Genomic DNA, 60,948 nt, shown 5'->3' on the forward strand with positions numbered 1-60,948 from the left:
AACTAAGATTTTTGTAGAATTTGGAATGTAGCTCAACAGTTAATGAATAATCATTATTTGTGTTCGTGCATTCATTCATTATTGCAAGCCAGTATTGCCAAAAGCATAATTTAGCATAATCAATATATTAGTTATCCACCAATCAAAGAGTTACTAATCATTTGCGTCACTTCAAATAAACAATAATAATAAAATAGAATAGAAGCTTTTTGTTACCAAGGGTGAAGATAGAATCTCTTCATCCAAGGTGATTTGATGTGATTTAGCTCTCGAAACAATGAGTCTCATCATTCTCACATTCCCTTTTGCTGAAGCCCATTAATAGAGCAAACATGTCCAAGCCCGAACCTGGCTGGTGCTTAAATAGTTTTTCTAAGGTTGGGCTTGGTCTGGGAAAGCTCAAACCTGAGGTTAGGTCAGGCTCCGGCCATCTCTTTGGATTAGGATCTTCTTCAGGGGGCCCAGCGCCCAGGGTGCTGCCAAGGGGCATCCAGCGGCTGAGCTGTGCTGCACACATCTTGGTGCATGCCTAGGGATGTGTGTGGCACAGACCAACAGCTGGCAGCACCCTGGGCGTGCTGGGCTCCCTGGAGACGAGCTAAATTCCATCTCTTCTGCTGCCCAATGCCCACCCCTATTAACAACTGACAAGCCACTCTTGAATTTTTACAATGAACTTTAACGGGTGTGTTTGGTATGCATTCTAGGTCAATGATGCATTCCAAGAAATCATAACAAACGCAATCTTATTGTTTTCCTCAGACGATCTTAAACATTTCTGACCTACTATTTATTTAACATATAGGAGCAAGAATGTTGCTAGGTTGCGTAGCATACACTAGTACCTCCCTGTGTCTATCTCTCTCCTTCCTCCAATAAAGACATATATGTCTTCTATTTTGGGAGGAGAAAAATATACATAGGGAGGTACTAGCGTATGCTATGTAGTTGGACAAGGAACTCAATCAGTTAATGTACATCTGTCATTTCATCTTCTCAACCTCAGTATTATTTTGTTGGTCAATCTTGTTAAAGAGAACAAACTATGCATCCATGCTTTGAAAGTGCTTGGAATCATATATAGTGTACTTTTTCAAATTAAGGCTGTGTTTGGCATGATTTCTTCGAATATTATCGCTCTAGCAGCTAGAATACATACCAAATGCAACATTAATTCTCATCGCCAATCTCTGTACGCTCAACATGGCTCATCTGTACGTAGGTAGCTTATATAACACAATTAGAAAAATGCGGGTCAGCCGGAACCGAGCCCAAAAGAAGATAGACAGAAGAAGAACAATGGAAGTAAAGCCCACGCATCCAACTGGATTGGTCTTTAGTTAGTATGTGGCAATATGGAAGACAAGCTCAACCCACTTATTTCTCATTTTCCTTTCGTAAGTTAGTTAGACTGGATTCTATCCATTCAGCCCAAAATTAAAAAGTATTTTCCAAATAACTACCCAACACTTAAAGAAGGCCTTGCTTTGATGGATAAGAAGCAAGACCCTGTGCATGTGAAGGATAGAATTAATGAACTAAACCCAATTAAACTCATGTGCTTCAAAGACCTAGTTTGTGAATGTTGCAAATTAACCTAATTTTTTTGACCCTCCATAAAAATTAATGTTATTTTTCTTAAGGGCAGTGATTACAATAATCAAATTGAACTTTGAACTCAAAATAATTTTCCAATAATTCTCAATACAACATAATCATGATCAGGTAAATCAAAGTTTACGTACATTAATGAACTAATAGCAATCAACACTTGAAAAAACACTACAGGCAATTTCACAACAAACCACATAGCTTTCGATCATACTCTATAATAATTCTCTTCTCTTCTTCTTCTTCTATATCAAAATAAAGCTTCTCCAACCCCTTCACCAATCAACTCAAGCAGAGCTCCAAGAAACCCTATTATCACATGAGTTGCAACGCCAACTGCTTGCCCTAACTTACTAGGCTTTTCAGGGGGCTTGACCCCATTAGAATAAAGGCCATTAACCATGTTCTTAGCACAAACTACATGGAGGTGGTAATGCTCACAAACCCCACATCTGTAAACCCTCCCGGATCTCTTCCTCTTACACTCATGACACACAAAATCCGAATCTCTACTTGTAATTGACATCTTATTTGATGATAAGAGTTTGAGGGTATGGACATGTACCGGAAACTTCATTTCCCAGGAAAGCTGAGCACAACAAGGATGCATCCCGAAATTACATGTACTACAACGATAAGCGTATCCTTTCAAGCTCTTGCTGCATAAATCGCAGCTTGATCTCAAATATCCACCACCTTCATGCAATTCAGAACCACCATTTATTAGAATCAAGATCGAAAACTGAGGAGACAACATGAGTTGGTAGTTATACTCACCTGGTTTAGTGAAGAAGACGAGAGAGTGTTGGGTGTGGAGTGAGTGGGTGTTTAGAGATGGTGGAGCCAAGGCACAGAACTCATGGAGCTCAAAATCATCACATTCTAAACACTTGAACCTGTTGCCTGCCCCGAATTCTTTGCAACCCATGCACTTGAAGAGAGAAGGAAGGTTGATTGGTAATAGGGTATGCTGTGGATGACTGAAATGGAGAATTTCTTTCTCCTCTTCTTCAAGGATTGGAAGAGGAGAGGTTCTGATTTCCATGGATGGAGTGAGAGAGATGTAGTTCTCGATTTTCTGAATTGAAGGATTTTCTGATCATAGGTTCCCCAGGCTTTAAACCGTTTAGACCGGCCTCTATAAACGGTGCAAGCACTTCATGGAGAATAATTAAAGGTAGATCTCTATCAATCTCTCTCGGAAAGAGGATGCCAGCAATATATATATATATATATATATATATATATATATATATATATATATATATATATATATATATATATATATATTATATATATATATATAATGGGTTTTTATATATATCAACCCAAAATAAAATAAGGAATAACAAAAAAAAAGAGAAGGAAATCAATCGTTGAAAACAAAACCTATCACGAGGTAGAAAAAAAATGGAAATATGTAACAACAATCACACAAACAAATATAAGGATTTAAATCATTTGATAAGATTGTCTACGTCCACAGTGAGATGAGATTTGTTTCACTATCAATGGAAAATAGGATTAATTGCATTACAAAGAAATAACCCTTGTTACATATTTATAACAAAACCCTATATAAGAATTTTACCAAAATACCCAAAAACTATAGTCTACTGTAGCTGGCTACATTATGCATTGTATCTGCATCTCATTACATCTCATTGAGAAATAATGTTGCAGGCTGCCCGGTAGGACCATCCTGTCGAGACACAGCAAGGTGGGGAATGACGTACTGCCTTATCCCTGTCCAAGCAGGGGTAAGACAGTCATTCCCTGTCTCACTGTGTCATGAAAGCACAGTCCTGCCGGACAGCTCGATAGTAGAGGATCCAAATTGGAACCGTTACCAGTCTTGACTCTGGATGGATTCCTGATGGGATGGAAAGCTTTAAGATTAAGAGTGGGGAATACAAAATATCTATCTATAGTGCTCAGGGGAGAAAAACTGAGAGCATTGCAAGAAGGCAAAAGTTTCTGTTGCTTTCCTTTTTGCTTTTAACTTGAAAAGGAGTTTGCAAGTGATTTCGGCAGCGTGTCCCACCTTCAAGATTTTTTGACTACCCTTCATCTTCGAAGTGGATCGAATGATCGGGTCACCCTGATGGCCCATGGATCTTTTATTGGATGAACAATATAATAGCTAGAGGTTCCCTCATCACAGCCTGTTTTCTTGACCCGATTACTTATGCCGTTGATATTAATGAACAAAAACATGGGCTTAATGGGAAGTTAAGAGAAAAAAGAAAATTCTATTTTTAAAAGCATTAATTAACGTGGGGAATTGGAAAGTTGAGAGAGTATATATTAATCCTTGATCCACAAAGTCAAGGATTCAGTCGTAATTTCAGGGAAAGGTTTGTTTCATCTCTTCACGTTTCGAATGCAGCTCCACAGGTATTTATTCTTATTCGATTTAAAGTTGAAAACATATTTCAATAAAAACTCCAAAAGTTGAAAACGATACAAATTTGGCAGCCTTACTCTTGAGTCTTGACAAAGTTTTCCTCTCTTTTTTTATTTTTTCTTTCTTATGTTTAAAAAAAAAAAAAAATAAATAAATAAATAAAACCTACCAGGGTTTTAGTAATCCGCAGAGACTGTTACTGAACCGGATCGGTCTGGATCGGTTATGTTTTCATTAAAAATATTATTTTCTCATTTTTACCCATGTCTGTATCGATCCACCAATACAGGACTGGTATAAGTCTCCACCGATATTGATGTGTACCGATTCCTCAAACTATGCTACGTACTCTCGAATAATTATCACTTCCAACTCGCTGCCTGCTCCAATTTCCTTCAATTCCTCACATAAGAGCAGAAATGACCAGCCTACCCCACCTTGGGTAGTGTGTTCAAGTAAGGGGTAGGGTGGTCATTTCCACTCCTATATGAGGGATTGGACGAATTGGAGCAGACAGCGAATTGGAGGGGATAACGATTCACCTACTCTCCTAGCTCCTACCAACCTACTTCCATCAAGACATACAAAATTACATTTTTATTGATGCCCTGCATTCACTTTTATTGGCTGTTACGATGATGTAGGCACTACCTGACTAAACATCGATTACATGTCTTTTTTGTTTTTTTTTGGCCAATTGCACACGCCACCTCAAAGTATTAAGAATTTTTATCCGCTGCTGTAACTGGAGCGCTGCTGTGCGCATCGTGCGGCGCAGCAGCAGCCATGTGCACACAGTGGGGCCAATATTAACCAACCTGTGAAGTTGGGGTCATTTTGATGCCCTCCAATAATAAGCAAATGGGAAGCAGTTTTCTGTACGGGAGTGTGGCCTACGCCAGCACTCCTATGTGTCTATCTCTCTCCTTCTTAAAACAAGGAGACAGAGGTGTCTTTTTACATGGGGAGGAGAGAGATAGACTCATGTGAGTGCTGGCATAGGCCATACTCCCGGACAGAGAACTTTTTCCCTAAGCAAATTTAACGCATTGAAAGATAATGTGAGAAAAAGAATTAATGGACCGTGGGCTCTGGACCATGTTTGAGAGTCCAATTTAAAAACTAAAAACATTAGATGTGGAGAGTTATAGGAAGATACCAAGACTTGAACAAACCGTGAGACTATAACTCTCTAATTTCCAACACTTATTGAATAACATGCCATTAAATTATTAAGTTTTTCTTCTTTTGTTTTTGTTTTTTTTAGGGGGGGTGTAAAAAGTAAAAACATCTAATTTCGTTCCCAATTATTGGCTGTAATATATGACTAATGTTCATTGTTAATTGAGTTCTTGTTACTTCTTTTTACACTAGAAACAGATCACAACTGAGGGAATTGGCTGATACCAATAATGATTTTAGCTATTCAATATAGCTGATACCAAAACCGATTTTTGACGATCTAATACAACCGATTCTGAAAAAAAAAAAAAACAAAAAACTCAAGGATCTACGGAATATTACTAGGATCTACTGATTCTAGGGTTTTTTGTTTAGGCCAATTCAGACCCGATTCAAATAAGAATCGGCATTGATCATTTCCATCACCGATTCCCAATTTAAAAACCCTGATTCAGAGTCTCAAACAGACTCCAATTAGTTTATGGCAATTGGGATCTGGAGGCATGTTCCAAAATGGGGTTCAGATGATGTGGAACAGAGGAAGCAGGAAGAGAAGATGAAAATTTTAAAATTTTGGAAGGATAAAACAATGCCACATGAGCTATGAGGATTCCGTACATTGCATAATATAGACAATACAATATTTTCCTATACATTTGATAACCACATTATGAAGCCATTGGAGTTTCTAAGGATCTCACAAGCAATCATGGTGCTCACTCTAATTGGATGGTATATACCACATAATGCTTTCTTGTTGCAATTTTTTTTTAAAAAATATATTATCCATTCACCCTAAATAAAGGTCGCAATTTTATTGGAATTTTCATTCCACCCAAAAGAAGGAAAAAATAAAATAAAAAATCATGGAGTGAAGTGCTCTTGAATCAAATCTAGATACCATAATTTGTTTTCCAACCAATGTGTACTGTACACGAATCAAATTGATCTTTGAATTGCCAACCATGATTAGGACAAAACAAACATACGAAAACTATATCCATTAATACAAACATATTAATTCTCAATACAAACATGATTCGTGAGGTAAATCATAATTTATCATGAACTTATAGCAGTCAATCCTTTACAAAAATACTATAAGGTATTTGATCGATACGTTAAAAGCTCTAGAGCTAATGAAACGCATTAAATCAAATCCTTTAACCTATGTCATACTAGACTGACCCAGTCTAGCACCCATACACTAGAATGGGCCCCATTAGGCACATAACAAACACATACAATTCACAACAAGCTACATATCCTTCATACGTACCCTTCTTCAATTCTTTGGATTGGGGGAGGAAGGGGGAAGAAGGGTTTGGTTCATTTGCCAGGGGTTTGGAAACAAATAATAATACAAAATCTGGTTGTTTTAACTTGATATTCCTTTGGTGATGGAACTGCTTTTCATAGCAATAGTATCAAATAAAGCTCCACCAACCCCTTCTCCAATCCCCTCAAGCAACCCTCCAATGAACCCTATTATCACATGAGATGCGATCCCAACCGCTCGCCCAAACTTGCTAGGGTTTTCAGGGGCTTTGATGCCATTAGCATATAAACCATTAACCATATTCTTAGCACAAACTGCATGGAGGTTATACTCACAAGCCCCACATCTGTAAACCCTACCAGATCGCTTCTTCTTACACTCATTACAGAAAAAATCCGAGTCTCCACTTGTTGACATCGTTGATGATAACAGTTTAAGGGTGTGGACATGCACCGGAAAATTCATTTCCCAGGAAAGCTGAGCACAACAAGGATGCATAGCGAAATTACATGTACTACAACGAAAAGCATATCCTTTCATGCTCTTGCTGCATACATCGCAGCTTGATCGCAAATATCCACCTTCAAGTAATTCAGAATAACCATTGATTAGATTCAAGAAAACTGAGGACAATTGTTAAGTTCTTGATCGATACATCAAAAGTTTCAACGCTGACAAAATACATTAAATCAAATTCTTTAACCTATCTCATACTAGGTTGGCTCAATTTAGGGGCGACCCATACACTAGATTGAAGCCGAATAGACACATCAGAGAACTCACCTGGTTTAGTAAAGAAGACGAGAGAGTGTTGAGTGTGGAGTGAGTGGCTTTTTAGAGATGGTGGAGCCAAGGCACAGAACTCATGGAGCTCAAAATCACAGTGTAGACACTTGAACCTGTTGCCTGCACCGAATTCTTTGCAACCCATGCACGTGAAGAAATAGGGAAGGGTGATTTGAAACAGGGTATGCTGTGGATGACTGAAATGGAGTATCTGTTTCTGATCTTCTTCAAGGATTGGAGGAGAAGGAGCGGTTCTGATTTCCATCGATGGAGATTTGTTAGTGAAGAAGTAGTGAAATGTTGTAGATAGACTCTCTTGAAGGATTTTCTACTTATGGGTTTCCCAGGCTTTTAAACCGTTGCGTTGAGACCTCCTCTATGAAGGGTACAAGCACTTGATGGAGAATATATTTATATATAGAGTCTAGAGTCTAGATAGATCGATCGGTAGAGAATATTTATGCTGGAAAGTTGGAATACGAGTACATTAATTATTGGTTGCAAACTGTATAACAAAATTCTTCGATCTCATGGGTTTATCTATACATGAGGATGAGCTCTCATGGCCGTAGGATGGATGGTGGATCAATCATCAACTGTGGGCCGTGGCCCATCTAGTCTACTCCATTATTGTATCTTATTGATCTAATAGGCGGTTGGTGAGGGAGTAGTCCTTTTTCTTGGCACTCCTCCCATGGATAACAGATTCCAGTTCTTTTCTTGGAAGAGTCTACAGCAGCTGGGCTGTATGGACTGCGTCTGCATCTCATCATGTCCTATTGAGAAAAAATTTGCAGAGAGGGTCCCATATAGAGTCTAGATTCCTGATGGGCTGGGAAGCTTTTAGGGATGGACAATTGGACATAGTGCTCACTCACTGCTCAGGGTAGAAAAATTGAGACCAATCCTTCCATCCATCTAAGTCTGTCTTTCTGCTGCTGCTTTCTTGTTTGCTGTTTTTTTATGGAGACGATGACTTAGCACGTGATTTTGGGAACATGTCCTTTTGTCAAGATTTTTTGGTTCGTCTCTTCTTTTTTCTTTTATTTTTTTAAAACCTTTCTTTGCCTTCAAAGTGGTACCACCGATTTTCACGATCTAGGAAAATTATCACCTCAATTTGTCTATTTATCAATTTTTACAATTTTCTCTAATAGAAAGAGGTAGATCCCTTCCAGACAGGGGGTAAGAATGTAAGATGATCATTTTTATCTCCTATTAGATGAAATTTAGAAAGTTGACGAAAGATATGTTAAGGAGATAATGGGATCACCCAGATGTTAGATGGGGCCCATGTTTGTTTTTGTGACAAATTTTTTTTGGCACCCTCTCTCTCTCGCGAAAGGTGTCAAGGTGGGGTTGTTTTGGTGCCCTACAATCATATAAACAAATCCAATAAAAGGGACAAAGCAACCATTTCAACTTTCTTCCCTAGTTTCCCTCTTCGTGAGTTGTAGAACATTGTTAGAAATTGATTGGGTAAGATGCAATAAGGCTTGTTGATTCCCAATTATTGGCCATAATTCATTACTGATCTGTTCCATTGAGTGAGTTCTTGTATTATTTTTTTGGGAAGCAGTTTTCGGGAGTGTGGTCTACGCCAGTACTCTCATGTGTCTATCTCTCTCCTCCTTAAAATAAGGGGATAGAAATGTCTTTTCACATGGGGAGGAGAGATATAGAATCATGGGAGTACTGGCGTAGGCCACACTTTCGGACAGAAAACTTTTTCCCTATTTTTTTTACACAAGAAACATATCATAAAAGAGGATTGGTCCATGCAATTTCAATCCAACGATATATATATATATATTGATTTTGACTAATTTTTCATCCGTTGCTCTTTCACTGGTGATGTCACTATGTAATTGAACTCTTGTGTAATTATTAACTCTAACTCCTATTGTATAGGGTTGGATTCCGCATCTCCATCCGAATAAAAAAGAATGACAAATAAATTCTTAAAGGAGATCTTCAATAATTTTGCTCGTGAGCATGGTTTGAGGTATTGGATCAGATCAGTCGATCTTGGTCGGATCGGATCGGTATTGGTCGAGACCGATCCAACTACACGGACAGGGGTAAAAATGAAAAAAAATCAGATTTTTTTATAAAAATAAGAGCAAGAGTGTCTTATTTGCTCGCATTTATACAATCCTGATCCGTATCGATCAATCCGATCCAACTGATACCAAGATTACGAACCATGCTCGTGAGAGGTTATTTCTTGGTTTCATTGCGTCACAAGCAAGATACAGGCAAACTATTCTTCCTTCATCATAGGTGAAAGGAAACTTTTTTTGGCAATTGGGATTAGGAATCATGCTCGGAAATGGGCTTTAGAAAATAGTCCAAATAAGAAAGGAAGAAAATGATTATAAAATTTTAGTTATGTGCCCAAATCTTTAATAAAAAGGAGTTTAATCATAGGAAGGAAGAATTCTTCTTGTTGTTGACAACAGATTTTTCATTCAATCAATCGCTGTTATCAATGATGATGCTTTTATAGTTTAATCTATTTTTGACAATTGATCAACATTGACCGGATTAGATACTTAGATCATGGATAATTTTTTTCTTCTGAAAGTAATAATTATATATATTTTTTTGTTAACAAGAAGGGATTATATTGTTTAATAAAAAAAAGGTAAGTATTAAATGAAAAATAATAACAAAATAGTTAGCCCTCATCCCCAATTTTTTTTTGGGATAAGAATGTCATTTTATTATAATGATACTTCCCTTATTTTTGTGAGTTAAATATTGGCTACCCTACCAAAGTTATAGTTTGTGACATGAAGCATGTCTCATAGATTTGGATTCAGATCCTCTCCAACTACTTGGGCGACCAACTCTTCTCCAACCACCTATCCAACGGTTGGGCGGATTTTGGATATGCATCCCAAAAAAGTATAATTTTGAATTAATTTTTTTTTAAGGAAAGAAAAAAAGAAATGTCACCTATAGAGGTCTTATCCAGCCAAACCTATTTCATTATATGCAATACAATATAGTAATTAAATTTATTCAATCAGAAACAGGATTTGGGATCCAATCCAATCATGATTAACCCAAATTAGAAAGAACAAAAAAAGGTAAGAAAAAACAATAAGGGAAATGACTTTGATGTCCAATGCGATAGCTTCAAGGGTCAACGTGCACAAAAATAAGGATAGAAATATGCAAATATGAGAAATGTATTTCATACAAAATGATTTCTTGAATTGCATAGTATCCTCCATATATAATTTCCTTTTGGTTACTACTTTGATTCAACATTTATGACAATGTGCATTTGGGTTAAAAAAAATTATCATATTGAAATTGAGATCATTTCCCTAAAAAAATCTCTAAAATCAAACAAAACCCCAAGCAGCACATTTTACATAGGATCTACAAATGAAAATGATTTTATAATTTCCTAATCATCCACTGAAATCTCACAGCAATCTTCATAACACGATTCTTAACCTTGCGTCTTTGACAATGCCCAAGTTGACAATTATGTAATGGGAAAAAGAAGTCTGTTTGAGATTGTGGTATATGCTAGCATTCCCATGAGTCTATCTCTCTCTTCTCCATATGAAAAGACACTTTTGCCTCCTTGTTTTGAGGAAGAGAGAGATAGACACTACGCCAACACTCCCAGACAAAAAACTACTTCCCGTAGGTAATATTCCATCAACCACAAATAAAACCATGCATTGGATATTGTCGGTGCAATTCCGCTTCTTGGTAAATCTGAACCCCAACTCGGTTTCATGTTGTTGATATGTTAGGAGTTATAGAGTTATAATCTCACATTGGTTTGTTCAAATTATTGGTGCGGTATCTCCATTGAATGCTTTAAGATTTTGAATTGGACCTTCTGATATATGTTGTTGGTAGGGCATATAATATGGTGTCAATGAGTCAACTATTCGATTAACAAGTTAAAATACACTGCAAGTAAATGGACATCACAGTAAAATATCTTTCAAGAGAAGAGAAACGCTAAGTGGATAAGGAGATCGATCATCGTTTCTGTTCAATCCTATTTAGTTAGGAACGCATTTTCTTGCACCCATGGTGAAGGAAGAATCCCTTACCCAAGGGCATCACGGCCGTCAGATGACCAATGTAAAAGGTATTTTCATATAAATTCATCAATATAGTGGGAGTTTGTTGATAAAGGGTATTTTCGAATTCATTGACAAAGATTGTAGTTATTTGAAAGGATATTCATGACTTTGTCAATAGGAGTTGGGATTTGTTGATTGGACAAGAGTCCCATCGCATGATCACATCATCGGTGGTCAACAGATTCTTCATCCCTAACAGGTGAAGCAAAACTTTTATCATTTAATTATACATACTTGTCTTCCAAAATATACTAAAATCGGTTATAGATATAAAAAAAAAAACTTTTTTGGGGGGTAAACTATTGATATCAATATTTCAATCACGGTTTCTTAGTATTAAGAATCTTTATAACACATTTATCATTGACCATAACCTTTTGCCCATTAAATAAAAAAAATAAACAAAGCTTTGTGAAGTAAGAGAAATGTTAGCACTATGAATCGGAGTAGGTCAGAAAACTCTAGGAACCACTCAAGTGAAAAAAGACCTAAGCTTCAAGCATCCAAAAACACAAGGGGTTGAAAAAATAATGGAAGGTTAGAATGAAAGATATTAAGGGTGCAAGTTGGCCGGGCCTGAGTTGTGGAATAGTTAAAATTTAAATCAACTTAAGCCCAGACCAGATCCCTGAGCCCTGGACTAGCCGGCTCATTAAGGGTATTCTGCATCGACTGTTGAGCTTGAATGGATTAAAAAATATAATCTAAAAATTTTGGTGAATGGGTGCGCGTCCCTTTGTAATACTATCAATTTGGATCTTCGTCAATCAACCCGGCAGAACTGTGCTGTCAAGACACGGTGAGACGTGTAATGATCGCTTTTAACCACCAACTTGGCATATATAAAATAGTACAACGTCAAACCAAATGAACTATTAGTACTGTTTTTGAGGTTTAATATCTCAATGCAGATCGTCTACGGCCTAGCTGCCCATAAAATGCCTGTGCGGTGCAGACTGGGCCGCGCATGCAATGACCGCCTTACCCTCTGCCCAGTGCCTTGTCCAAGTGAGGGTAAGGTGATCATTGCGCCTGCGGCGTTGCACAGGCTGCTACGGGCAGCTGGGCCGCTTAATATGTTCTTCGATCTCCATTTTACTTTTTTTTTTTTTTTGTAATTAATCCTTTAATCAGTAAACAGAAAAGCGTATTTTAATATTTTCCTCTTAATCAGTTTTCATTTTGTGACGTGGCTACATATTTTATAAGTTAATTACAGGTGCAATGCATATAGAGATAAGAAGCTAATGAATTATACCATCAAGAAGATGATTGGTTGAAACGTACGGCGTGAACAGGTTTAATTTGGGTCTTAAATACGTCATTTTGACTAATTAGGCTTAGCAAATGCAGAGATCATGTTTCTTAATTGTTGGCGACTTATCAACTACTCGGCCAACTTGTAGAATCTCCAATTAGAGTTGACTAACAACGATTAACACACAATATGATGTTTAAATTAATTTAAAAAAATCTTTAAACCGAAAATGGCGCTATCTTAACTAATCTTCTTCTTTTAAAGTCAATTAAAACAGTTTTGGATGACATTTATTTAATCTTTAGTCTACTATTATTAAGTTTAGTCTGTACCGGACTGTTCCAGACTTCCAGACCTGGACTGCACGATAACATTTTCATGTTGGTAGTATTTTATAATTTCAAATACCTTGTGGTCCGGGTTATACCGATGGCCGAGTCAGTCTAACCTACACAATTTTTCCTATCTAATGACAAGTCAAGTTGCGTCTTTGTCTGCTTTTTTTCTCTATTAAATGTTTAGGGTTTGCAATAATAAGCATTATTATCAATTTATAGCCTGTCAAACGGAATAATTGATGTTTCCCTCATAACAGGACATATTTGTTAATAGGATCACGTACATAAATATTTTATATTACACCCTTCCACTAACCCATGCATAGCCTATACATCGATGTGTTAAACCCACTACATGAGAAAACATTACATCACAACCCGCCAACTATATAAGCACTTTGAGAGTCCAAGTTGGATGACAAGTGAAAGCTATAGAAATTTCACAATACGGATCTTCTATGGCGCGCTGCGCTGTCCTGCCTGTACTGCACAGACACGGGGCCACACGTAATCACTGCCTTACCTCTATTCGAGCAAGATGCTCGGACAGAGATAAGACGGTCAATGCGCGCCACCTTGTGTCTACGCAGCAGGACAGAGCAGCCCGCGCCGTAGAAGATCTGGATCTGAAATTTCATCATCATCAATCTCTAGCACCTTCGGTTATATACATTGCGGGCCCTGCAAATTTGAGGGAGAGAGAGAATCGCTATCCTAAATCAATCTCAACTATATTTTTGTTTGGAAGAATGAATGAAGTTGAGGAATCACATTCCTGAATCTGAGAGTTGTTGATGACTTGAGGTTGGTAGAATAATGAACTCTTAATTACCCAAGTAGTTTATATATATATATATAAATATAAAGAAAGGAAAGGGAAAGAACGAAATACATTGACCAGTCAACCAAACCTAAACCTAAATCTTAAGTCAACCTAATCCATCATCCTGGTTGGGTTTTAACAGGAATTAATAACCCAGTTCAACCGAAGGTGAATGTTGCTTAATTTGAATAACAAAATTTGTCTTCCAATATCTGTAGTAAGCACAGCTAGATACGCACAAATCTGAGTTTGGAAAAAAGGAAAGTCTTAACTTTCAAGGGTTATTGATAGAAATTATAATCGTTCAAGTTGACTTGAATGAAATAAATTACAAAAAATTACAAACCATAACTGAAACTTTGAAATAAGGGAAATGTTGCAGAAGTTTCATCTTCGAAGCCATTCCATGAGTATTAGTCAGCTCAGCTGCCTCACTGGCTAACATTTAGATTTTGTTGAATGGGTCTGAGATTAGTTAGTAATTAGGGTAACCTCACTCAGCTTTTCTCTACCTTCCTCGAAGTTTCAGATCGAGGTTTAATTAATTCCAAGCTTAAACTAAGACTAGGTTTTCCTTCTTTCTTTTTCCTAATTCTTCATCACCTTTGAATTCTCTGTCAAACACTCAAAACTATATGTTACTTTTGCTACTCTATTAAAACTTTTCAAAAGGGTCCCCCTCTCTCAATTATTTAAGTAAGATAACACAATAATTAAAACCATAGAATTGCAAACCCTTCAAATAAAAATAAAAACAAAAAAACTAACCATGGACGATAAAGACAAGCAAAGCCAACTTTAATTACCCTGTTCTTTGTAAAATTTAATTAATAATCTTTTTCTTTTTCACAGGGCTTGTCTGCATGCCCTGTGGGAATTTGAAAGTGACTGAGTCATCTGCAGAGTGGAACAGTTCGCAGAAGAAAAAGATTAAAGTTCTCTGAAATCTTAAGTTTATTTAATGAAAGAAACATTCCAACACTCTTTAATGCATCTGATTAGTGGACTGGTTAACAGTGTCAAGCACCTTATTTCAAGCCGTTTTCTTCCTTAGTACATGAATTTGAGATCTTAAAGGGGAAGCTCCATCTGTATTACAAAGATTAGGGCAATTCAATCTTAGTTTGTGCCTCTTATATTTTCCAATAATTGCATCCTTTACACTCTTTAATCTAATATTAAAACAGAAGAGGAATAAATGAAAGTAGCTAGCTAACATCAATTTTCCTTTTTAATGATCATGATCCATGTGTTTTAACTTTAAATTTTTAAAGGAAAAAGGCTTCTCTCTCATATGAACAATAAAATAAAAATAAAAAAAGCTCATGTGCCTCTCTTTTTATTCCCTGATTGCCTTTACTAATATAAAATTACTTAACATTGATACTGTAGAAACCCACTAGCTAGATAAAGAATGGAAATTTATTATCTAATGAACAAGCTTTACTGGATCGGTTTCACACCTCAGGTCTTCAAGGATTGATATATGGATCAAAGCCATTGTATAGATTGGAAGGAGGAATATCTGGTGCTGTCGTTTCTTTTTTCTTGATTTTGTTTTTTTGCTTTCATTTGCCATTGCAAATGAAAGAATTTGCTAGACTTGACGGGGTCTAATAAACACCTCTCTAAAGCAGTATTGGAAGGACTATTCATTGACTTCTACACTTCTTTTTTGATCTCCTTGCAATTTGATCATCAAAAGATAAGTATGATAATGAAACACTGACAGTACCTCATAGATTAGAAAAAGGACCGAGTTTCCCTTCACCCACGGATCTCATTCATCGCGGGGTGGGAGAGAACAGAAAAGGGTATCGCAAGGGTATTTTGGAACATACAAAAACCCTAGCTAGGATGGTAGGTAAACCGTCTTCTATGGGTGGAGGGAAACTTAGTCCTTAGAAAAATATAGCAAACGATTATCATATATAATAATCAAAATGATAAAATCAAACTCTAAAATATAAATATATCAAAGAGAGCAACCAAACAAAAAAATAAAAAAATAAAAAAATAAAAACAAAGTCTTACAACCCAACTGAAAATTCTTAAACCCATCCACTTCTTGTGGAGACTGATCTCTCTCTTAAAATTCTCATACTACAAAGGTTAACAATTAGGCACAATGCTTCTCTATTAACTTATCTTATGGAACTCTTAGACTGTGTGTTTGGTATGCATTCTTGGAATGCACTCTATAGGTTGATTTCACTTAATTTCTCGGATGATAAAAACAGATTTTACCATCCAAGAATGCGAAATCTACCTAGAATACATACCAAACCCAACCTTAATTACTTTTATCCTTTGAAGACCCAAATTACTATCCTTGAAACTTATAAAAGAACATCATTATCATTATTTTAATGCTCAATTATGTAAAATAATGATTAAACTAGCAGTGTATCTAAAATGATTTATCAATACATTTATTTCTGAAAATTCATTTTCTCTTTCAAAATGAGATTTAGCAATGTCCTCATCTATTTGTGTTTTTCTTTCTTGTTATGGTAATACCTGGTACCCTAGTTATCATAGTTTCCCTATTTCTCTTGTAAAATGTATATCACTTTTAGAATGAATGAGCACTTGATAAGCTTCTGGGGAAATAATTCTAACACTGCAAATTAAGGATTCATTTACTAAACTTTACAAACCTGTACATGTGGCCGGGTTCTTATTTATTATTATTATAATTTTTAATTTCACAGCTTCAATGCCCATATGTAGGGATTTGTAGAGTTACCAAGAGAACCTCTATTGTGGTGCTAAAATTTCTAAAGTTTTCATTGGGTTTGGTCTTCTCAAATTAATATGTCTCTTGGACTTTGAGGCTAAATGGGAAATTTCTGCCTTTGTGTTTGATAGTTTTTGTTGGAATTTTTTTCCTGCTTTGTTCTCTGTCCGGTATAGTGGTCCATTTTCACTCATAGGGAGACGGAAATAACGTTTTAATATCTCTTGGACAGTGTGATCGGACAGGGGGTTAGATTGTCATTTCCAACCCTTATGAGTGGAACTGGACCATTGTACCAGATAGGGAACAGGAGACGATAAGTTCTAGGGTTTTGTTCAGTGGTACAAGATATATTGGGCTTGACTTGACCATTATGAGCTGACCAAGTCTATAAGTCCAGAAACAAATCTTGTGAGATTCTCCTAAGCTCCTTTCCAGCCCAAGCCCTGCGTTCTTCCCCCCACAGATACTCAAACAATGGAACCATTGACCCGTCCCCGAGAGGGGTGGGGGTGGGGGTGGGGGGGGGGGGGGGGGAGAGAGAGAGAGAGAGAGAGAGAGAGAGCTCATTTTAATTTTTTTTTCAATGAAATTTTGTCATCAAATATTGACTAGTAGAACCCATAAGTCAAAGGTTTTTTCATTATTTAATTTCCGGGTTATATGCCATAGTAGTTGAGCATTATTTTAATTAAATAATCAAATAGCCCATCTATCTATATTCCCTTTGGATGTTAACATAAGCAATTAATGAAGCTAAGAGTCATACCTAGACAAGATGATGCAACTGGTATTATTCTTATTTCTATCAAAAAAATTGACTAGTTCATTTATGTATGTAGAGGAAAGTCTTGTGATTAGAGGATTTTCAGAAATATACATTCTGGTCACCAAAATTATCATATTGAAAACATATTTAATTATTGTTTGTTGAACTCTTGTAATTTAGTGATGCCTTCGCTATACATACTTATCCAATAATAAATTATCGGGTTAAGTTTTTTTTTTTTTTTTAATTAAAAAAAATAGTATATTGCATATTGAAGTCATTTTCCCGAAATACCAATTACACAAACATTAAAAAAAAAAAAAAAAAAAAAAACTCTTTGCTGAATTTTTAATTCCATGTATCCTTAGGAGAAAATAATCAAATGTCACTACCAGTTAATTGGTTGTCATTATTTGTATTATTTTAAACTCAACCCTGAGCTACCAATTGAGGGCCCATCTTCCTATATGAGGATAAAATTGATCTCTCACAATATTCTCAAATGGTAAAATATAAAAGGTGAAAAAGAAGTACACGAAAAACAAAAACCCCAAAAAAAAACAAAAAAATCAAAGTACTACATGTGATATATAAACATAGGCCAAATGTTCTTTGTGCCAGGGGTGCAGGCTATGCCCAGACATATGGTGGTTGAACGAAATGACCATCCCACCCCGTGCAACCTGTACCGCAGCACAGAGAACATCAGCCCATAAACATAGATGAGAACCGTCTGAGTTTTTTTTTTTGGTAAAACCGTGTGAGTTGAGTCTTGTGACAAATCAAACCTTATTTCCTACTCGGAGAAAACATATAAAAATGGACAAGTATGTTACAATAAAATAAGAAAAAGCCCATAGCCGGCCCATATCTCTCGGTCATCTCTCTCTCTGTCTCTCTCTATTTTAGCTTGTGCTCATAAAATGAGAAGGTAGACGACCAGTTGGTTCCCTTCTCTTTGCTTGCTTATTCCTCCGTTTGTTCCTCTGGCTCTGCCGGCCGCCAAACGAGTATGGCTACGCAGGACCACTATGTCTTTGTCGCCGCCACCGTTGTAATCGCCGTTCTGCTATTTCCGGCAAAATCTTCAGCGAAAGAGCCAATCATAAACTATCCTTTCACTACCTTTAGTCCCTCTCAGTTCAACACTACATTCCAGATGTTAGGTTCTTCATCCATTAGCACAACAGCCCTTCAGATAACACCCGACACCCTTAACGATGCCTTCAGCCTCTTAAACAAGTCCGGCCGTGTCATGCTCCCCCAATCCTTCAAGCTCTGGGAAGTTTCTTCGTCTTCATCATCATCTTCATCGCATAACAATAGCAGCAAAAACTCGACAATGGAATCGGACATTTTGGCCTCCTTCAACTCAACCTTCCTCATAAACATCTACCGACCACCTAATGGGTCCGTCGGAGAAGGCTTCGCTTTCGTCATAGCTCCAGATCTAAACATCCCTTCTTCGAGCTATGGCCAGTGGCTGGGCTTAACCAACGCCACCCTCGATAACAACCCATCCAACAAAATCGTCGCCATTGAGCTTGATACGGTGAAGCAAGACTTCGACCCAGATGACAATCACTTGGGTCTGGACATCAACAGTGTCGTTTCAAACGCGACGGTGTCGCTTTCCAAGTTTGGGATCGAGATTTCACCGGAGATTCCCACGAACTACACCGTGTGGGTCCAATACGACGGAAGGGCTAAACTGATGGAGGTATACATGGCCGCCGGAGATTCCAACAAGCCGAGCAACCCGATTCTGAGTGAGAAGATAAATCTCAAGAATTATGTGAATCAGTACTCGTACATGGGGTTCTCGGCGTCGACGGGTGAGAAGGCGCAGCTGAACTGCGTGCTCAAATGGGATCTATCGGTGGAGGGGTTCCCTGAAAAGAGAAATCTAACTTGGTTGAAGATCTTATTCGGGGTCGGAGTGCCGGTTTTGGCATCGTTGGGGGTTGCAATTTTCGTGCTGGTTCGGTATTGGAAGAAGAGGAGGGTTGTGAACGACCCAACCATTTTAGGGGCTCTGAAGAGCCTGCCAGGAACGCCAAGGGAGTTCAGCTTTAAGGAACTGAAGAAGGCTACCAACAACTTCGACGAGAAGATGAAGCTTGGGCAGGGTGGATACGGTGTGGTTTACAAGGGGTTACTCCCGCAGGAAAATACTGAAATTGCAGTCAAGAAATTCTCCAGGGATAATATGCAAGGGATCGATGATTTCCTGTGTGAGCTCACCATCATTAATCGCCTCCGGCATAAACATCTCGTCCGATTAGTCGGTAAGTTCAGGGAATTAAAGTAATTAATTTTACTTTTTTTTTAATAGGCCACTCTCACTGTCAAAGTCTCTATCTCAACATCCATTAATTACATAATCTTTCCTCATTTGCGTTGCTACCTAGTCCTTCCATTGGGTAGTATTTGAAGAAATTCCATTATTGCATTTTGACAGGTTGGTGCCACAAAAAAAGCTTGCTTCTATTGGTGTACGAGTACATGCCAAATGGAAGCCTTGACAATCATCTATTTGGTGGGCCTGAGAAAACACTGAATTGGGATCATCGATACAAGATCATAGCCGGTGTGGCATCGGCCCTACACTATCTTCACGACGAGTACGACCAGCGAGTCATCCACCGTGACCTCAAGGCCAGCAACGTCATGCTCGACACCCACTTCAACGCCCGGTTGGGCGATTTCGGTCTGGCTCGTGCCCTGGACAACGAGAAGACTTCCTACGCCGAGATAGAAGGGATCCCAGGCACCCCTGGCTACATGGCACCGGAATGCTTCCACACTAGCAAAGCCACCACCGAATCAGACGTCTATGGGTTCGGCGCCGTCGTACTCGAGGTGGTGTGCGGTCTGCGTCCCTGGAATAAAATCGCCGGCTTCGGATCCCTAGTGGACTGGGTCTGGATTCTTTACCGTGAGGGACGTATTCTGGAGGCCGTCGATCAGAGGCTAATGGATGAATACGATTCAGATCGAGCCCAGCGGCTCTTGCTCCTTGGACTCGCTTGTTGCCATCCCATCGCGGCTGAAAGGCCCAAAACACCAAAAATCGTTCAGATCATCTCCGGATCCATTCCCCCACCTGACGTGCCTTACATGAAACCTGCCTTTGTGTGGCCGGCCATTGGCTTCAACATCGATGGCTTGACCACCGATACGCAGGACACCACTCCCATGACCTGCTCTTCCTATTATTATGGGTCTGAGACGTCGGAGTGGACTCCACGCTGCGAGAGCCGTGAGAACTTGGCAGGGTATTCTGACATATCCTTGGTTTGATCATGATCATCATCGTCTGATTCAGTCAAGACTCAAGATACTACAACATATTCTGGTCAAAGATTCTGATCCGACGATTACACTTTGTTGAAGCGTCCATGTTATCCGTTGTTAAATCTTGAGTATTATTATTCTATCGCCTGCAGAAGAATTTTGTGAATAGGGTTTTCCTTTCTTTCTTCTTCTTTGTTTGTTTGTCTGTCGTGGTCCTGGCTAAAGTTCCAAGAACACGATTAAGTTGAAAATTCTTGGTTTTCGTTTTTTCTTCAATATTTTGTTTTTAATTTGTTGGAATGACCTAATTTTTGGGACTTTGGACCTGGGAAGGTTTTAGAATTTTCATCATTTTTCCCTTTTGTTATATAGGATTCCCTAAAAACTGTCTTTAAAAGTCATTTGCTTACCTTTCAATTTGGTGTAAAGCACCAAAGTTGCTTCTTTTGTTTTGTATTGTTCAATAATTCTTGTACATAGAATCAATTCGTTTTGATAGATAAAGTAAATTAAAGAACCAACCAGTTTATGTCTCATTTGTCCTTCTTTCTTTTTTAGCAATAATTTCTTAGCAACATTCTACTTTGAACTTCGGAGGTTAACGCTGCATGTATGTGTATATCTAGAGACTATGGCCTAGCCCATCTCATTCTGAATATCCATACACAATTGATAAGCCCATTATCTTTATAGCCCATGGGCCACTTCAAATTCATTCCCCGAGTGTAATTGGAATATTTTTATGCAGCTGTTGTATTCACATTTCGACCCTCCCCCTCACCCAAAAAACATAATAATAAGAAGAAGAAGAAGAAGAGAAGAAGGAAAGGTGGGGAAAAGAAAATTGAAGATCAAAAGGGCGTGGCCCTCACGAAACGGGCCAGGTATTGAATTTGGTGGCTTTTATCTAAATCGGTTGATGGGTTGGTTCAATGATTTAGTTTGGGTTGTCCATTTAAATGGGAGGTGAAGAGTCTTTAGATGGAAGAGTGGAGTCTTAACAAGGTTGTGTCTTCTAAGTAATTGGAAGTGATTGATCATTTAAATCATTAAACAATGTGGAATCTTTCAAGAGACATTTCGGAAGAAGTGTATAGTGGGCTTTTTCTATAAAAATATAGAAAATGAAAAATCTTGTTCAACAAGGTTGAGGAGAGAGAGTTAGTGGATTCAGTCTAAGGAGAGAGAAACAAGCAAAGTAGAATATAGAATGTAGAGACGAGAGAAGAAAAAAAGGTGAGAAGCCACAGATGTAGAAGCACCAAGGGAGAAGGAGAAAAAGAGGTGAGTGAGTGAACAAATGAGAAAAATGAAGAGAAAAAGTGTGTACAAGGGACTTGGGTTTGGGAGACAAATTGCAAAGTTGTACTACTATTTTCTTTTCTTGTTCTTAGTGGGAGATCGAATACTTCTATTGATGTAAGTGGTATTTTTGAATTATGTAAATCTCTTTTCTCTTGTGTAATTGTTTCTTTCTTTTTTAGTTCTTGTTTATCTTGCACATACTGACTTCGTAAGGTACCCACATCGCAAGAGCGAGTCGTTTCCCAACCCCAACAGTAATGTATAGAATACTTCTTGTCTATGCTCCTTCGATCTATTTTACTGTGAATGTAAGACTTCTCTTTTACCTCTTCTTTGACGAGGTAAGTTGTAACTTTTATGATCCACAAAATATTTTTTTCACACCCAATTCGATGTCTCTTTCTATTATACCCACCACTTTTTAGCTACATGGACATATGATTTGGTATGCTAACGATTTGATAAACTGGGAACCTTAATACGCCACGCTTCAAGTTTCTATTTTAATGTTTTCATTTTTTAGAATTTTCAAATTTATTTTATATATTTACTAACGTAACTATCGAGATTAGTTTGAAACTTTAACCATAAATTAACGATGATATTGAAAACATGTTCACCAGATTTGGGGGCCCGACGAAATTGTAAGTAATTGTGGGAATTTTGGGAAAAGATTTACAACTTAGCTCTTCAGATGGACTGATTCCTTAGGCAGTGAGGCTAGTCCTGGAGTCCAAGCCCAATCCAAAAGTTGGTTGTAAGGAAAAAAAAAAAAAAAAAATCTATTTTTAACAAATAATTTAAAAAAATTATATGTTATACTAAAAGGATAACAAAAGTAAGATTACACATTATTTGAAATCTTGACGGGTATCAGTAAAAAATAAAAATCCCTTATATAAATGAGATTTTTATCAACTACTATGAAAGGCCTAGTTTGCCATGAAACTCATGGTATAGGAGATGGGAGAGAGACAGACTCATACTGTGCACACCGTCGACATGTCAGCCTTTACACTAAAAGGGATTCTTAAAAGTTTCTTTTATAATGGTGAATGTATTTCATGTAATTCGCACCCCTAAAAGAAAATGTATTTTCATGTAAAGTTATGTTTTCTCTAGAGTGGTCAATGTATACACAATTACTTGATTGCAGGAAAAGCTTAACCATTAACATTAATTAGCGGGGTTTTGGGTCCAAATTCTTATATGATTAACAATAAAAATGGTTTTAACTCCTAGGGATGTCAATTCTAGGTTCGGCTCGATTATTGAATGTGTCGGGCTTAAGTCCGACACATTTAATAATCGGGCGACCCCGATGTGGGGTCCTTGCCCGTCGAGCGCTCGACCGGACCAATCGATTACAGGCCTGACCTAGCCTGCCCGATTACAGCCCAACCCAGCCCGACCCTTTAAGAAAACTACCGTCCATTTAGCCCACTTGATAACCCTCTCTCCCTTTTGCTATTTAACCCCTTAAAACGATTAGCCCATTGAGCCCAAACCAAAGGGCAATTGATGAGATTAATTCCTTAATTCAGAAAAATGTTCAGATTCTTCCTCATTAAGCTTCTCCTTCTATAGAATCAATACCAGACATGTACAAAAATAATGAGTTCAAAACTTACTAATTCTTCAAAATTAAGAATATAAAATAGAAAGGAAAGAACTCTGTAAACTCTATCACAAAGAAAATCCAACCACTCCTTACACTCTCTCTCTTTTTGGAGACATTTGGGTCTTGAATGTGTTTTGATGGAAACTCTTAGCATGTTCTTATCTTAACAGAAACCCACCTGAAAACTCTGTTTCCTTTCTTCACTGTGTTGTCAACATATGATGCTACGTGACCTTCCACGCGAAAAAACAATTAGTGAGCTGTTGTTCAGATTCGTCAACTGAGAAGTAGAGAAACCATTCTCTTCATTTCTTCAGGTTGGAATTTAATTCTGTTAAAATCCGGTGAAGAGTTAAATAGACCCACGGCCCAATTGAGGCCCAATTTAAATACCCGATTAAAGTCTGACATCGACCAAGCGGCCTGAAAAACTGTCAGACACGATGCAGCCTGACCCAGCCCGATCAGTTGACACCCCTATTAACTCCCATTAGTAGGTTTTGGATAAAAAATGATATGCATTTCCCATTCTAAAATGAATTATAAGAAAATTGAATTTTCTACCAAGTGATTTTAAAAAACTCACAACTCAACTCCTTTCCACTGCAATCAGTGCAAGAACATGGTTCCACTTCAGAAATAATTTAAGATATTGAAATAGAATAATAATAAAAAAATAAATAATTACACAATCATAGCCGTGACCCATTTAATAAATAATGGGCATTAGGTGAACTATTGTCGGGGGCAATCCTGGTAATTCAACAGCCATGAATTATCAATTATAAAACGGAAAAATGCTAAAAGAAATGAGTCTCAATGGAATGGCTAGGATGCACTGTTTAGGTGGGACCCCAATCATATCAGTATACGGGCCCACACGCATCCATTCCGCTAGGACTCCCCACTCCCTCTCCCTCTCCCTCTCCCCCTCCTCCTCTCCCTAGTCCCTCCCAAGGCCTCAACGATTAATAATAATCCAGCGTGATTGTCGGCCACACGATTAAAAGGGTGAAGTTGTCAATGGGATTGGAAGTCTCTTTTGAGCTACTCTACTGGGCTTTTGCCCTTTTGGGGGAGAAAGTGAAAATGATGTGTGTAAGGCACTCCATCTTCAATGGTAATTGGTAAAGAGAAGAAGATTCCATTGGTGAGAATTTTCTGTAGAAGAAGAGAGAAGTGTTCTCTCTCACCTGTTTCTGTAAAATAACAAGGAAAGAAAACTGTATCCACCTGTTTATATCTTATTTTGGAGATGATAGCTAATGATGAGAAAACCTTTAAGGGGACATCTCTCTGTAAATCTTAATTTTTTAGATTTCAACTTGGCTTAGATGATTGATGATTCACTGTGTTTCTTACTCTTTCAGGATCACTCAAAAATTATTGGTTGGATCCTTCACACTCTAGTACAGAAACTCATTTAACTCTAAATCAAGAACAGTGAGTGAACGAGTAAATGTGAGTTGGATACTGTTGTTAATTAGCTTTCTGTAATTAAGGTGAATAGCAGGGTCCATTACCTTTCTGGAATTCTCCTCGACTAAGATTCCCTAAAAACACCAAAAGGGGAAGAATTAACATTTAGAAAAACCCAGGTAATATCCTTCCAATGTTGTCCTTCATGCTCTCCTGTCTCACACTCTCACTCCCCTTCTTAAGCCTCACAATCCCATCCAATCACTGTGCTCAACAAACGGTGAGAGGAGGAGGGTTTGAACAGAATCTGACCACCTCAATCGCCGGGGATTGGGAGAACAAGCCATGAGAAAAGACGAACAACCGGCGTCCGTCGCCGGCAAATTCTCCGTATGCTTCGAGACCAAACCCTTGGTGGCTGCATTGGTGGCAATGACGATGGTCATGATGATTTGGAACCTCCAGCCCTACTACGACAACCTCCTCTCCTCCACCAACCGCTGTTCTTCCTCCGCCGCATCCACTGCCACCGTCTTTTCACCCAATTTCTCCATTAACCCTTCGAATGAAAAGAAGAAGCTGCTGTCTACCGCCCTCAGCACCAAACCCTCCCCAACAAAGGCGACCGACCCAAACAAGCGTCTCTTCTACTCTTACGGCAACGCCGCCTCTCTGTTCGTCCAAATGGGTGCTTACCGTGGCGGTCCCCAAACCTTCGCCGTCGTTGGCCTCGCCTCCAAACCCCTTCACGTCTTTGGCCGTCCCTGGTACAAATGCGAGTGGATCTCCAACAACCGCTCCTCCCCCTCCATTAAAGCCAAAGCCTATAAAATGCTTCCGGACTGGGGTTACGGTCGGGTGTACACGGTCGTCGTCGTGAACTGTAGCTTCTCTGTAAATCCTAACCAGGACAACACTGGTGGAAAGCTCCAGCTCTACGCTTATTACGGCGAATCTCCGAAAAGGAACGAGAAGATCGTGGCTTTGGAGGAAGAACCAGGGTCCTACGACGAGTCCAAGTATCGACCACCGTATAAGTACGAGTATCTGTACTGTGGGTCATCCTTGTATGGGAACCTGAGCGCTGCGAGGGTACGGGAATGGATGGCCTACCACACTTGGTTCTTTGGGCCGAACTCCCATTTTGTGTTCCACGATGCCGGTGGAGTGACGCCGGCGGTGATGGCTGCTTTGGAGCCGTGGGTGAGAGCTGGGAGGGCGACGGTTCAGGACATCAGAGGTCAAGCGGAGTTTGATGGGTACTACTATAACCAGTTTCTTGTGGTGAACGACTGTTTGCACCGGTACCGACACGCTGCGAACTGGACATTTTACTTTGATGTGGATGAGTATATATATCTCCCCGACGGGAACACATTGGAATCGGTTTTGCAGGAGTTTTCAGATTATACCCAGTTCACCATTGAGCAGAATCCCATGTCTAGCAAGCTCTGCCTGAATGATTCGACTCAGGATTACTCCAAGTAAGTAGCCAATGAGATCTGAAATTTTGGAGTTGGAGAAGCTCAAATGTTTATGATTAGACTGGAATTTAATGGGGCCATTTGGCTAAATAGGATTTGGGTTTTGGAGAATTTTCTGATTTGGGTTTTTAAATTTCAGGCAATGGGGTTTCGAGAAGTTACTGTTCAGGGACTCTCGCACAGGAATCAGGAGAGACAGGAAATACGCGATTCAGGCGAAGAATGCCTACGCGACGGGCGTACACATGTCGGAAAATGTAATCGGAAAAACGCTTCACAAGACGGAGACAAAAATCCGATACTACCATTACCACAGTACAATTACTGTGGCTGGGGAACCGTGCCGGGAGTTGGTCCCGATGTCGAACAAGAATAACGTCACGTGGTTCGATAAGCATCCCTATGTTTACGATGACAACATGAAAAAGCTTGCCAACACCATCAAAGAGTACGAGCAGAAAACGATCGGAGCCATACACTCTTTCTCATGACCCCACCACAGAATGCACAGGAGCATCTACTGACAACGCGTGGCACATGATGATGGATGAGATCGTGATCATCATTATGTGTTGGTAGAAAGAATATGATGTGAGCTTTTCTCCAAACGGTGACCACCAGTTAGTCAGTCCTCCTAGGTATAGAGTATCATGGACCTATCTCTCAATGTAGATATCTATCATAGACCGTTGCTATGGTATTATTGGTGGTAGGGTTCTCTGCTGCGCTGTTGGAGAGACAGTAGTCAAAGGTAGAGTGAGAAAAGAAAAGAGGAGAAAGGTGGTGTGGTGCGGTGAGATGAGGCCTAACTCACGGTCAAATGTTACTTTGATTAATTTAATTAATTTCTTTATAAAAAGGGGTCATCGATTTTCTCATTGTGATTTATTTTTTGGGAAAACTTTTGCTCCAGTGGTTCACCTACCATATTAGGAATTAGGATCATTGTTTTTCTTCTTACAATGCTCAGCCCAAGGTGTTTACAATCTTATCCATGGTTTGAGGTATCGGTATCGATATCAAATCGCTTTTATTGAGCAATGAAATTCGATTTCTAGGAAAATCAAGGGTAAATTTATCCTACGTTAGTAGATCTGTATCGATCTTTATCAATATATTTTGCAGGTGACTGATACTCGATCCAATATTGGGCATTAAAATCATGCACTTGTCAGGACTGGAATCCAACCTGTGTTGTGGGTGAAGGGAAACTTCCTCTATTCTTTACTTACCTTTTTATTTCTTTGTCTTTGTTAGGGTGTCCAACCAGGTTGTTCTAGATAAGTAGAATAGTTCCTTTTCGGATTTGATCCCCAAGAACCATCATCCTATATTATAATGGTGTCAAAGCTAGAACCAGCTTCCATTTTGTTAACAATATGATCTGGTTCAAATTCTGATCATAATAAGTATATTTAAGACATGGCCTAGTTCTATCCCTCAAAGTCTTTGGTACTCAAATATAAATGTTTCTTTAGGATTTAATCCCTAGATTTTCTTTTTAATTATAATTAAACTTATTAATATGGGGGCTAATGAGAGATACCTAAGGGCATCAACATGGATGAGTTTTTTTATTTCACATGGGGTGAAACGATAAATTCAATTGCTCCTATGTCCGGATGCAGCAATCAAACAATGTTCTTTTTCAGATAAATATATATGTATTTTAAACGGATCCTAGTGGTTCCCAATTTTTGTGGGTTCTTAATAGTATTTCAATTCTGAAATTATTGGAAAACCATCTAAGAATTATCGCATCTTGTTATATTTAATAATCGATTACAAAATCAGCTCCCAAAATTGTCTCATGTAGGAACCAACGGAAAGAACTGAGAATTGACACTCTTATCTGTATTCATGTATGTTTGTGCTTTTTTCAATCTTCACTGATTTTAAATCAGACATTTTAATTAGGGCATCGCAACAATAATGAGTCTCCTCTAATTGTTCATCTTCTTCACGCTGTGGCCTAGGCCAACGTTCCCATGAATCTAACTATTTTCTTCTTATATGAAAAGATTTCTCTTCCTCTTATTTAATAGATTGCGTTTGGTAACGTGCAGAATTATTATTATTATTTTTTTTTTTTGAAGGGTAGAAACGTACAGATAACTCAAAAAAGAAGAAAAGTGAAGCACAAGATAAATAGATTGCGCTTTGTGGGGGTGACTGGGGGAGGAGATGTGGTTGTGAGAAGGGAGGGCCCTACCTTAGCCCTTATATTGATGAAGGAGACCAGTTTTCTTATCCAATCATTGCTTTGTTTAGTTGGATCTTCGTTGGAAACTGGTGTGGTAGCGTGTGAAGCCTTCTACTGTTCCTTCTTCTAAAAAAAGTTAAAAAAGAAAAAGGAAATAAAGCTGTGTTTGTTAGTTACATGGTTATCAGCATCTATCGGTATTACCATTATTACAGATTTTGGTCCATATCGGTTGTGTTGGACAGTTTTGCCCTATTAAAGACCGATACCTAAAACACTAGTTTGTTCGAACTTCCATTATCCAAATCTCAAAACCATGACCAACAAGGTTCACAATTCACACAGCGACGTGTAACCTACATGACTGCCTCAAAAACAATCCATAACTGAATAAAGAACCAGGGGCAAGGTGGTGGAATTAAAAAAACTTAGAAGCATTCTTTGTTAGATATAGTTTTTAGATCGATTAAGTTTGGGACTTTGAACATGTAGAAATGTTCTACATTTTTACCTAATAACTTGAGTTTTTGAGTTAAATCCAAATTTCGTGAGTTATCATTTTAATATGATATGAGAGCGGTACTTTATCATTCCTATAGTAATCTATCCACGTGGACCACGTGTATGTCAAGATCATATTCATTTTACATGTGAAGGTGAATTTTGGAAATGATTCAAATCAGTTAAATATAGGAATTCGGCTCCTCTCCAAGGAAGTTAGTGCCCATGGAGTGCTTAATGACGTAGCCAATGGCATTGAGCAGTTGGGCATGTCGGGGTACAGATTAGGCACACACATGCCTATGCGCTCAACAAAGCAGCACCATTGGTAGCCTCATTGGGCACTCCCTAGACACCGGGTCCCTAGAGAGGAGTCCAATGCTTAATATAGAGTGTTGTGATTAAATTTTTTTTTTTTTTTGTTGTTTAATTTGGGACCTTAATATCTTCGTATACCCTTGGATTAGTCTTTACTTAATATTATTTAATATAAATTTAGGATAACGTAAATGGTAAAGCTATTACTAGTCTAAAAACAATCTACAAGTAAGGTTAATGCAACTAAAACTCTAGCAATCAATAGAAGAAGTTCTTTTTTGGTAGAAATAGAACAAGTTATTATATTAAGTAAATTGTAATAGCCCAGTCGTGAAGGGATTCGTGGCATTGCCCCCTTGAGCTATTAAGTATGGGAATTCTTAGGCATTGCCCTTTTGAACTATCAAGGGAGTGTCCAAATGACACCTCTATAGTATTTAGAATTTGGCATATTTTTTTGAAGAGACTATCATTGGTTTTGAACTATTAAGGGAGTGTCTAAATGACACTTCTATGGTATTTCGAATTTGACACATTTTTTTAAGAGACTGTCCGAATGACGTTTCTATGAACATTCTTTTAATTGCTTTTTGTCTCATTCCCTTAAAATTCTTTAAATTAGGATATAAAAGGGCTTTCAAGAGTTAATTTAAAGTGATGTAATTATGTCATAATCAAATGGTGTCAGTATCATTCACATTTTCGGAGTACGTATGTGAAAAAAAATTGTATGCAATAGCAAAAGGGTTAAAAAAAGGGGGGGGGGGGGGGGAATATTCTCTGTGGGGATGGGGGGGAGGCCATGCCTAGACACAATGGGAGGGGGGGGGGGGGGGGACCCATGAATGGTGGAATTTTTGTCCCTTAAATGCAGGCACACACTCATTGGTTGCCACACACGCATGGCCTTGCGCTCCCCCACAAAAAACGCTCTCCCAAAATAAAGTTACAAACTATTTGACACCTTGCGTGATGTCAATAAGAAAATCCCTTCTTGTTATTGTCCATTATCTTAACTTTAAAAAAAAAATTAATTTATGGGCATTTAAGGATTTTCAAAAATAATTTGAAAGTGACATATCATTGTCATTTTAAAACTGAATTATTATCATGCACATATTTTGAATACACATATGAAATGAGAATACTTCCGCATAAGAAACAATTGTATGTAATATTAAAAGGGCAAAAAAAGTAAAATTACAAATTATGTGTGGGTGTCAATAAGAAAATCCCTTATCAAAAGCCTTCATTATCTTGCATATTATTCGAGATCACATATAAAATGATAGGATCTACCCTCATTGAAATAAAAATTTATGTTTACATTAACATAGCAAAACTATAAAATTATAAGTCATTTGTCATCTTATGAACTGTCAACTGAACTTATCCAATAAATTGTACAGTGAGTCGAGGCAGCACCTAAACAGATGTATTGGTCAAGCTTCTCGAATTATCCCTCGCCTTAACGAGAATGGATCTATAGGTGAATGTACATCTCAGAGTCAATCACATGTTTACTTTGTTTTCATAAATACCCCTCATCCCCTTATAAATACAAAAATAAGATAGGTGGTTACTTCTCACAAGAACGTGAGGAACCAAACTCCGTCTTAAAACCCAAAAAAAGGAAAAAAAAAAAAAAGAGATGAAAGAACACTTTAATACAAAAATTATAAGCTAGACTAAAACTCTGGCATCAGCGATGTTATACCTCTACAACCCGTCCGATCTTAACATTTTTTTTCTATGAAAAATCGGGTTTGAACTTTTAATTTACATTTCCTATAATGGATTTTTTTTTTGTTTGTTTTGTTAAAAATCTTTCTACAAAGTAGAAAGTACTTCCGTGGTGTGAGACTCTTCAAGCAAAAGCTGAGCTCTTAGGAAGAGGGTCTAACTAGTATATGAAGATATCCAAGGTCTCAAACTTAACGACCTACGTGAGGATTATCGTCAATACTAGGGGTGTCAAATGGTTGATTTGGTTGGTTTTGGGCTGAGAATGAATGAGACCAAAACCAAACCATTAAAGAACTTTGGTTTTCGGTCTGTTTCAGTTTTGATTTTGATTTTTCAATAACGGATTAATACAGTTTAGATCGGTTTGTTTCGGTCCTGAACCACAATGAAATTTTACATTCATAACCTTAACCAACGAAATATTAGATAAAAAAATCGGATCAAACCGACCTGATACTTATTGGATTGGTTGGACTGGTGGGGTATGATGGGATCGATTGAAATCAGACCACACCAAACCGACCAATTTATATGCAGACCAAAAACTGAATTAAATGAAACTAATAAAAAATCATTGAGTATGAGGTTATGAATAGAAAAATTGACTTGTAACTAATAGTGATTCCATTGATCTTCTTATTCACTTACAAAATTAGTTGGATAGTTAAATGAATGACTTGATAGTAGGGTTTATTTTATGATTTCAAGTATTACTATTATCTTCTCACTGGTTAGTTATCCATTGATTTCAATATGGTTAACAATGATTAGATTTGTAACAATAATTTCGCTACAAAATCTATTTATCCATTGATTTCATTATTAGTAATATTCCCCCCATACAATTTATTTCTCTTTGTTTTGATTATAACATGAACACATCAAATCAGTTTCCCTATTCTTAGTTGTTTACTTGTTTGACTTGGGAAAAATGCTTTAAAGTATTTACTCCTCACATATAACCGGGATAAGTGTACATAGAATAAACGAAAGGGAGACATGTAGACAAGATGACTATATACAAATATTTAGACAATGTTTGGTATGCATTATTGGAATGTATTTTAGGTCGATTTTACAATCTCGGATAATAAAAACATTTATTTTTCTGTCGTCCGAGAATGCAAAATCGACCTAGAATGCATACCAATCACAGCTTAAATTAATAATACGCACCCTGGTTCTTTGATACCTTAGTAATTGTTTGCTTACATTATCCGCTGCATGGATATCTCAAAATACCACGGGACCCAATTAGCCTTCCAAAATGCTTGTGATTACTTTATGTGCATTAAACTCAAGAGTTCCATGTGATGCTATTAAGCCCACCATAGTTTTTTTTTTTTTTTTTGGTGATGGAATTAAGCCCAGCTCACGGTTGAGAGAGGCATTGATAAACCCACCTTCGTTATGTGGCCCAAACAAATGGCCCACTTACAAAAGGCACCACTAGTACTACCATTGCTGAAAAGCTATCCACAAAAGTTGCAGCAGCAGCAACTTAGCATAAACTTTGAAGGAAACCGGCTATGGTGATATGGCATGGTCCCTCCAGAGAGGCAGAAACTACAAATGCCACCTCACGCCTCACTTTGAGTTTTTAACATTGCCGGCTGGACCAATAAATGAGGTGTCAACTGGGTTTGATCAAACTAGTCTGGGTATTGAACAAGATGGGCTACAACTAAAAGCACTCAAGCCCATACCACAATTGGGGCTACCGAAACCCTCTTGATTGTGCAGTTAACAAATCTTTATTACCATCAAATTTTAGAGTTTGAATTAATCACATGTTGAATTTTAGAGTCTAATTCCATCAAATACCCTCCACGTATGAGGCAAACTTGACAAGACAGTTCTCTGCACTCTCCCATAGTCCGAACTTTCAAACCTCTATTTTGTCACTAGACAAATTTTGTTTACGCTAAAATTCTATATGTGAGTAAGGGGACCTCTATTCAATTTAGGAACTAAAGCGTAGCAACTCTATCTCTCTCTCATTCTTCTTCTATTTCTTGCAACCCCCTCTTTGAATTTGCATATTTTCACTTCTTTTCTTGCCTTCCAAACCTAGCCTTAGTGACTCAGTTTGTGGCTCATGGCATAAAAAAAATTTCAACACATCTCCATTCGACCAAAAACTGACCCAGTGTTTTTTTGTTTTGGTAAGCAAACTGACCTAGATAACACCCTGGACGGTGTTGGGTGGTGTTGAATAGGTGGCCATTTTGCCAGGTATAGTGCAAGGGCTGAGACACTGAGATAGTGAATTACGTCATGGAACTGAGTCATTATATGGTGATCAAGCCTCCTGCTTACTGCCCATAACATTAGTCCTTCAAAGTATATAATATTGAGAAAAAAAAAAAAAAACAGAGTTGATTTTTTTTATTTAGAGCCTAAGTGTTTACAATGGTTGATTAAATTTACAAATACACACAATCGTCATTTGTGTTAGGGTTTCACGTTAAAGCAATTATTCTACATTGGATGTGATTACTTGGATATGAAGACTTATAAAGAATTGGGCATCATTTCTTTAATGGCTAACTTCTAAGAATGAATTATACCCAAATCCCTACTGGTGGGTGCATATTATAAAAGAATTTTCGCATGTTTCATTTGTGAAAATTCCAAAATAAATTGAACATTACTATATAAGTTAAAAGTGAGACAAAAAAATTATTAAAAAAAATATATATACGGAATGAGAGGACTAAAGAAATAGACATTTTTGATCCATTAATTTTACACTTTTAGGTTGCGTTTGGATAGCAAGTTTAGGATTTCCAAATGGAATTGGGCCACAATTCACGTATCTCAAAGCCATATTAAAGCCATGGGTTGTGCTTGATAAGCTGAGACTACTACTCCCAAAGCTAAAAGTTTTTTTTATTAAAAGGATTTAAGAATGATAAATACAGAAATCCCTCTAATAACTTTGCTCTATTCGTTATAGACTTATAGAGACCGTGGTCAGCACAGACATGTTCTTGTTATAATAATTTTAGGTCAAGACCTCAAAAAAATTTATACTTAGTTTAAGCCAAATGTTCTCTGTGCTGGGGTTGGGAGAAATGATCATCATGCCCCTTGAATAATAGGTCCATGTGTCTGAACACAGGCTGCGCTGCGGCACAAAGAATATCAGCCAATTTTAGTTTATTACCATAGACCTTAATAAATTTTTATTAGAAAATTGTTTTATATCTCGCCATTATTTGATGATATACTCAAACCTATAATTTATGCTATAGAAGTAATTAATAACACCAAATCAATACTTATCATGCTAAATCTATTTTTATTTCTTATTTCAAAAATGTAAAAATTAAATAAAGACGCATCATTATAGAAATTAGAAGTCCAAACCAGGGTGATAGAGACTGAAGTGTGTGTTTGGGCTGCCTAAACTCAATTAAGGTAAATTGGTCCAACCATCTTTATGGGTCGCCTGTTGTCTCAAAAGGTTTAGGTGAATTGGCCCACAACCCATCCCACTCTCTGCCCATGAGCCCATAACGACGAGTCAGCCTCAGCACAGCATCTCTCTCTCTCTCCCTGCCTCCAAAGACCAATAAGGCCTAGTGACACCTGAGCTCACGCCACCCTCGCAACACGACAAAAAAAGCGTCACCATACCTTTTTGGGACAGCGACAGACAGCGAATCATTGGAGTGCTGGGACTGGCAGGTGTCCTTTCCTTATTCCGACGCATAGCAAAAAAAAAGATGCAGGAGATGATTATCCCGTTGATACCACGTGCCACTTCCACACGTGGACTCTTCCATGCCCACCACTTTTTTCTTCTTGTGACCAGGAGAGAAGCGGCAAGAAAGTCGGCGCGGTCACTCACTCCCCTGTCCCCACCGTCAAATCTTACTCCAAAAACTATGTTGAGTGATTATTCTCTAACGTCGTGAAAATTTTGACGGAGTGAGAAAACGGAGCCCTTTTCATCCATTAATAATTGTCCCTGGCTCAATAATTACGTTCCCCCCTCAAAATTCTCTCTCTCTATTTTTTTTTTTTTCACTTTTATTTACTTCCACTGAACTACACGCACCCTCCCCCGGGAAGGGCCGGCGCCGGCCCCTACCCTACCACATACCAAAAAAGGAAATCCAATTTCTGACGATAAACTGATGGAATTTTGAGATCGGTATGAAACGGCTAAAATCTCTTATCCAATTTAGTCAGTCAAGTGTCTGCTACGAGACACGTGTCCTATATTTGTCAAGCACTCAGGATCACACCCTACAAGGTGCCCGCGTAGCACTGAGTCACTGAACGATGTCGCTTTGTAGTTAAGGTACTTGATTAAGGGGGAGAGGGTTCGCTTCGAGAGGGGCAATAAGGAATCGTGCATAAGGGGGTAGGGAGGTTATTTCATGATTGAAAGGGAGAGATAGAGGTAAGTATGCTAGAGTACCCTATCCTACGGGTTCAGAGAATATTGCTTCTTTTATTAATTAATAACGAAATTGTTCATAAAATATTTACAAATAAATAAACACAAAAAATTAATTTTCAATGGCAAAATTTTTCCTTCACCACTACATGGCGCAAGAATTCTCATTTTAAAACTCATGCAATTTTTTATCTTTTTACAGTTAGGTTATGTTTGCTATGCATTCTCGAAATAGATTTGAGTCTATAACTCATTGTGAAATCCAAAGTCAATGAACACACAAAGGAAATGTCTCACAATTTATATACAGGAGGTCCACATTGTCAATGAAGAGAGAGTGTATGAGAACATGTAATACTAGGCTACTAAGCAGTGTGATTCATTTTCCCTTGTTTATATAATTAAGCATATGAAGGCCAGCAAAATGATGATATGGCTATTACAATTTGCTCTTAATTTGTTATTAAATTAGATTTTATATCATATGATGATTACTTTTAGGCAAATTATTATACAAAACAATAAATGCAATATGTTAAAAAAAAAAAATTAAACGTTTTTCAACACTTTCTAATAGAGCTAAATTTTTGTGATACCATGCCTGCCCCAAAAGAAATAGGTCACACCTAGTGGAATCAGACCAATTAAGAAAGGACAAAAAAAAATCCTCCCTCTCATGATAAAGGTATCATGTATCTAAACGCTCAATGTGGATAGGTTCAATGTTTACAAAGTAAATTGAGATTTTATGTTGAAATCTACATCTCATATTTGTGAATATCGGATCGAACAAAGAGGTGGTGAATGAGTTCCCTTAATTTTGACGAGTTTTGCAAATCATACAGTCACTTACAGTCTTACGTTGCATCACCAGAATGTGGCCAGGTCTATCAAGACTGTAAATCCACTCTACAAAACATGGATTAGTCTCCAACAAATAACAGTAGACAAATAGACACGATATATGTGGTTTACCTCACAGTATGTGAAGGCTACGTCCACGGAGCAATACCCCTCGGGGTTTCGTATATGCCCAATATTCAACTCCAATACAATTAGCTGCTCCTATGGTCAGGATGGATCCGGCTCCTCTCCAAGGAGCTCAGCGCCCAGGGGGCATCCAAGGGTGGGGCTATGCTGCACACATCTAGGTGCACGCCTAGGGATGTGTGTGGCAAAGCGGAACGGCTGAATGCTCCCTGGGCATGCTGGGCTCCCTGGAGATTAGCTCAACTCCGGTCACCCTTACCCTGCTTCAACCTCTCACCTCAGTGAGGGCAAGGACCTCAATCCCCAATACAAAATGGCCTTAGCTTTACAATTAGTCAATCCAATTAACAGATTTCAATCACAAACCCAACTCACAACAGATTACACTCTAGGTTTTATCCAATACATTCAAGAATAGAGAAATAAACCTAGAACACAGGAGCAATGGTAATGCAACCTCATTGGCAGCTATGGATCGGGAGAGTCGAAATCACGTTCCCTACATGACCAGGAATTGATCAATCGAACAAAGAGAGAATGTGACTTGCAGGAACTTCAATGGAGCCAAGCTCAAAGAGCTATCTTTTACCAATCTTTCAATTTTGCTTTTTCCTTCCATAGTCTTTGCCTTACATATAGGCTACGATTGCATACAGAAATGGAAAAGAAAATCAAATCCCTCAATCACATGGATAATTGATTGAAGACAAAGATTCTAATCCCCCCACTAATTACTCCAATCTATTGATTATTTAAGACTGCTTATTTAGAAATCCAATCATCCCTTATTAAGCTGCAATCAAATCTCCTTAGAATGCTGATAGGATAAGAACTGATGTGGATAATTTATCCTTATGAAGGCTGGCCATGATTAGCACACCTCTCTTTGATCCGGATCGACTTTCGCAGAGCCTTTGGATGACCGAGTGCGACCTCCACCTTGTCAACTTCGTGGCCCTGGGCTGCATCAAATGGTTTGTGAACACGTTTACCTTCTCAAAGGCAAACTCCCGACTCTGAACGAATGCTATGAGATCTTCAATAGAACGTATCAAGCGCTCGAAACAATCACCAACAACTAAACTGATGTTCTCTGTTGATTTCCTTCGCGCCTATGCTTTCGAATCATGCTGGAATGGTAGAAGCTGATTTTTCCTCGTTTTTCCTTCTTCCTTAGGGCTCAAGGTGCGTTTTTAGTCCTCCCAAGAGCATATATATATATAAAATATCCCAAGAGATTCCCTTCGGACCAATAAGAAAGAAGCAAAAAAAAGCATGTCCAAAAATCCTTGTTGCCAACAATGACAATACGGCGGGGATACACCCTACTGACCAACTGAGTACTGGCTCCACAACCATATGCTGATGACTGCCACTACCAAATCCTTGTTGCCAACAAGAACAATATTGCACTGCTGCCACTACAAGCGCCAAGAGCACTAACAATATTCTATATATTATTGTGATTATCCATATTATTTATGTCTGCAGACTTTGATTAAGCAGTAACCCACAAGAGGCATAGACAAGAGGATTATATCAAAGAATCTAAAAGGCGATGTCCTTGGAAAGCAACAACTACATAGAAGTGTGGACCATTGAAAGGAACTTGTGCAGTGGCTAACAAGGGAAGGGAATGAATGATGCATGGCCTTGGGGGTGTTTCTTTTTTCTTAGAAATTTTTACATCTTTTGAACAATTCGATTATGTTAAACTTTTATATTGTAGCTCATTATTTGGCCAATCAAGCTAGAGGTAACAAAACTTTGGGGTCCTATCATAGAGAGCATGTTGAACACTATGGTTATTCAACTTTTAATTTATATTCTTTCATTTTTTTTCGAAAAAAAAGAGGTCTACTAGGCACCCACATAAATGCCACTTTACCTGATTTCCAAAGACCAATCCCTATCAATTTTATTTACTCTGCATTTTATAAAGGTTATGATATATTTTAAACTATCTAGGGCTAAATTCTAAACCATTTGATAATGATGAGTTTTGTTAATTCGTGCATGAGCCATGTGTATAATAAATGCATGGATTACAATGTTCACCACTATAAGTTTATATACAATATTAATTGTTCGACTGAATTACAATTAAAAATGAGCCTATCAATCCTACCCACCGGAAACAAAAAATGAAACTATGGATTCCATACATTATAAAGAAATTTCTTATTGACACCCATTAAGTTATTAAATAATGGGAAGTAGTTTTCTGTCCGGGAGTGTGGTCTACGCCAGCACTCCCATGTGTCTATCTCTCTCATCCTCAAAACAAAGGGGCAGAAGTGTCTTTTCATATGGCGAGGAGAGAGATAGATTTATGGGAGTGCTGGTGTAGGGCACACTCCCGGACAGAGAACTTTTTCCCTTAAATAATATTAAAATTATAAAGAAACACTTAGTTCTAAGGTCATTTATACTTTATAAAATTTCAAATATACCCTTGGAGAGGGGGATGGAAGGCTAGCTAAATTTGTTTCCACACAAAAACTACAAAGAGAAAAGAAAGATGTGGAACTAAAACTAGTACAAAGACTAGGAATTTATGAAAGGAAAAAGATCTCAATGCCATCTGTGTAGGGATTCTTTCTCATGCCCTCTTAAACGACTTACACTCTCTCTTCTCCTTGACCTTGTGGATCCCTATTTATTGAAATTGATTCCCAAGATGATTGGTGTGACGTGTCGCGTCGTCAACATGGGAACCTTTACCCTTGTTTAGATTTACATTACTTTGGTCTAGAAACAACAGTCTGAGTTTGAAATGCTAACTATGAAAGCTAGTACTATTATTTCCTGTATGTCATTGATATTATATAAGCTTTCATAGGAAAATACGGGGGAGGGAGGACAATGAGGGGTCATGTAGAGGGCGGGGCAATTATTTTAGGGGGGCTGCATCTGGACATAGGCTGCACGCGATCAAATAACGTTCTGTTTATCAAAAATAAATAAACAGGTAGTTGTTCATACATGATCGGCCAATCGATTTGCTTTCCGCTTATTTTCCTCATTTCAATTCATGAAGGATATTGAAGTGAAAAAATATGCACTTTTTGACTAGTGGATGGATATCTTGAGCATTAGAGAAGTAACCAATTAATACTTCCATAAAGTTTAAGGTGCCAATTGGCTTAGCTATCAAGACCTGGGATCTAGGGATCTGGTGGTTATTGTAACTGAGATTTGAGATCTGATCATTACGCTTCAATTGGGTTATTCTATTCTACCTCTTAGAAAGAAAAGAACTTAAATAAAATTACTTAATAATACAGTGATACATTTATACAAAATTTCTACCCCAAGCACACGCAATGGAGCGGTTGATAGTCAAGTGAAGTCCAATCCATAAAATAATTTGATCTATGGACAACATCGTTGTGGTAAAGATCGTAATGCCAGAAGAATCATTACCACAGGGCATAGTGGGGGAGGTCATAAGCGTCTATATCAAGTCGTACCTTTACCTTATCCTCTCGTGAACGCTTCTCCTTCCTCCATCTCCCCCATATCCCCAAGTAAGCTTCTTGGGCTAGAGATCGCTATGTGAGTGTCTGCTCATGTAGCGTCTGCATCAGTGCGTGGTCAATGAGACCATGTACATGCAGGAACATCAACATAGATGCAAATTTTTATATCATGGGGTAGGGTGGTACTTTCGTATGCTCTTATGTCTAGGCACAGAAGCCATGTGACCAGGTAGCATTCTTTTCTCCTTATTATAAAAATAATTTCCCATGATCGAAAATGAAGTTATCATAAATTATGTTGGAAATTCGCTTAACAAAAAGTATCTTGTTTCGTATAAGAATTAACTTAACAAAAACTAAATTAGGTATTTTAATCTAAATATAAGGACAAGCTAACTTACAAGTTATTTTTGGTGATTATAGCATTATATATTAACAACGGTCAACTCCAATCAACAAATACATTGAATAAGATTCCAATTTATTGGGTATTGGCAATTATTTAGGATCCCAATTGGTCAACTCTACTACTTTTCATTAAATAATAATAATAATAATAATAATAATTCATGATTATTAATTATTAGGAGAGGATATCCCACGCCACCAATATAGGAGAATCTTTCATGCTACATTAATCCAAGTGCGCCAAACAAGTTTGCCAACAAGGGTCCATGTTAGAGTTAGGATGTCTTGTATTCCATCGCATGGGTTAATTGGTTAATTGTTCTTGGCCTTAATCTTGCAAACCCACCTTGTGTGTTATCTTCATTACTAGAGCTTTGACAAACTAGTGGTCCATTAGCAAGTTTCAGGGGTGGTAGCTTCTAATGCAATTTTTTTAGGATTATATGGGTATTCGGTAGACTGTAACTAGATAATGTATTTTTTTGCGTAGAAATTAACTTAGATAATGTTACAGTAACTTTATGGTGAAGCATTGTAAAATCTTATAATAATGAAACAAATCTCATCTTACCGTGGATATAAACAATCTTGTCCACCTATGTTAATCTTGTCCATCTACAGGTTGAAGATGAGAGAGAATGTCATCGTCAATCCAGACGCTTAGCAAATGAGAGGGTGTGGAAAAGTATTCCACAATGCCGGTGGTGGGGATATTTCCCCTAATTTTTTAACTAATAAAGAATAAGGGAAGGATAAGTACCGTCCACGAGTGGAATTGGTGTCAGATATCGCACGCACGGAGCTGTAGATGGAAGCTATAAGTTGACCCACTCTCTCTATTCAACACCAGTTTCTACTTTCGACTCTCTCTCTCTCTCTCCTTACCCGAGGAAAGGTTCTGAACGTACGGTTCGGATGAGAGAATATCGTAATGCTGTTTCGGTCCAGCTCCGTCCATATATACGCCCAAGAAAATCTTTCTCACGTTTCCTTATTTTTTACCGACCGTCATATATATCTCCTTCAACCCCTAAAAATCTTTCCTTTAGTTTTCTCTCTCTCTCTCCTTTCTATCTGTGTGTAACGCCGTTTCTGCTCCTCCTCCTCTCTCCTGCTCTTTCTCGTCCTCCCTATCTTCTCCTTTGTAGCGCGCCGATTTTAGTCCTCAAGTCACTCCACTACAAGGTACAACTCTAATAGTAACCCATTTCTATAACTTTCTGTTCCTTTTTCTGGTTTTCTTAGTCTTAGTCGAGAAAACGCAGAAACTTTACAGAGACGATTTCAGTTCTGAATTCTCTCTACAAGGTACAGGTATAGCTACTGATCTATGGAGATTAGAATCCATCGCCTTGTAATTGTTTTCTTAGTCTGATAAAAAGGCAAAAACTAAAGCCGCTTTGTGAAATCCCTTTTTTCTTCAAACTTTTATTCTTCTCTTTCTCCTTATTTGATTCTGATAATGTGGGTTTCTGGTTTCTTTAATTCTATTCTAACCAGGATTTCATCTTATTATTGAATAGCTGGATAAGCTGGCTGTGGAGAATCAAGAACAGAAGATCGGGGTAGTGAAGGCCAAGCAAAAGAAAGTCATGGTAAAAGGAAGAAGTCCCTTAAAATCATTTCATCTAATAATTACTTTTCCTCCATTACTCTTTATATTTTTGTTTCAATATTGTGTGGTTATTGGTTTAGGTGAGCCCAATAATTCGAATGGAGAACGATGAACTGGGTCCTCCATGGTTAAAGCCGATGTTAAAGGCCACCTACTTCATTCCCTGTAGAATCCATGGAGATTCCAACAAGAGTGAATGCAACTTATTTTGCTTAGATTGCATGGGAAATGCCCTTTGTTCTTACTGTTTGATCCATCACAAAGACCATCGTGTTGTTCAGGTTTGTTTTGTTTCAGATGGTGGTTTTGTTTCTTTTTTCTTCTCTCAATTTCATTGAAATTTGGGAATTAGAAAGTTTTTTTTTCTCTTTTTTTCTTTTTTTTTTTGAAAAAAAAGAGAAGAGAATCTAATGGACTTTTGGATTTGGGTGGGGTGTGTGTGTGTGTGTGGTGGCCGGGGGATTGAACTTTGTCGGTAACTACTGATAATACCACCAGATACGGAGGTCTTCCTACCATAACGTGATAAGGGTTAACGAGGTTCAGAAATACATCGACATATCTGCCATCCAAACCTACATTATCAACAGTGCCAAGATCGTCTTCCTTAACGAGCGTCCACAGCCAAGGCCTGGAAAGGGAGTCACCAATACCTGTGAAATCTGTGGTCGAAGCCTTCTCGATTCCTTCAGGTTTTGCTCCCTCGGTTGTAAGGTCATCTTCTAATCCTTTATGTTTACTTCATTAATTCTCTCTCAAGATTTGATATTTAAGTCTCTTCAAATCTAATTCTCTAGGGTAAATACAATTTTCTTTCTATTTTTAGCTTTTCAAACCCAAATCTTCCTATTATTACTATGGGCCAGTGGCCATTTCTTGTGCTTGTCCTAGTATATAGGCAGTAAGATTCCTCCCACATTCTTCGTATTTATTGATTATGGAGTATTTTTTTTGGTCCTTGGGTTCTGAAATTTGCTTTGGAGTCTGAAAAATGAAGTTAGAATTGTGTTTTATTTCATTGCTTCTACTCTGTTTGTGTATTTAAAAATGGCCATGGGTTTCATTGTTGATCAGCTGGAAGGAATGAAGCGCGGGGACCCAGAGCTAACATTTAAATTGAGGCCAAAGCATTGCCGAGATGGTATGCATGGGTCGGAGTCTGAGGACTCGTCCACCACAAAGAAGATTCGAAGGACTTTCATCTTCAACCGGGCACTGGAGGGTTACCATCGAGCAGGAACTTCTATCGACGGCGAGATGTACTCGAGCTCAAGTGATGATGCAGCCAATAACATATCGCCGGCGACTCCTCCCATTGTCAATTATGGAAGAGCCAGAAGAAGGAAGGGCATTCCTCATCGAGCCCCCTTTTGAAGAGAACCCCCCCCCCCCTCCCCAAAAAAAAAAAAAACCTGTAAAAAGGAAATGGTCATGGAGATAGATAGATTTTTATATATAAAAATCTGTACAGGGTATAGTTGTGAAAAAGAAGAAGAAAGATATAAGATAGGAAAATGAAGGAATGTAAAAGGAAATAAACCTAGGAATGTCATTTGGGTTCTCTCTTTTTTGTAAATAGAAGAATGAAAGTTGAAGTGTGGGTCTAGATCATGGAAGGGAGAGATCCAAATAGTGATCATAGTAGCAGATAGATAGATAGATAGATAGATAGATGGAACAAGAAGAAGATGATAGAATAAGAGAAACTCATCTTTTCTTAGCTAGGTATAACTGTGTTTGATAAAATTTGTAAATATTCATCCTAAAGGGGATATATATTATTATTAATATTGAAAGCCCTGCTATCTCTGTATAGCTCAAACCAACCTAATACATAATGTAGTAGAAGGGTTGGTTGGATTTGTAGGGCAGTATGTTGAGAAACAGAAGAAGAAGAAGAAGAAGATAGTGGCATTTTCTCAGATGTACAGAACATCATCCATGCATGCAAACATGCCTGCCTGCTAATAATAGTTTGTGTATTATGCTTTTCAACATTGTAAACCACAAAAAAAAAAAGGTTATATATATATATATATTCTGATGCTTTACAATGTTCCTTATGTTTGATTCTCTTTTGTCCATTGGAAAGATAAATTTTATATGTGGTATAAACAAACTGGTCTATATTTTTCTGTTGCATTCCTTCATTGATAAGCTGAGTAGAACTCCAAAGACCTAATTAAGACCTCACAGAAGGCCAGGAGACACCCATATTGTTTGTTGAAGGGAATTTTGGGTTATAAGGAGAAAGAAGAAGAAAGTGGTGTTGGTCACTGGTGTGGTGTGTGGGGTTGTAGTTTTGGATATGATTTTCTCTCTCTGTACTTTATCTCTATTCCTTCCTTCCTTCCTTCCTTCCGTCCTTCTTAATCAAGACGACACCTGTCCTTTTGGTTGTCTTTTCGAATTTGGATTCTTTATTGCCAAGTTGCTCGGCAAGATCATGCTACCTAGACATGAAATTGCGTGCAATGCCTACCTTACCCTCACTTGAGCAAAGCATTTGGATAACAGTAAGACAGGCAGTGGGCACTGCCAAATGGTAGGACAGCACGATCGTACCGAACAGCTCGACAGTAGAAGATCTGGATCCGGGTCTTTCACTTCGTCATCTTCTGTCATGCCATTTATATACGGTATCAGTCAGATGCTTTTGGGGGTTGTAAAGAACTTTGCAATGACGCGTGGGCCGTGGGGTACCCCAATTGGCTGCGCGCATTACCATTAATTATATATATATATATTTACTATCAAACTGTAGTTTTTTTCAACCGTGATATGATGGAGAGATTTTAATAATAAAACCACAATCATACAACATCACAATTCACAAGGGAAGGAAGAAAGAAAGAAAGACCGTCGCTATCGTCGTTACGTCAGTTATAATGGTTAGGATGAGAAGAAGGGGCACCAGCCACTTCGGGTCGTCGACAGCCCCACGGAGAGAGAGAGAGAGAGAGAGAGCAAGAGAGAAGAAAGAAGAAACGAAGTGGTGTGGGGTGGGGCAGGCACTTTGGGATAAAGTTCCAGATTAATAAAACTTCAAAGCGTATGGTGTTGGTGGTGGTGGTGGGTGCCGGCTCCTGTGCATCCGGGCAGCCGGGCTGCATATGCAGCGTTTGATTTAAGGCGGCGTATTTTGATCGTCTTACTCTTGTCCAAGTGTCTTGCCGAAGCAAGAATAAGACGGTCAAAGTACAGTGCCTTGAGTGTAGCGCAGAGGCTTGAGTCTAGTGCTGCACATGCAGCCCGGCTGCCTAAATGCACAAGATCTTTTTCGGGGTGGCGGCGACGGTGATACCATTTTAGTATACAGTAATGGTATTGGTAACTTCTGTACTTGATATCTAAGGTTCATAATCGTTTCACCATTACGTCGTGGACCGATATATCATGATACCGATACCTAAAATGAGTGGTGGTGATGGTTGGACCCACTCGATGATCTGATCCCCACTATTGCATCAAGATTTGGCCAAGCTTCCAAAAAGCCAATCCTATGGGTTTGTTTCTGCTGGTGGATTGAGAGTTGATAGGACATACTTACATCCCATGATCGGTTGGTGAATGTAGAGGAGTTGGGGAACTGGGAACTCAAATTACTCTCCACTCTCCTATAATTCACCCACCACCCCTTTCACCCCCCCCCCCTTTTAATTGGAATTGGAAACAGAAAATGGGCAGTGTCCTGTCCTCTCATTGGTCGTTGGGTTTGGTCTTTTGAGGGGTTTTGTTATTTAATAGCTCATCTGTATGTTTTTATGTTGTGGCCAGGAGATATTAGATGGATTCAAATGGAATGGGATTCTTAAATAATAATAAATAAAAAAAACACTATTTGTCCATCCATTTAGGTAGTTTTGTGTGGTGATGAAATATTATTAACAATCAGACAATCGAATGAAGTAGTGGTTAGTATGAGCAGTAGGAGTGTGGAATCTGGACTCTCAAAATGAATTAAATAAAAAGAAGAAGAAAAAGAATAAGAAGAAGATGCTTCGAGTTGGTTCGGGGGCTACGGCAGATTGATAGAAACCGGGCGAATACGAACAAAATTGTAGCTGTGGATACACGCAAGGCTTAAAAAAGCTCCATTAGTTTAAGCTACAATAATAATACTTCCAACTCACTTTCATCTTTCTATTTCAATACTTATTTTGGTTCACGTCTCTCTCTCTCTCTCTTACTCACAGGCTTCAGCAGTTGATGTGATACCCCTCCACTCTAATCCAAATTTATTGGATCAGACTCTCTCTCTCTTCAATTTGGATCTTCTATTGTTGAGCTGCCCGGCAGGATCTTGCTGTTTAGACACAATGAAGTATGCAATGATCGCCTTACCTCTGTCTGAGCGCCTTGCCCAAATGGGGGTAAGGCAGTCATTACGTGCCTCACTGTGTCTAGGCAGCACAATCTTGTCAGGCAGCTCGACAATAGAGGATCTAGATCTCTCTCTCTCTCTCTCTCTCTCCTACTTAGTATCCTCTCTCTACACGACCGTGGAGATGCACCTCAAAATTTGACTCTTAAAATTGATAATTGACAAAGAGCGAGGGTCTTGGTTGACATGGAATGGTGACTGCCAAAAATGGGAAGATATTATCTACTATGTACAATAAGAGGTGAAATAATTATGATTCTTAGGGTTTGCATGATAATAATTCTGTTTTTGGATCATGTTTCTATTTCAGAAATGACTTTTTGTATTGTTATTATTGGGTTAAATTTTTCTACAAAAACAACGTGTGTGATAACAGACAATATAATTTCTATTTTTGGATTAAAAAAGAAACAAACACATATTTCTTATGCACAATAATTTCTATTTCTAGAATTTTTATAAAAGTCATGAATACCCAAAAATTTGATAGAGATGGCAGTGATGGGAGTGGCAATTGTGGAGTGGGAAGCGACAGTGAGGTTGGTGGATATTGTAGCGGCATCGGTAATGGAAGTGGTATTGGAGTTTTCTTTTTTATTTTTTTCAGCAACTTTTTGTCCCGATTTAATTCACAGGAGTAGAAGAATGAAGCGATGTGAAAAAACGAATTTTTATTTTGTTCCCAGAAAAATAGAGAAACATAAATTGTACGTCATGAGTTGCAGAATACTTTTTCCTAAAATAAATAGTGAAATTGCCATATTTCTATACCAACAATGATCATTTTAAACCATTTGGGATAGATTGAAAAATGTTGATGGTGGCCAATCTAACATTGATTTGAGTTACAGACCTTTAGTATCATGAATTGAAGAGAACCCCACTCGTTCACTCTTATTTTTCTTATTAATTAATTTATTTTTGTAATTAAATAATAGTCTAAATCAAAGGGTTTCAATTTTCAAAGCATGTTATAACTTGGTAGACACGCAAATCCACCATAGAGAAGGACCTCCCCCACCTTATGACACCTCTCTCTCTCTCTCTCTCAATTTATGTTTACACTATATATCGTCCTCTGTGGAGCAACACAACTCGATCTAAGAAGAAGGAGAGAGCCGTGAGGAATCTTAAACCCTACTTGAACGATTCATCCATCCAGGAGTCGGCTTCCATAGTCTTTATGATCTTCTTCCTCTTTCCTCTTTCCTCTTTCCTCTTTGTTATTTGTAATTTCATGCTTCTGAGTTTGATTTATTTTATAGGAAACATGCATAGAGAAGAGTAGTTTGTGTCTTTTTAACTAAATAAACTAACAATCATAGAAAAGATGAGCAATGAGAGAGATTCCTTTCCACTTTCCACTTTCCACTTTCCACTTTCCACCCTCCATTGCGCACCACTGAAACTTTATCCAATTATGATACTGGGAAAAAGTAAAAAAACAAAAGGCTCTTTCATTCTTAGAGAACAATAGAGAAGGTGAAGCAATAAAAATTGTTGGAGTTTTCTGTCTGCTGACGTGGTGACACAGTAGTCCCTCTTTGTTTGTGAACGACCACGTGACAATATTCGTACCTTTTATATTATTTTCTTTGTTTGTGAATGGCCACATGTCAATATTCTTGTTGCCCTTGTGGATCCCTGTCTGGCCCATTGTGGGACCTAGCACCCAAATTTTTTTTCTTCTTTAAAGGCATCACTTATCTATTACGAAACTATGGTTATCTTTTCTTTTTATAGCCTACACTCAAGGTCTAAGGGAAAGGTAAATTTAAAATAAAATAAATCAAAGAACAAGGTGTATGGACAAAGTCAATAATAGAGTAAAAATTATGGTTTTAATAACAAAAAATCATCCTTATGTTTTTTTTTGTTTTTTTTTTTTGTGTGGAGAAGTCATCCTTATATGTTCAATATTTTTACATCCTTTCTCTACAAATAGAAGTCTTTTCTGGCCATATTTGTTTTCAAGTAAAAAATCTTTAAAATGAAAATTTATCATAAAGAGAGGTTTTTTTTTTTCTATTGTTTGTTTTTGTTTACACTCTCCCCCTCAAAAAAAAAAAGAAAAAAAAAGATGAGACATTTTACATGTGGAGCACTCCTCCAAACTTTCGTTGATAAATTTTCCATCCAAATTAATTGGACATAAAACCTTCAACCTTCGAAATGGAGAATTTTACTCTCTGACTTTATTTGAAGATTCATAAACAAGGTTAATGGTTCATTCCCAAAAAAACCTTAACAAGACTAAACAAACATTGTAAAATCCTTAAGAACAATTTCCATTATATTTTGAATTTTGTGAAGTAATGGAGCTTCAAAAAAATTCACATGAATTTTTATTGCTTACAACACATTTTTTTTTTCACTTGGAAACAACTGGTGCTTTAGAAAAAAAAATTGGCTCTCTACAATAACATTGTCAAAGAGAAGAGGACTAAAAGTAAGTGGCAAGAGATACCACGGGTGAAAAAAGAATGTAGATTTTGGTTAAAAGAAATATAAGGAGCTTAGGCAACATGTTTACATATTTTGCTACTAGTTGGAGGGGCAAGGATACTTGTGGGGAGCATAGTCCCTCAGCATTTACCCCGGAACCTTTCCGTTGCCTTATATATCTATGGGTGCCCCTCACCCAAAGATCAAACTTTTGGATTAGATATCTACAAGAATCATAGTTGAAAAATTAGGTTTTGACTCGGGCAAAATATCCGAGTCAAGTCAAATAAATATGAAATCTGGTCAAGAGTCGTGAAGACTTGCCCAGGTTTAAGAACTGACTAGACTAGAACAAAGTCCATTCAAGTTTTGCCTGAGCTATGTGAAACTTATCGAGATTGTTTTTTTTTTTCTTGGGTCATATACTATTCATAAATCATAAATTTGACTTACAGTTAAACAAAACCATAGAACTTTTATTTGTTGTCTTTATTTGCCCCCCTCCCCTCTTTTTTTCACATGTGATTCAATCATAGTCTCAATCTCTCTCCAATCGAAGAAAGAGAAGAAAGAAGATATTAATTAAAAAAAAATAAAAAAGCAAAAAACATAACTTACCCAGATCAGGTTTGACTCGCCAAAACCCACAAAATTTTTAAAATAGGTGTTGAATTAAATCTAGTTTTCCGACTATGAGAAGAACTTGTAAACTACTAAATAAGAAACCGCTTTTTCTTTTCCTCTTTTCCAATCAGTTTGATTCCTATCCCATCATCCTAACTTTTTGTGGGTCTTTCCATTATGGTTAGGTCAATCATCTAATGGTATTTTCTGTTCATACCATTTCATTAATTTCTGAATTACATGTCTTTCGAGTATATGAGATATTATTTGGTGATAATTAGCTTGGCAGTTTGGGTGAAAAGATGGTATCAATAAATTTTTTTCATTTAAAAAACATGTTACTAATTAAAAATCAGGATTTAATCTCAATATTAAAGAAGAGGCTTTGAATGTTTTATGTGAGAATAACAGCCTTCCTAATACTTTTGCAATTAGATCAATGAAAAAAATTAAAATAAAAACAGAAGACTTAATTTAGTAAATGTCCCCAACTATTTCCAAGTCAACTGCAGATGTAGTTTGTCAACTACTTGGCTTTTTATTAATAAGCATGATAATCTACACGAAAAGAACTTTGATTAGAATAAATGTTCGCGTTCAAGTAGTCAATAGAGTAGGAAGTCCTTTTTTAGCCAAATTTGATCAAAACCATTTTTTAAGTGAGAGAGAGAGACAAGATTACCTATGTCCCTATAGAGCTGAGATCTACTTCACTATCAATGGAGAATAGGACTACAATCACTCATCCTCACAGTTCTCTCAAACAAATTACAAAGAAAGAACCTTCACAACTAATCTATAGTGAAACCCTACACAGGCCGTTTAGTCTTAAAACATTTCAAGCCCTACAACCTCTTAACTGCCTTTCGGAATCAGTCCATTAATGCAAATGATAGAATATAAAACATCGATCTTATCCCAACAATATGTGCTGTCCATATTGAGTCATCAAGATCACCCATCATTGTGGCTGAAAAATAGAAACCATTTATTAGGGAAACTTCCCTGAAGAAGGCTTTATAAAATAACTTTCAAAAGACCTCAAGTTCTAGTAGGTAGCTAGCTGACCATTGAATTGAATGATGACAACTCAATTACATTTATTTTCCTCTTCTTAATTAAAAAACCTTCGGGTCAAAAGAATCAACCCATACCAATCACAGTGACAGTTCATCAACCTAATGGTTATCACACCAAACAAAACAGAAATAGAAAAATCAAGCCAAGCAATGCCGCAAAGACTGATCTTACAACTCTTTCAACCCCTCCCCATCCCAATCTACAAAGAAATTAATGATGAATACCCAAAAGGTAATCTAAATGGTTAAGTTAGTGTTGTGTACAAATGTCGAAATATGAGGTAAGATAGCCCAAAACCTTCATTTTCATTATCTTTTTACTTGTGATGAATCTTAATAGATGCATCAACATCATCTCAAGGGTTGAATGAAGCTTTTATTATTACCATAAACCAACATAGAGAGGACCAAAAGAAAAGTCGCTTGAGAATTGAAATTGGCTTCTTATTGCAAGCAATTACAAAGTTAGGCCAAAATATTAATTAGCTTTACTTTTCTTTTTTTTTTGGTAAGAATTAGCTTTACTTTGACAACAACACTCGAGAGCTACATGTTTCCTATGTTGCTTTCCTTCTCCTACTCCTCATCTTCCTCTACAGTTTGTCCACCAATATTTTATCTTATGGAAAATGGTTTGTGTGGGTAAGTGTGGCCCCCACATCGAGACTCAAAGGAGGTTAAATGACAGCTCCAACCCCATGAAAAGCGGTATAATACTCACCTTGTTGATGCTTCTGCGCATACTTCCTTTGGCCCCGCAATGTGACATGGAAGGTCCACGCTCCCCCATACAGAACTCTTCCCCCTTATCTTATTAACAAGTTTCAGGTTACCCAAGGCATCAACTAGAGCCTCTCAACTCCATCCTTAAAGTTTTGACTCTTTTTTAGGCCAAGCCCAACCTTGGCACAAAGCAGATAGGCCCAACCAAAGAGGTAGTCCAGTAAATTCGGGTAAAAATGCTCAACTGCCCACCCCTTAGGGCTAAGTGGCTAACTTTAAAAAATCAATAACGAAACCTATGAATTCTTTTGTTAAGAAACCTTTTATAAGCATCTCTCTATTAAGCAAACCTTCTACTCTTTTACTATTATTTCAAATTTTTTTTATTTTTTATTTTTGTGTTTTTTTTATTTTCCCACAAATTATTTATTGCCCAATTAAAATTTTTCGCTTATATTTCACCTTTTTGTTACATTGATTTAGGCAATTATCTAGCATCTGGTAGGTTTGGATATCACTGAATTTTTTGGAGACAAAGATGCTAAGGTCTGGAAAATGATCTGAATTTGACATATATAAATTTTATAAAGTTCCGAGGTTGGACCATGGTTAGCCCAAAACCCGGTCCCCTATTGAATTTGGGCCAGACAATATGTCCAGACTTTTGTTGTGCCCTATCTTGGGCTGGGTTTTGGAGCCAAATGTCAATCTGAGTGGGACCTGGGAAAGCTTCGGGATCGCCTGACCCAAAATTAATCCCTACATGTAGCGTAGGATTACAATGTGAATGAGCTAAAGAATTCAAGGACAAATATTGGGCTGAAAATGTAACAGCCCCGTGAATAGCATTAAACCTAACACTTGTTTTTTTTTTTTTTTTTTTTTTTTTTGTTTTAGAATTAAAGCCCACACCTCAGCATGACCCGATGTTGGATTTAGTGTTAATAACTGTGGCTTTAGTTGCGACTTCAAGATGTTATGGGCTTTCAAGTTTTGTAACTTGGGCTAGGTACCCTGATGCCACACTAACGAGCCAAAAGATTTACCTGATATATGGGCTCCCATGAAACAGGAACGGACTTCGGAACTAACTTTGACTGGTGCTGAAATTGGGGTGGCCTGTCTTATCCTTTAGGCCCAGCCCAGATCCTGAATGAATTCATGAGCTAGCAATCCAAGTAATTGAATTCACCAAAATCTGTTGTGTTTGGTATGGTATGCATTTTCCGTATAGAATATGGGTCTATAACACATTCTAAAACCCATTATTCCACTGATGACTGATTCATTATGGCACCTTCACAAAGATGAACTGTAAGGTTGTGTTTGATATGCATTCTCGGAATAGATTCTGAGTCTAGAACATATTTAGAAACGAGATACCTGGTGGTACTAATCCCCTCTTCCTTTGATGCTTCTATTTCTGGAACAGAACAAAGGAAGGGTATTAGAATGAGTAAGGTTCAAGAATAACATCCACATTATTCATGTCAAATTCTATTGATTCTGTTTGGTTCCTACGTTTATGTCATGAAATAATGTCTGGTGAGCCTCAAATTTTGTGTATGCCCAGCACAACCCACACTATAAATCTAACCATGCTTTAAATTTAAGCTCAATCCTATAATACCACATTTCAAGAAAATGCAATGAAAATTGCTAGGGACATTAGCCTTTTTTTTTTTTTTGGTTTTTTCTTTCAATCCACCCTTCTGTTTGATGAAGAACAGAAAATATTGAGGTGTAACAAAACAGTTTGATATATAAAGGGGCAAAGAGGTCATTTCAAGAGAGAGCCTATGTACTCTCCATTGTAAGCTCTGAGAGTGTTTTTTTCCTATAGAAAATGATATAATCACATCCATTGTTTGGCATATCATTAATATAGGCTACCAAATTTGACATATAATTGAATGATTCGATACGAAGGTAATAAATCGCAGGTGTGTGGATCCCTTCCTATGTCCTCTCCTTTCTTTGCTAATTATAGCTCATGTCTGTATGTTCTGTGTAACACATTTTATAAGTAGAAAATTGCCATGCCAAGAGTGTGGGGATTCCTTCTCATGTCCTCTCACATTCTAACTATGTAAGAGGCACACTGATACTCTCTCTCCTCCTAAATCTTCTTGGCGGCCTTGTTGGGAAAAAAAAAAAGAAGCATTCCCATTGTGCATTTGTGCTAGGGAGGGGAATGGGAAGCCAAAATGGAGGTAACAACGTGGTGGGCACCGGAGGACAACTGACCATGTATTTCATGAATGCTTTGCTTTAATGTTTCTGCTTTTTCGATTTCCTCGGCTTATGTTAATTAATGAAATTAAAAAAAAAAAAAAATTGTTTTTTGGGTAAAATTTAAAAAAAAATTAATAATAAAAATTTAAGCATTAGAAAGTCTTCCAATTTGAAAAGAAACAAGAATATTATGCTTTATTAAGCTAAAAACTTTGTATTATTTATTTGCAATAGTTCTGAAATACCTACCCCCATTGAATGGTGGACTGTGGGATTGGATTAATGGGTCTATGATTAACTAATTAAGATTAGGCTGCCTGCATTAGATCTTAAAGACCAATCTCGTAGATGGGTCCTCAAGGCTGAAAGCAAACCTGCAATATAAAAAGCTTTTTTTGATAATAATATAATAAGTTGACTTCACAAGGATACCTATCCAGAAGACCAAATATATCTAAAGAAATAATAGGATAAATTACACATCACCTTTTGGTTTTCAAACGAAACTCAGATCACCTCTTAATTTTTGAAAAAACTCAAATCATCCCCTTTACAGTAACGGTGTTAGTCTGTTGTTATTTATTGGTATGAAAGGATTATTTTACCCTTGTACTAAAATATTAAAATTAAATTTACAATACTACCCTTCAAAATCTATGTTTAAATGTCAAGGATAATTTAAAGATTTAAATTAATCTAACTGGCTGACATCATCACTTAATAGCATAAAACTAATGGTACGAACTAATTTGTCGTATTGGGGTTTAAATTAGGGAGTGATTTGAGTTTTTTCAAAAATCAAGGGGTGATCTGAGTTTTGTTTGAAAACTAAGGGGTGACATGTAATTTACCCAAGAAATAATTATAAAAAAAAATGGGACGAAAATTCTTTACTCCATCAACCCGAAGTGGTCAGAAGCAATTGACTCCAAAATCCCTGCCCCTTTGAAGAACTGCGATCCCAGATTTAGTTAGGCGATTTGACATGTCTTGTTGAAACATGTTTGGAGGTTTTGATCACTTGATGAAGTCCTCTCATCCACATTTAGTGCTTGGCATGCACCACCACCCCCTGAACTCCCCTCCCCCTCTAACCCCCACCAAAAGTCACCCTAGTAGCCTATGAACCCTCGATGGGTTGAGATCAAAAAATAAATCTAACCACTCCTCTCGTACAAGGGGTTTTTCAACAACAACCCCTTGGTCAAAAATATTTTTTTGATAAGATACCATAAAAAGGTCACCTTACTTGCGTATATTCTTTAAGGAATGAATCGTAGAATGTGGAATACTCTTTTCCTTTCACATAGGATTCTTTTATTATTTTTTCTTTTTAATTTTAAAGTTTATGTAAATCTCATGAGGAAGATATCATTTTCTACATTACTATTGGTTTGACATATAGATTTCACCTTATAATAATGTCATGGGGAACCCTCTCCCATTCTTTTATTTTACTATAAATGGAGGACTATTTGGGCACCGAGCTATTGAGATATATACTTTTTTGGATCAATTGTATTGTGGATTTTTTTATATGATTACTAAATTTTTATCTATCAAGATTTTATTGTAAGATATTTTTTTTTTATGATTTCTTCAATAAATTAAAAATATACTTCTTCTTTTTCCCCTATTTTTAAAAGATATCTAATTAATTTGATGTCATATTTGTATTGTTTTTTATTTACTTTTAAATCTACCTCATAAATAGATTTAAAAATAAAATGAAGAAGTGAGCCTGCTTGACGATGATTTAAGGAATCGTTATTGGATCGATCGTATACAATTTAATCTGTATAGATATAATTTTTCATTGATATCGATTTTTGACCTATACGATACCAATCCAGGGTATTGACCATTGGTAAAATGTAAAGAAAACCAATTTAATTGAAATTTAAGGGTAAAACTATGAGATTGGATCAGTTTCTCGTACAAGGTTTTCATAAAATATATGAGAATCCGAGAACTTGATTGATCCATGTTCTAAAATTGGCTAACAAGGGCAAACCCTATTAGTATAACCCTGTGCCCGACTCGGTTCTAGCTAAAATTTACGTTTAGTTTTAATTTCATATATGAAAAATGTAGTTAGATTTTCGATTTTCCATAAATGTCAATCTAAAATGACATAAAAGCCCCTACATCCCTTATTTGATGGAATTATGGGAAAATCTCGCGTGTTTGAATACCTTCCCTTTTTTTTGGGTAAAGCTAAAATTCACACTAGTCATAATATGGAGTGAGTGTCATTTGTGCATTTGGGTCTGGGTCTAGGTCTTGGTTAGGATCGATCCACTTCGTTATATTTATTTCTTGCACATCAAGGAACTTAAAAAAGGAAAGAGAATAAAGAAAGAAGGGTACCGAGTAAAGCAGCTAACGCATCTACAAATTTTTGCTGCTACTCTTATAGTAGGAATGTTCTTTACTACAAAGCTAACAGCCAAGGAAATAGAATAATTCACTTCTCATTTGGGTTCATAAATACTCTCCTAGGTTTTTGTATTTTCTAAAATACCCCATAAGATCCCATTTCCTTGGCTGCCAGCCTTGTAGCTGGAACATTCCTGCTCAGCAAAATTTAGTCCGTCTACGCGTACGTCCACAGTCGTTCTATTACCGCGTCATTGCTGAGGCTTCTCTTCCAAGTATCCACCTCACTCTGACCCCACCATAAATAAATAATAATCCACGTTCCTTTTCCCCTCTTCCAAGTACCACCTCACTCTACATTCTCTCTTTCTCTCTCTCTGCTTCACATGCTCTGCCTTCCCTCTGCTCTGAAGATTGAACAAGTTTGTCTCTTTGTCTCCATCTCGACGTCTCTCAAAGCACACACACCCACACAAACACTCTCTCAACAGCCACTCTTGAGGGGAGATGGGATCATGCTTCTCGTCAAACGCCACTGATGAGTCCCCCAATCCATCCATGGCCAAAGTCATCTCTGCTAATGGCAAGCTCCGTGAGTATCCAATACCCGTTACAGTATCGCAGGTACTCGAATTTGAGACCTCTTCCTGCTTTCTCTGCAATTCCGATTCCCTCTTATTCGACGACTACATTCCTTCCCTCGATTCCTCAGAAGAACTTCAGGCGGGACAGATCTACTTCGTCCTCCCCACCCGTCGCTTACAGTATCGCCTAACTGCTCCGGATATGGCCGCCCTCGCTGTGAAGGCCAGCACTGCGCTCTCTCAGAGTATCAAGAAAAATGTTGGATGGAATAAGAAGATACGGATATCTCCGGTTTTGAAACTGATCAACAACCAGGTAATCGGGATTATTGGTGGGTTTAATGGATATTATGAGTATGATGGGTTTAAGACTTCCAATGACAAATCGAGAATCGGCCGGGTTTCAAGATCTGAGTCCGTTAGGAAATCGCAGAAAAATTCTTCCAGGCGAATCAAGAAGTTTGCTATTCAATCGTTTCGAAAGAGGTTGAGCACCATTTACGAAGGATCGGAGATCGATTAGTTCTGGGGATTTTATTCGATCGGATCATAATCATCGAGAAAACTGAGATGATACATGCAGAGCATATGTCCTTTTTTTTGTTTTAGCTTCTTTATAAAACCCCTCTCCCGGGTCATTTTGTTTGAGTCGACCCCTTTTGTAAAATTATCAGGCTCAGACTTTCAATTGGCAGCATTTCATTTTTCATCTTTTATGAAAGTTCTCGAGTGTTAAATGGACCAGAAATGAAATTATAGCAATGAATTGGAGAAACTGCAACTGACCAAAACCTGTTAAAACTCATTTTCCGGTGTCTGATGGTTAAGAGATTTCGATACTGATTTAGTTGGGAGGTATGAATCTTTTAAGTCTGTTTCAAGGATGTAAGTTGGAGAGCTGGACTAGTGAAGGATCTGTGTGTGGAAGCATAAGAAAGGAGCCACTGAAGAATTGAAATTTTGAAATTCAAAACCGCCCCCGCAGATGAATCCTCAATTATCTTAGGGCTGTTTGGGTGTGATTTTTATTTCAATTTCAAACAAAAAAATTGAGGGAAATTTACACATACCACCCCTGAGGTTTGACGAAAGGATATTTTCACCCCCCAGTTTTAGAAAATTCTGCGTACCCCCTGAAGTTTGCAAACGATAACAAATAAGTTCATTCCGTCAATCCATGACTAACACTGTTAAAAATTCGACTTGAACTGACGGAATTGCCCTTACAAGGAATTAAAAAAAAAAAACACCTGCAACTCATCTTCCCCAATCGATTTTAAGGAAGATGAGTTGCAGGCTTCAAAACCCTTTCAACCTTTAAGGAATTTAGCAAAAGTGTTTTAGCTTGAAGCTTGAGAAATCCAAGAAAATATATAGTTTATCAACAATGACTTACAATATCAAATGGATCAAAATTATTTTTCCATCCATTGCGGATATCAGATTCCTACAACTACTCAACAAAGCTGAGCGAAAACGGATGATCCAATCATTACATTCTGGACACAATAACCTAGAACTAGCCAGCCATTGGATGGTTTGCAATATACTCAATAGCGAGGGGGCAGGAATTAATTTTATCAACCTCCGTATCTGGAATCTCCAGCTTGAACTCCTCCTCTAAAGCCATTACAATTTCAACAGTATCCAAGCTATCCAAGCCTAGATCTTTCTCGAAATGGACATCTAGGGTAACCTTGGAAGGATCGACCTTGGGGAAGCACTTGACAACATCGAGAACTCTCTCAATCACTTCTTCCCTCTCGAGATGATTGTCTTCATGGGATGACATCGACCGAATGGAGTTGCAGAGATTCCATGCCTGAGATCCCAATCGATCTAGTGCCGCAATTTGAACTGGGACTCGACTGTGGCGGAGAATCGAAGCTCTCAGAGCCATCTCTCTCTCTCTCTCTCTCTGGCTCTCTCTCTCGTTCACGCCCTTGATCTCGACCTCCCTTAAGGAATTTAGGGTTTCAAATTGGGGAAAAATCCCAAATCAAAACCCTTTTGCGCATCAAAGTTTTGATACCCAACCTGATTGATTCTTGACTGGAATCCAAGAGAGGGAAAGGCAGAATGACATTAGATGTTGAAAGGGTTGAAAGGGTTTTGAAATCTGCAACTCATCTTCCCCAAAATCGATTGGGGAAGATGAGTTGCAGGTGTTTTTTTTTTTTTTTTCTTGTAAGGGCAATTCTGTCAGTTCAAGTCTAATTTTTAACAATGTTAGTCATGAACTGACGGAATGGGCTTATTTGTTACCGTTTGCAAACCTCAGGGGGGTACGCAGAATTTTCCAAAACTGGTGGGTGAAAATATCCTTTCGTCAAACCTCAGGGGTGGTATGTGTAAATTTCCTAAAAAATAAAAGGAAAAAAGAACGCTTTCATGTGGTTACTACACCTAAGACACAAGAGCCCGTAGAAAGACTGTTCAGTCCCCATTGAAATAAAAAATCTCATCAAAACCAATGCTACTGTGCGCAATCTGTTGCCCTTAAAAAATTATGGTGTTTGGTCTGATATTTACGCCTTATATACGAAAAATTGAAATCAATTTCAATTGAAATAGTGAAATACCTGAGAACTTGTTCTCAATAGTTTTATTATTCCCTTCACTCGAATTAGCATGTGTTAATAAAACTTTATTCTAATTTGTGGGTGCAGAAAACTTTATTCTACTTTCTATTTATATTTAGGAGAAAGTTTCCCTCCCATCAACAGAGTAGGGTTCACCCACCCATGTAGGATCATTACTACACTGTTTTTTGCTGCTCAAAGTCAATAATACCTTTTTTTTTTGTTGATAAACTGCTTTATTAACGCTGGAACAATGTTCCAGACCAATCGAAGTACAGAGCTAAAGAAATACACTCAGGAGGATGAGACAAGCAAACAAGATTGGATTGAGAATTAGAACCAAGCTTAGCTAAGATATCAGCAACTGCATTCGCTTCTCTAAAGATAACTGGCATTCCCCAAGTAACCGATGCCCAAAAATCAGTAGGATGAACTAAAGGGTTTCCAATGGATCAAAAAGCACCACATTAGCAAGGAATTCCACAGCCCACAAGTCAATTTAAAAATAAAAAAGCACCACTTAAGCATGGATTCCGCAACTAGGGTTCGACCAGGAAAAAAAGCCAAATTTGCTAAACTAGTTTTTAGATAGTCAGAGAATTCCATTATCTCATAAATCTCCAACATTCATTCTAAGTTTCTTAGCTCTATCAATTCAATAGGTTGCATATCAACGACCTATGAGGCCAAAAGGATCCTGATCAAGATTAAAATCCAACTTTTCTCAAATCCTGCCTTTGAGACACCTGATTCTGTATGTCCAGCAAGAAATAAAAACCACATTCAGACTAACAAGTATAGCTTCAGCCAAACATTTCAAAAAGTTGATTTCACTTTTATTTTTAAACAACCTTAGATGTTATCTATCGTGCTTGGTCTCTCATCTACCTCAATTTTCAGAAAAGCTAATCAATTCACTACTTGGAGTAATAAAGTCATGAACAACAACTCCATTTGACATCCCACAGAAAATCACTAAAAACTGTAAAAGACGGACACCTGACACCAATTGAAATTGCAAAATGTTCATAACAATTTTTTCCATTGAAAAGGAAAATAGAAAAGAATGTAAACAAAAGAAATTAGTAATTCTACTCTGTAAACTGAATATAGTGCAAGAAATACTCACAAATTATGAGCCATATGACACAATAGCACACAAATATACAAACAGAGAGGGACAAAGACAGAGCATTGAAGAATAGGGTTAACGGTCAGGGTTTTCAGAACCAGAGAAAGAGATATCAAATTTTTAGCGGCAGCCGGCCAGATAAGGAGCTTCAACCGTGCTTTGGCCCAACCTGGGAGATGTTCTCTGTTCTTCACAACAAAATCACAATTTCTCTTCGATTGGAGTCTGTGGAAGTTGAGATAGATGGATTGAGAGGTAAGGAAGACCCTAAAATTGGGAGTAGCAAGCAAGGGTTTCTCAAGCGCACACAAACACACATGGAGAGGAGTTCGTACCTTCAACAATGGCGATGGAGGCGAGTTGCAGGAGTTGAGGTTGCTTCGGGTGAGAGAAAAGCTTTCAATCGCAGAGAGGAGAAGACGAGTCTCTTGAGGATTTCTTCTAAGTGAGAGAGGACCTTTCAATCACAGAGAGGAGAAGACGAGTCTCTTGAGGATTTCTTCTAGTTCATACCTTCAACAATGGCAAAGGAGACGAGTTGCAGAAGTGGGGTGAGGTTGATTCAGATGAGATGGGAGGTTTCAATCGCAGAGACGAGAAGACGACTCTCGGTTTGTCCTTTTTTCACCAACAATTATCGGGCAACAAGTTATTGTAAGTTGAAACA

The 60,948-nt window shown here is 37.7% G+C and overlaps 7 protein-coding genes across 7 annotated transcripts; 4 read left to right on the forward strand and 3 right to left on the reverse strand.

Moving 5' to 3' along the window:
• Positions 1–1,861: 1,861 nt before the first annotated feature.
• LOC122661815 lies at positions 1,862–2,650 on the reverse strand. Its single transcript, XM_043857329.1, has 2 exons — positions 2,389–2,650; positions 1,862–2,304 (listed from the first exon to the last, which is right to left on the reverse strand). Exons 1-2 carry the CDS (start codon positions 2,537–2,539, stop codon positions 1,862–1,864), a joined length of 594 nt encoding a protein of 197 aa, XP_043713264.1. The 5' UTR covers positions 2,540–2,650.
• Positions 2,651–6,555: 3,905 nt separating this feature from the next.
• LOC122662304 lies at positions 6,556–7,572 on the reverse strand. Its single transcript, XM_043857893.1, has 2 exons — positions 7,263–7,572; positions 6,556–7,060 (listed from the first exon to the last, which is right to left on the reverse strand). Exons 1-2 carry the CDS (start codon positions 7,528–7,530, stop codon positions 6,579–6,581), a joined length of 750 nt encoding a protein of 249 aa, XP_043713828.1. The 5' UTR covers positions 7,531–7,572; the 3' UTR covers positions 6,556–6,578.
• A 10,860-nt stretch (positions 7,573–18,432) lies between these two features.
• On the forward strand, positions 18,433–20,632 carry LOC122661126 (probable L-type lectin-domain containing receptor kinase S.5). Its single transcript, XM_043856444.1, has 3 exons — positions 18,433–18,607; positions 18,641–19,602; positions 19,776–20,632. Exons 1-3 carry the CDS (start codon positions 18,474–18,476, stop codon positions 20,615–20,617), a joined length of 1,938 nt encoding a protein of 645 aa, XP_043712379.1. The 5' UTR covers positions 18,433–18,473; the 3' UTR covers positions 20,618–20,632.
• Positions 20,633–25,268: 4,636 nt separating this feature from the next.
• LOC122662525 (galactan beta-1,4-galactosyltransferase GALS1-like) lies at positions 25,269–26,978 on the forward strand. Its single transcript, XM_043858181.1, has 2 exons — positions 25,269–26,440; positions 26,580–26,978. Exons 1-2 carry the CDS (start codon positions 25,302–25,304, stop codon positions 26,929–26,931), a joined length of 1,491 nt encoding a protein of 496 aa, XP_043714116.1. The 5' UTR covers positions 25,269–25,301; the 3' UTR covers positions 26,932–26,978.
• Positions 26,979–41,691: 14,713 nt separating this feature from the next.
• Positions 41,692–45,082, forward strand: LOC122661016 (protein RGF1 INDUCIBLE TRANSCRIPTION FACTOR 1). Its single transcript, XM_043856310.1, has 6 exons — positions 41,692–41,813; positions 42,000–42,094; positions 42,195–42,395; positions 42,613–42,828; positions 43,189–43,488; positions 45,066–45,082. Exons 2-5 carry the CDS (start codon positions 42,092–42,094, stop codon positions 43,486–43,488), a joined length of 720 nt encoding a protein of 239 aa, XP_043712245.1. The 5' UTR covers positions 41,692–41,813; positions 42,000–42,091; the 3' UTR covers positions 45,066–45,082.
• An 11,408-nt stretch (positions 45,083–56,490) lies between these two features.
• On the forward strand, positions 56,491–57,090 carry LOC122661816. Its single transcript, XM_043857331.1, has one exon. The coding sequence runs from the start codon at positions 56,491–56,493 to the stop codon at positions 57,088–57,090; it is 600 nt and encodes a 199-aa protein (XP_043713266.1).
• Positions 57,091–57,973: 883 nt separating this feature from the next.
• Positions 57,974–58,524, reverse strand: LOC122662125 (acyl carrier protein 1, mitochondrial-like). Its single transcript, XM_043857690.1, has one exon. It carries the CDS (start codon positions 58,465–58,467, stop codon positions 58,087–58,089), a length of 381 nt encoding a protein of 126 aa, XP_043713625.1. The 5' UTR covers positions 58,468–58,524; the 3' UTR covers positions 57,974–58,086.
• Between the last annotated feature and the right edge of the window lie 2,424 nt (positions 58,525–60,948).

This window comes from Telopea speciosissima, chromosome 5 (genome assembly GCF_018873765.1).
Source record: "Telopea speciosissima isolate NSW1024214 ecotype Mountain lineage chromosome 5, Tspe_v1, whole genome shotgun sequence".
Lineage (NCBI taxonomy): Eukaryota > Viridiplantae > Streptophyta > Magnoliopsida > Proteales > Proteaceae > Telopea > Telopea speciosissima.

What these genes read in the sequence shown, in the direction of transcription:
- LOC122662525 (XM_043858181.1), top strand. Translation starts at nt 25,302, where the DNA reads ATGAGAAAAGACGAACAACCGGCGTCCGTCGCCGGCAAATTCTCCGTA. An exon ending in TCGACTCAGGATTACTCCAA is followed by an intron (nt 26,441 to 26,579) that starts GTAAGTAGCCAA and finishes TTTAAATTTCAG; the next exon opens with GCAATGGGGTTTCGAGAAGT.
- LOC122662304 (XM_043857893.1), bottom strand. Translation starts at nt 7,530, where the DNA reads ATGGAAATCAGAACCGCTCCTTCTCCTCCAATCCTTGAAGAAGATCAG. An exon ending in CGTCTTCTTTACTAAACCAG is followed by an intron (nt 7,061 to 7,262) that starts GTGAGTTCTCTG and finishes AATTACTTGAAG; the next exon opens with GTGGATATTTGCGATCAAGC.
- LOC122661126 (XM_043856444.1), top strand. Translation starts at nt 18,474, where the DNA reads ATGTTAGGTTCTTCATCCATTAGCACAACAGCCCTTCAGATAACACCC. An exon ending in AAGCTCTGGGAAGTTTCTTC is followed by an intron (nt 18,608 to 18,640) that starts GTCTTCATCATC and finishes GCATAACAATAG; the next exon opens with CAGCAAAAACTCGACAATGG. An exon ending in ACATCTCGTCCGATTAGTCG is followed by an intron (nt 19,603 to 19,775) that starts GTAAGTTCAGGG and finishes GCATTTTGACAG; the next exon opens with GTTGGTGCCACAAAAAAAGC.
- LOC122661816 (XM_043857331.1), top strand. Translation starts at nt 56,491, where the DNA reads ATGGGATCATGCTTCTCGTCAAACGCCACTGATGAGTCCCCCAATCCA.
- LOC122662125 (XM_043857690.1), bottom strand. Translation starts at nt 58,467, where the DNA reads ATGGCTCTGAGAGCTTCGATTCTCCGCCACAGTCGAGTCCCAGTTCAA.
- LOC122661016 (XM_043856310.1), top strand. An exon ending in AAGACCATCGTGTTGTTCAG is followed by an intron (nt 42,396 to 42,612) that starts GTTTGTTTTGTT and finishes TAATACCACCAG; the next exon opens with ATACGGAGGTCTTCCTACCA. An exon ending in TTTGCTCCCTCGGTTGTAAG is followed by an intron (nt 42,829 to 43,188) that starts GTCATCTTCTAA and finishes ATTGTTGATCAG; the next exon opens with CTGGAAGGAATGAAGCGCGG.
- LOC122661815 (XM_043857329.1), bottom strand. Translation starts at nt 2,539, where the DNA reads ATGGGTTGCAAAGAATTCGGGGCAGGCAACAGGTTCAAGTGTTTAGAA. An exon ending in CGTCTTCTTCACTAAACCAG is followed by an intron (nt 2,305 to 2,388) that starts GTGAGTATAACT and finishes TGCATGAAGGTG; the next exon opens with GTGGATATTTGAGATCAAGC.